At 44.2% G+C, this 72,089-nt stretch overlaps 2 protein-coding genes across 4 annotated transcripts; one reads left to right on the top strand and one right to left on the bottom strand.

The window, feature by feature from the left end:
• The first annotated feature begins 39,253 nt into the window (after positions 1-39,253).
• Positions 39,254-41,828, top strand: LOC123425729 (phenylalanine ammonia-lyase-like). The gene has a single exon (XM_045109441.1). It carries the CDS (start codon positions 39,421-39,423, stop codon positions 41,542-41,544), a length of 2,124 nt encoding a protein of 707 aa, XP_044965376.1. The 5' UTR covers positions 39,254-39,420; the 3' UTR covers positions 41,545-41,828.
• On the bottom strand, positions 41,684-45,847 carry LOC123425737 (pentatricopeptide repeat-containing protein DOT4, chloroplastic-like). Of its 3 annotated transcripts, XM_045109459.1 has the most exons (3): positions 44,165-45,847; positions 43,315-43,420; positions 41,684-41,905 (listed from the first exon to the last, which is right to left on the bottom strand). In XM_045109459.1, exon 1 carries the CDS (start codon positions 45,830-45,832, stop codon positions 44,312-44,314), a length of 1,521 nt encoding a protein of 506 aa, XP_044965394.1. In that variant the 5' UTR covers positions 45,833-45,847; the 3' UTR covers positions 41,684-41,905; positions 43,315-43,420; positions 44,165-44,311. The 3 variants fall into 3 exon arrangements, with proteins under 3 accessions (XP_044965394.1, XP_044965404.1, XP_044965386.1); XM_045109469.1 differs by having other exon boundaries at positions 41,684-41,909; positions 43,315-45,847; XM_045109451.1 differs by having other exon boundaries at positions 43,315-45,847.
• Positions 45,848-72,089: the final 26,242 nt, after the last annotated feature.

Below are 72,089 nucleotides of genomic sequence, written 5' to 3'. Positions count from 1 at the left end.
GAGACCGACAACATTTTGGTCCCGACCTTATCCGAGATTTTGAAGAGAAGGTCAAGCTGATTCGTGACCGACTCCAGATAGCTCAGTCCAGGCAGAAAAGTTATGCTGACAGCAAACGCAAGGAAGTGACATACGAAGTGGGAGACCGAGCATATCTATGGGTATCTCCACTTCGAGGAATCAAGAGATTTGGTGTGAAAGGAAAATTAGCACCCCGATTCATTGGCCCCTACAAAATTCTTGAATGTAGAGGCGAAGTTGCATATAAACTAGAATTGGCGGAAGGATTGTCTGGAGTTCATGATGTCTTCCATGTTTCCCAGTTGAAGAAATGGCACGCTGAGATGGATGATGTTCCGTTGAGAGATAAAGTGCCCCTAGAGGCCATACAGCTTGACAGTGATCTGACGTATGAGGAGAAACCCGTCAGGATTCTCGAGACTGCCAACAGAATTACCCGCGGCAAGATCATCAAGTTCTGCAAGGTGTTGTGGAGCCACCACACCGAGGAAGAAGCCACCTGGGAATGAGAAGAGGATCTTCGTCGAGACCAGCCGCACCTATTTTCTAGCCAACCCGAATCTCGAGGGCGAGATTCATCTTAAGGTGGGTAGGTTTGTAACATCCCAAATTTCCTACTTTGGAATGTTTTACAAATATAGCTAAGCATCTATGCATTTTGTTTGCAATAAAGTTTGCATTTGAATTCTTTAAATTTTTGCTCCTTGCTTTTCTTTTTTTCTTCCCACAACAAATACCCCGCAAATAATTCTTGCAAGCAAGAAAGAGTGGAGGAATATGACCCTCCCAAATTAGGGGTATTTTTGAAAATATTAGAGCCAAGAAAAAACCAAAGTTTTACGGAGAAAATAATTGCCAAAAAGAAAATAAAACCTTAGGGGTTTTTCTAAAAAAACATTTTTTTACTTTTTATTTTTGCCTTGGAAAAATGTTAATCGTGTAGAGATTTTTTTTCTGAAAATTTTGGTATATAATACCCCTATTTTAGGATTTTATTTACTTGCCTTTTATTTTGATTTACTTTCTGTTTTTTGAAAAAATAGAAAATCGGGAATTTTTTTTTTTGGAAAGTGCTCACGCGCTTTATAGCCGAATCGGCCGAATCCCCCTTAGCCCGGGATCCGATCCCGTTAGGAATCGGTCAGCCGACCGAGCTCTCCCCCTCCTTCCCTCTCTGCCAGTAGGCCCCGCCCGACCGAACTCCAGCCCGCCCCGGTCACCCCCTACCTCTCTCCTTCTCCTTTCCTCTCCCGAGCCCCAGCCTTCCTTCCCCGCCGAATCCACGCCGGAGTCACCCCGATCTCCTTTCCCCCCTTCCCTCCTCAGCTTCCCCTCTCTCCCCAATATAAACCGAGCCCCTCGGCACCCCGAGCCCCCCCCCCCGAAGCCACCCCCTCGCCGCCCCAACCACCCGACGCCACCAGAGCAACCCCCATCGCCGCCGCGCCCCATTTTTCCCACCTGCATCCGAGCCCCTCCATTCCTCACCACCCCTCGCCACCTCACCGGAGTTGGAGCCAGCCGAAGCTCCCCAAGCTCCCCCTGCTTACCCCGACCACCGAACTGCCCCTCCGCCCCCACCAACCGACGGAGGAGCTTCCCCGCAACGCCCCCGACCTCGCAGCCGCCGCCGGAGGCCACCGGAGCCGCGTCCCCGACCACCCTCTGCCTTGGCTCGCCGGAGAAGCTTGTCGGAGCACCGCCACCCACCTGTGACCAACCACCCCCTCTCCGTAGCCGTGCGATTAGATTTCAACGCGCCAGATTAGAAGTAGAATACCCTTTCGGTTTAGTTAAGAAAACCGCTCGGTTTTTCTATTTACTTTACTTTAGCCGAAGCGATTTAGTTACATTGCGGGCGTTTGTTGGTTTGGCTACGCAGCTCACACCCATCAACCAATGGAATCTGCCGCATACCCCCCCCCCCCCCCCCGTGCGCTAGTAGGTATAAACTGTTTTTAGTTTTAATTCAAAAATAGAGAGAGTTTCAATCTTGTTTCCTCCATAACTTTTGATCCAGAACTCCAATGGGGTTGAAACTTGTTCCAGTAGATCACAATTTTCCTGTAGTTTTCAAAAACATATTATTTGTCCATGTTTGAAATTTTCAAATTTGAATTAGATCAGATTTAGTTCAAACCTTGTTTTGCTTATTCTGGGAGTTTAAAATAGCTTTTAATTTGATTCTTTTTGCTACTGCTTCCTAGTGATTATATCTTTCTATAGTACAAGTTCAAAAAAAATAATAACTTTACTTGGGGTTTTATCAAAAACAGATTATGTCTTTGTTAGGTGAAGTGAATTCTTTCACTTTATGCCATAGTAACTTTATGCTAGTGATGTTATTTTGCTTGTTGATGATTGTAGTGCTTATGGTGTGTATTTGTTTGTATCGATAGATCCCCCGGAGTGTGAAGCTTGCTACTTAGAAGCGCTCGATCACGACAACTATCAGCAAGGCAAGTCACTTTGATCATACTATCGCCTATGTTTTCTATGCATGGTAGTTTCACCTTTCTTTGACCAATTGCATGCTGAGTAGGTACTTGGAAATTATGGTTACATGTTGTAGAATCATGTGGTAGGCACCCAACAACCCCATTACTTGGCCAGGGACGACAAATTTCATATTGCTATGCTTGAGTAGACGGGATTCTGGTTGAGAGTTTATCATGAGTGATGCGAGAATAATTTAATAACCAAGACCGGTTAAGTCATGAATTTTCAAGACCTCGTGATGCAATGCAACTCTGGGTGAAGAACGGTTTAGACGGGCTCCCCGGAGAAACCAGTGGACGACCCCGGGATGCTTGGAGACATGCCATGACATCTTGCGGAAAGCTTCACCCAGGCTCGAAGAGACGGACGGAGGCTTCAAGACCCAAGGCTTACCTGCACAGCCACAAGTCATTATGGGCTGTGGCTTGGTTGGACAATGCGGCGACTCTGGACAGGCGGTGCTAGCATATGTAGAAGAACGGTAGGATTGGATGGGCACCGACAGGGGATCAGAGGGACCCGTTGAAAGACCATGTTTTGATCATCCGGTCTTCAAACACCGTGAAGTGGGAGGACATACCCGGAGGCAATCAAATCTTGTGGGGAACGTGTGCAAAACTCTGCAGAGTGCCCAAACCTAATCGATTAGCCGTGTCCATGGTAATGGAAAACTTGAGCCGAAGGCATTGAAATTTTCCTGAACTCTCAACACAATTTAAAATGGTGTGGGAATTATCGATAACTCGGGTACGAGAATTGGTTGGCGGAACCATCTCATTAAAAACTTGCTTTTAATATTTTTCTTTTAACCCTCTCTTGATATAGGAGAAAACTTGCTTTTCGCTAAAAACTTATAGCCACACCTGCCATATATGCATGTAGAAATAGTTGGCTATTATTTCCCCCTCTCTTTGATGACTTGCCGGCATATTCCATATGCTGACCTACACGGCTGCAACGTATCATGTTGCAGAGTACTTTTCCGACCAGGAGTGAGGCTATGATCTACGCTCGGTGACATGCCCTGGAGTCGGATGGACTCGTCTACCTTTGAAGCTTCCGCTAGTCTTCGCTAGTTATCTCATGAGATGGCCTTCAGCTACTTTATTGTAATCCATTATTGTAATAAAGTACTCGATATGAGATTTCGATTAATAAAGTTGTGTGATTGAACTCTTGATATATACATTGGTGTACTGAGTGTGTACCAGCATGATCTTGGGATGGTACGGAAACACCAGAGACTTGGCCGTTTCAGGTCGGGTCACTACAATTATTAGAGCATTGTCCCATGTGAGAAAATAAGAAAAAAGAGGCCAAACATGGCCACCAAAAAAAGAAAAATGAAAAAAGAGGCCAAAGAGCCCAAACAAAAAAATGAGAGAAAAAGAGAGAAGGGACAATGCTACTATCTTTTTCCACACTTGTGCTTCAAAGTAGCACCATGTTCTTCATGATAGAGAGTCTCTTGTTTTTTCACTTTCATATACTAGTGGGAATTTTCATTATATAACTTGGCTTGTATATTCCAATGATGGGCTTCCTAAAAATTGCCCTAGGTCTTCGTGAGCAAGCAAGTTGGGTGCACACCCACTAGTTATCTTTTTGAGCTTTCATACACTTATAGCTCTAGTGAATTCGTTGCATGGCAATCCCTACTCATTCACATTGATATCTATTGACGGGCATCTTCATAGCCCATTGATACGCCGAGTCGATGTTACCATCTCCTCCTTTTTGCCTCACAGCCTCCACCACACTCTATTCCACCTATGGTGCTATATCCATGGCTCACACTCATGTATTGCATCAGAGTTGAAAAAGTTTGAGAAAGTAAGAGTGCGAAAACAGTTACTTGGCCAATACCGGGTTGTGCACGATTTAAATTCGTTGTGTGGGCATGATGGAGCATAGCCACACTATATGATTTTGTAGGGATAACTTTCTTTGGCCTCGTTATTTCAAAAGTTCATGATTACTTTGCTATTATGCTTGAAGTATTATTGTTTTCATGTCAATATTAAACTATTGTTTTGAATCTTACGGATCTGAACATTCATGCCACAAGAAAGAAGTTACAAAGAACAAATATGTTAGGTAGCATTCCACATCAATAAATCGGTCTTTATCACTTCCCTACTTGAGGATGAGCAGAAGCTAAGCTTGGGGATGCTTGATACGTCTCCAACGTATCTATAATTTTTCATGGTTCCATGCTATTATATTATCAACTTGGGATGTCTTATATGCATTTATATGCCATTTTATATCATTTTTTGGGAGTAACCTATTAACTCAGTGCCACGTGCCAGTTTCCGTTTTTTCCGTGTTTTGACCTTTTACAGAATAGAATATCAAACGGAGTCCAAACGGAATAAAACCTGCGGGTTGATTTTTTCCATAACAAAAGATACGCAGAGGACTTGAGAACCAAGGCACGAGGTCTCGTGGGAGGTCAGGGGCCCCCTAGGCGCGCCCTAGGGGGCTGCGCCTGGCAGGCTCGTGGGCCCCACGTGCCTCCTTTGCCCTACCTCTTTCGCCTATAAATTCTTTAAAATCCCGAAACCAAAGAAGAGAGCCAGAAAAATACTTTTTCGCCACCGCAAGCTTCTGTCTCCGCAAGATCCCATCTAGGGACCGTTCTAGTGCCCTGCCAGAGGGGGATTCGGACACGGAGGGCTTCTTCATCAACACCATTGCCTCTACGATGATGCGTGAGTAGTTCACCAAAGACCTTCGGGTCCATAGCTAGTAGCTAGATGGCTTCTTCTCTCTCTTGGATCTTCAATACAAAGTTCTCCATGATCTTCATGCAGATCTATCCGATGTAACTTTCTTTTGCGGTGTGTTTGTCGAGATCCGATGAATTGTGGATTTATGATCAGATTATCTATCAATATTATTTAAGTCTCCTCTGATTTCTTATATGCATGATTTTGTATCCTTGTAATTCTCTTCGAGTTATGGGTTTCGTTTGGCCAACTTGATCTATAATTATTGCAATGGGAGAAGTGCTTGGTTTTGGGTTCATACCGTGTGGTGTCCTCACCTAGTGACAGAAGGGGCAGCGAGGCACGCATCATGTTGTTGCCATCAAGGGTAAAAAGGATGGGTTTTATATCATATTGCATGAATTTATCCCTCTGCATCATGTCATCTTCCTTAAGGCGTTACTCTGTTTGTTATGAACTCAATACACTAGATGCATGTTGGATAGCGGTCGATGTGTGGAGTAATAGTAGTAGATGCAGAAATTATCGGTCTACTTGTCTTGGACGTGATGCCTATATGTATGATCATTGCCTTAGATATCGGCATGACTTTGCGCGATTCTATCAATTGCTCGATAGTAATTCGTTCACCCACCGTAATACTTGCTATCATGAGAGAAGCCTCTAGTGAACACTATGGCCCCTGGGTCTATTTTACACATCATATATTCAGATCTACAAAAATACCAAAAATACTTTGTTGCACTTTTCTCCTTCAGATTCACCTTGCAAATAATCGTGAAGGGATTGACAACCCCTTTATCGCATTGGGGTGCAAGTTTGTTTGCTTTTGCACAGGTTCATTGGTGCCTCATCTTGATACTCCTACTAGATTGATACCTTGGTTCTGAAACTGAGGGAAATACTTATCGCTACTTTGCTGCATCACCCTTTCCTCTTCAAGGGAAAAGCCAACGCAAGCTCAAGAAGTAGCACTCGCAAAGAGAGAAATTGCCTCCCGTGCCACACAAATTATCTCCTGAGGAAGCAATCCAGTTGAAAGCTACTCAAGACATCATTCCTACTGAGGAAATTGCTGAAGAAATCGTCCCCAGCACTGATGAAATTCAAGAAGGTGCACCTGAGGAAATTGCTCCAGATCAAATTCCTCAGCCCAGAAAAAATCCTCAACCAGCTCATCCAAGGATTGCAAATGAAGTCGAACTTGACAAAATCCTCGATGACATCAATGCGCCAGGTCCTCTCACTCGCTCAAAAGCTTCACATTTAGTTAACTTTTGTGGGCATTCCTCTTTTGTGTCTATCACAGAACCCTCAAAAGGTACTGAAGCTTTCATGGAACCCGAGTGGATTCAAGCCATGCAAGATGAACTTCTTCAATTCAAGCTAAATGACGTGTGGGAACTCGTCAAACGACCAGATCCTTGCAAGCACAATATCATCGGTACCAAGTGGATTTTCCAAAACAAGCAAGATGAGGCTGGTCAAGTGGTGAGGAATAAGGCACGACTTGTAGCCCAAGGCTACACACAGGTTGAAGGAATTGATTTCGATGAAACTTTTGCACCTGTTGCTAGACTTGAAGCTATTCGAATACTACTTGATTATGCTAATCATCATAACATTACTCTATATCAAATGGATGTGAAAAGTGCATTCCTCAATGGTAAGCTTGAGGAAGAAGTATATGTTGCTCAACCACCAGGTTTTGAGGATCCGAAGCATCCAGACAAAGTCTTCACACTCAAAAAGGCACTCTATGGCCTCAAGCAAGCCCCTTGGGCATGGTATGACACATTGAAGGAATTCCTCATGAAGAAAGGCTTCAAACCTGGTTCACTTGATCCAACTCTTTTCACAAAATCTTATGACAATGAACTATTTGTGTGTCAAATATATGTCGATGACATTATCTTTGGTTGTATTGACAAACGTTATAGTGATGAATTTGCTTACATGATGAGTGAAGAATATCATATGTCTATGATGGGGGAGCAGAAATTCTTCTTAGGTCTTCAAATTCGTCAACAATGCAATGGCATCTTCATATCTCACGAGAAATACCTCAAGGACGTTCTGAGGAAATTCGACATGCATGAATGCAAAGGCGTTAAGACAACTATGCCTACCAACGGCCACCTCTGCACTGACGAAAATGGTAAAGATTTCGATCAACAGGTATATCGCTCGATGGTTGGCTCTTTATTGTATCTGTGTGCATCTAGGCCAGATATAATGCTTAGTGTTTGCATGTGTGCTCGTTTTCAAGCAAAGCCGAAGTAATCACACCATAAGGCTATGAAACATATTCTTTGATACTTAGCTCACACACCAACACTAGGATTATGGTGCCCCAAGGGCTCAAATCTTCATCTCGTTGGATATTCTGATTCTGATTATGCTGGTGACCGTGTGGATCACAAGTCAACATTTGCCACTTGCCATTTCGCCGGAAGATTATTAGTCTGCTGGTCCTCAAAGAAGCAGAACTGTGTTTCTCTCTCCACTGCCGAAGCTGGGTACATTGTTGCTGGATCCTGCTTTGCTCAACTGCTATGGATGAAGCAAACCCTCAGAGACTACAGCATCAACATGAAGAATGTGCCCCTCTACTACGACAATGAGAGTGCAATCAAGATCGCCTACAACCTAGTACAACACTCGAAGACCAAGCACATCCAGATTCGTCATCATTTTCTTCGGGACCATGTCCTCAAGGGCAATATCATCATCGATCATGTGAAGACTGACAATCAGCTAGCAGATATCTTCACTAAGCCCTTGGATGAGAAAAGATTTTGCAAGTTGCGGTGTGAGCTAAATATCCTAGAGTCCTCAAATGTTTTGTGAAAACATGCACACATCCTAACATGTATGCAAAATTGATGACTTAGATGTGCAACACACGAAGAATCAATTTTCTACAATCAATGAAGAATATCACACTTAGTGTGAGGAAATTAATGAAGAATTTGGTTCTCACGGCCGTACGAAAATTGTACGCGCGCCTGAAATCATCATTCTTATACGGTGGGTCACGCCACCACCCAACTTTGAAATTATTCAAGCTACTTTTCTTCAAAGTTGAAATTCATCAATCTGACACTTTGTCACAAAATCCTCAAGTTTTTCAAAATCATCAAAACGTTTGATGATTTTCATTTGCACATATATATAGACTTAGATTTCAAAGTCCTCAACAGCATTCACTTATAGCTCAGTCTTCAATTTCATACTTCGTCTAAGTGAATGTGATCGAACCCGACTCCCCTCTATGCTAAGCTCAACCTAGTCTATTCATTTCTTCATATGCGTTCTACTTGACACTTGTTCAAAATGCTCACTGTGTCCTTGACAGCTGAGGACTTTGCAAAGATATCCTCAAAGATTCAAAAATAATTTTTATAACGTTAAACAGTAACTGGACCCACTTCTCACGATCGGATAACCACGAACTCCACCGCTTCAGTCGTGGGCTCCACGTGTCATGCGGAGACGAATAGGCAAGGGCCGTTTGATCCGAAAGTTTGGCTGAATAGTTTTTCACCTCAGCTATAAATAGGCCCTTACCGCCCTCTGTCAAAACTCTTCGTCCTCTCGTCTTCTCCGCTCGAGCTCAACCCTAGCGCCACCACTAGCAATCTCGTCGCCGGTGAGGAAAAGCTTCACTGCCTTGCCCTCGCCGTCCCCGGACTCACGTCGGGTGCGGAAAATCGCCTTCCGTCGTCGCCGTAGCTGACTTCAGTTGCCAAGTTAGGGCGCTGAAGATCAGAACTGAGGAACTTCCCTCTTTTACTGCTCCAGTTCTTTGTGTTCTTCGCTAAGGGTAATTAAAATACTATTTTACTGCCTGTGTTGATCTATTATTTCACTTTAGACTCGCAAAATCTGTTTTTCCTCAGAGTGTCTGTCAGCCATGCACACTCATTCCTCAAACACTTGATGAATTTCACTAAGCCACTCAAATTCTTCATGAGATTCCTCAATTGTGTAAATTCTCGAATTTGCATAACTCTGGAACCCAAGATCAGAATGCTTAGTCAAATTCTTCAACCCAGTGGTCAAATTCCTCAACTACTAAAATTTTCAATTTCTTCAAATCTGAGAACGCATATGACCTCTCCAAATTCTTCACACCTATACTTTGTTCACAGGTACAAAAATGTCACCTGATGAATCACTAGGTTCTCATCAACTTAATTCATTTGCAGCATTTCTCAAGAAACTTTACCTGTGTCATCAGAATCTTCAAGAGTTCATATTCATCAGCAAAAGCGTCAGTTGAAGAAAATGGAGGATGACCGGAAGCAGAAGGGAGGAAAGAAGCTTGAACAGAACACAACTTTTGAAATATCAGAAGAAATATATGCTGACTACTGCACTCCGGATGAGGAAATTCATGGCAAAGAAACCATGGCGAAGCGCAAGATAAGGCTTCAGAAAATTGAACGCGGGTGGGCTAAGGAGTGGTAGGAGTGCATATATGTTACTCCTAAGTATGCGAAGAAATTCGCCCTCAAGCCACCTTGCAAGAGGCCTCCTCAGGGTGATCAACAAGATGCTCATCCCTCAAGTGTTGAAACCATTGATGATTATCCAGATGACAAGAGCAAATATATGTCTAAGCTATAGAAGAAGGCAGAAGCAGTTGTGAAGAAATTCAATGATGACTCTGTTGCTGCAGGCACTGTCGCCATCTCTTCAGGTGCTAAGGCCTCTGCTACAGCAATTCCTCAAAAGAATCCTATGCCGAAGAAACCCAAAGCCTCAGTGCCAAAATAGCAAATGCCTCAGAAGGCTGCAATGGTAACAAAATCTTCAACAGCACCACAGTCTTCACAACCTCAACACAAGCAACTCATTAAGCATCAGCATGCTCAATCAAGTTCCTCACTGTCATCTGCCACTAGCTCTGCTGCAAAGTCTTCACCACCTTTATTGAAGACTAAAATGACTGCTGGAAGAGGCATCAGGCCAAGTCCTAGCAAAGTCATCAACGTTCCTTCTGCATCTGAAGGAAGTGAAGAATTCGATGAGGAGACACTTCAAGCTATCATCAGAAACAAGCACGAACGAGTTGCACTAGCCTCAGGCAGCTCCATTCCTCTAGCCATGGACCCGAAGGCTTTGCTGGATTTCATCGACCTCTAGTATGAAGATCCGAACACTCATGTTGATGACTTAAAGCTTCCTCTGGTGTAAGCCACATGGTGGCCACTTTCATCAATGAGGCAAAGTGGAAAGAGCAGCAAGCCAAACAAGCAAAGGCTGCAAAAATCAAGAAGGAAAAATTCCTCAAGCAGAATCTCCTCAAGCTGACGCCTGAAGCTCTTGTATCAACTCAGGCTAAACTTAAATCTCTAACACATAAGTATACAAGTCTTCACACTGATCGTCAAGGCGTCAAGGTGAATTTCATCAAGGCTGCATCAGCTGCAGTTGATGAATACAACAAGAGAGCGGCCCCTCCAAAGCAGCAAACAACACCTCGGGCAAGCTACACTGTTCAGTTGCCTGAGGAAGATTAAATTGATGAATCAGCTGCTGAGGAAATTCCTCAAGATATTCCAGCTGAAGAAAATGCTCCAGCTGACGAGACTGCCAGGCCTAACACTGCACCAGTGCCTGAAGAAACTGTTCCTTCACCACAACCCTCAAAGGTGAAGAAAATGACTCTGTATGTATCAGACGTGAAGAAGACTAAAGCGGCTGAGAAAGAAGCAAAGAAGATAAAAGCTTTATTGACCTCACAAACCTCAGAGGCCAAAGGCCAGAAGGTCACTCAGTGAGAGTCTTCAACTACCCCAGTGGATGCTACTCCTCTGAATGTAGCTCCATCTTACTTGATCGTTCCCTTCGGAGTTGACTATGTCATTCCTGAAGATGATGAAGAAATGGAGGATGATGAAGATGAAGAAATGATGGATGAGGAAATATAGATAGACGTTATTCCTCAGTCTACCACTCCTCCAAAGACCACTGAAGAACAAGTAGGTAATGATGAAACTGGGTGCAACACTCCAGTGATTCATGATGATTTCTGGGAAGAGACTCATCCTCCCTCACCCAAGTTAACTCAAATTCCTCCGACTCCTTCTCCAACTGAAATCCTCACAGGTTCTGATGGGAAAACCTTTCGTGAGGAATCTGCTCGAGAATCAGCTGCATCAGCTGAAGACAATGCAGCGACGAATACTGCAACTGCCTTCTCCAACAAGCAAATTCCTCAAGCTGAGGAAAATCCTCAAACTGAGGAAAAAGCTCAGACTGAAGAAAATGCTACTGCACCCAACACTGAAACTGCTATTGTTGTGGTAAACACAGAAACAACAATGATAGTGGCTACTCCTCAAGAACAACAGCATAATCTTCAACCACAGCAGAATCATTCTTTCTCCAAAAGGCCAAAGTTTCAGAAAGAAGCATTCCATGAAGAACGCATGTACTTCACTCAGGAAAATCCATATGATAAGCTTCACATCAGGCACAGGAAGTTTTTGACAAGGAAACAACTCAACTATTATGCTTCAGTGCTCTATGGGAGAAACAAGATATTTCAGCATACCCATATTCCTCACTATGATATGGAGGAAATACCTTTCTTTGCTCCAGCCCTCAACGTTCTTCACGAAGCTAGATTACTGCCTTTCTGCACAAACATCGGCGATTGGAACACTGACATTATTCTTCAGTTCTACGCCACTCTACAAATCTTTGGCGACCCAAAGGATGTCAACACTTGGGTTTTGGATTGGATGACTCAGCACACGCACTACAAAGCACCTACAACTGAATTGCTTCGAGCTCTTCCAATCTCAATTCCCTCAGAGGATGTAGTTCTGATGTATGAGGAACGTGAACTTCCCAACAGACTGATAGAAGTCCTCATGAAGCCTTTGGCCAAGGACCAACCCCCAAGGACTCGATTTCTGGTACAAGACTTGAAGTATGAACCAAGAACTGTCTACAGAATCTTGTCTTATGCCATTGCTCCTATCAAAGGGCATGATGATGAAGAAGATGCCGTATGAATCATGAAGAATATCATGTTCAATGTCATCCATGGCATACCGTTGAACCTTCATGATTTCTTCTTAAGGACTTTGGCTGACAATGCCCTGTCGCCATTTGAATTGAAGATTTATGCTTCGTGGATTATGCGATTCATCAGAAACACGTCAGGCACCAACTAGCAAGCTGATTTTCAGAATCACCTCGGATATCTGCCGCTGATCAAAGTCATCAAGAAATCATTTGAGCCTATTGAAGGCAAAGGCAAATATGTAATTGATGAAGGAAATCGGCCCCTTGATGGCCAATTTCACAAGGCAGACTCGTATTCTTCATATGATGACACTGCTACCCAAGATCCACCAAACCCAACTGCCCCTAGAGTGATGAATAACAGAGAGCTACTCCTCGGTCTTCATCAGAAGGTCGATCGCAATCACAAGTGGGCTAAACGTTAGTTCGGTGCCATTGTGAAAACCCTCAATGAAACTCAAAATGCAGTGAAGAAAAATCACTATTATCTTCATGAGGTGTTTGATCAAACCTGGGCCACCTTGGCTCATCTGAAGACTCAAGAGGAACTTGAGGAATTGGAGTTTACTCAAGACTTCGACTGGTCGTGGCCTCCAAAGAAAAATTCAAGCCAATTCCAGTTCCTGACTTGGTGGACAGCTCATTTTCTTCATTTTGCACTGCTGAGTCAGATGAAGAACCAGAAGACAATGCAACTGGTCCGAGGAAGAAGCATGTCTCCAAGAATCCTCACGCCTCTTCATCAGCCAAGAAGTGAATTTCTTCAAAGGGCGTTAGTCCTTAGTTTTGTCCCTTTTCGTCACTTGATGACAAAGGGGGAGAAATCTGAGAGTTAGTCTTCAAGCGGGATCTATTTTGGGGCTTATAAACTTTATTAAGTTCCAAACTCTTGGTTCTTCTGAAGTGTTTTTATGTAATGAGTTGTAACTTAAGCCCGATGGTGCTCTGACTCTTTTGAACATTTTTCCTCGCATGCTTATTCCTCAAAGTATATTAATGCAGGCATGCTGAAATTCGTCAGACGCCATTTCTCATCATGCATTTTCAAATTCCTCATATTATGTGTCAAATGCATGCATGATTTACAAGATACAGGGGGAGATCTCCATGATATAAATCATCAATGTGCATCTGCTATGCAAAGCAAATTCCTCAAAGTATGCACATCTTGAGGGGGAGTCTCTCAGTATCTTGATTTCAAATTCCTCAAACTCAGTACTTACATCGCATATTATTATCCCCGTTGAAAACTAAACCTAATTGTCATCAACCACCAAAAAAGGGGGAGGTTGTAAGTGCATATAGTGCCCTTAGTGATTTTGGTTGTTTGAAGACTTATAGGTTAAGGAACTAATATGTTTGTAAGTGTACACATGCTCTATAACTTGCTGAGGAGTTTGAGTTATACGATGAATATCGACCCCTAAAAATGTATGTCTTTGGGTGAAGTAATTGGTCTAAAGTTGAAGACTTTGATTGCGAAGAAATTGCGATGAAATTGATATTCCTCATGAAGATATTGAAGACAAGGAATTCGGTGTGTTCTGAAGAAAATCAGTCTGAAGACTTTGAAGCGTGAAGATTTACTCTTTTTGTTTCATTTTCTTTACTCTTGAGTCATAGGATCACTGTACTGTTAAAGGGGGTCGAAGTAATACTATGGAATGAATTTCCTCATGATGCTCAACCCAAGCCTAAACCTACCAAAGCTTCAAAGTGAGGAATATGAGAGACATGAGGACTTTCAAAGTTGAAAGTTCTGACCGTTGCCGCGATACGCGCCACCTCACTGATCTTATCCACCCAACGGTCACATTATTTAAGGGCATTTATGTCAAATCATGTCGGGATGCTCCCAGGCTATAAATACCCCCCCCCAAGCACTAGTTGGTTGGCTGCTTCAAGAGAAACCGACAGTTGTCATTTAGAGCAACCCAAATTCCTCAAAGTCTCCGATAGAAAATCATCAAGTGAGGAAATAACCCAAACCAAAAACCAAGTGATTGAGCATCACTGAAGAATTTGTTCATGTGTGGAACTAAAGCGTTTTACCTTTGAGGACTATGCATCCTCCAGACGGTTAGACGTCATGGTCTAGAGCATCCAACAGTCAATTGTAGATCGCGGGGTGACCGAGTTTGTGAGGGTTTGGAAGTCTGCCGTGAAGACTTACCACGAGTGTTGGGCGAGGATTGTGTGTCCTTATCTCAAGGTGAATACGGTAGGGACTGTGTGTCCCGAGACTGTGTCCTTTGGTTTCAATACCAGGCCGCTCCAAACTAGACGTACGACTGTCACAACAGTTGGAACTGGGTCATCAACAATTGTCTTCATCGTGATACGGGTTCTATTTCTTCAACTCTTTCATTTCCTCAAAATTGTATGTTGAAGACTTTCATATGTGTTGTTTCAAGAATTTTTCTGAAGACTTTCTCTGAATTTCCTCAACCTCAAATTCTTCACTCAAGTTAATCTTCACCTGCTTCTGTGTACCTGTGTGCAAACCGATTCTCATAATGTTCACCAAGTAATCTGTTGTAATAGTCTTTGCACTTCTGATCTTGCGCTATTTCTACTGCACTTAATTCCTCATTGAGGAATTTCCTCACAAGGAATTTCCTCAGTGATGAAATTCTAAAAATCGCCTATTCACCCCCCTCTAGTCGATATAACGCACTTTCATCATCCATCATCTTCATGTTCACTCTCAGATTCCCATTCATCTTATTCATTGATCAATGGGACTTTTTGGTTCGGACGCTCGGAAGAGATGTGACCACCCCCTTTGCACTTCCAACACTCATTATCTCGGATGCGAGTTGATGGTACAGTTGTGGAATTATTGGTACTTGCAGCAGCAACAACAACACATTTGTCACCATTGCGAGGAGCCAGTGATGATGCCGAAGATGCTACTGGTCGCCGGGTGGTAGTAGGAGTTTGCTGAAATTGGGAACCACCATGAGAGGAACTTGAGTGCGACCTATGCCATGGTGTGGTGGTGCGGTTCAGAGATGAACGTCCATGGCCAGTCCGCTGCACCTTCCTCTCCGTGCAATTTGCTTGATCCAAAATATCTTGTAGAGTGTTATAAGGAAACATCTCCACAAAATTAGAAATATCATTGTTGAGACCATGCAAAAATCTTGCCATCTTTGACTCTTCATCTTCATGAACAGGAGCATGAACCAGCAGTGATTCCATCTCTTTATCATACTCATCCACCGTGCGAGTACCTTGGGTGAGGCGTTGCAATCTGTTTCAGAGATCTCTTTGATATTGTGAAGGAACAAACCGCCTCCTCATTGCTTGCTTCATTTCTTCCCATGTACCAATGTGTTCACGACCCAACACTAGCTGGTTTTATTGTAGTTGGTTCCACCAAGTGAGTGCATAACCTGAAAACTCAACACAAGCAAGGTTTACCCTTTTTGGATCAGCAAGATTGTGGATGCAAAAAATCTAATCACATTGCTCTTCCCAATCAAAATATGCATCTGGATCTTCCTTTCCCGTGAACTTAGGAACCTGCAACTTTATTCTTGCAATATTATTACGATCATCTCGACCACGACGGTCATGACTACGACCATCATCACCATATGCAGAAGATGACGATACGGAATATCGTCATAGTCATCAAACTCATCACCGTGACCATGACGAGCACGTTCATGTGGGTCAAACTAGCGTCCACGAGGACCATGGCCTCGCCCTCTATCATATCCTCCTCACGGCACTCCACGAGCAGCAGCACCATGACCTCGAGCAGCAGCACCGGCGCCTTCAACTTCCCAATGATCTCCGCCAGAGTTGTTGTACTCATCTTCATGTCCTCTGCGGGCAGCACCTCCCATGGAGTTTTCACCGCTAGCTTCGTCGTGCGGGCCTAAAAGGTCTTGTCGATGTGGAACCCCATTGCCCTGTGAGGGAGGACGCTCATTGAGCATCCTCTCCATGGTTTGTTGAAGTTGAAGGATGTCGTTCTGCACCTGTTGAAACTCCGCACGTGAGATCGGAACCTCATATCCTCCTTGTTTTATCCATGACCACTCGAACCAGATACTGCCATGTCAGTAGGGCTAAAAAAAGTGGGATAGGAAAAAAAATTGTGGAATCACACAACCTCACGTCTTACTCACCAAAGTTCTTATGAGTTCAAAACAGACCATGGTTCTCCCGAATGTGTTAAAGCGATTGAAAGACATGGATCAAAGAACTAGCTTCATTTTTTGGTGGACTCTAGGTGGGGTAAATAAAGAGGGCTTGTGGTGAAATCAAGTTGATGTAAACCAAGATTTTCGATGGGAATATGAGACCTTGCACCAAGATTGAAAAGCAAACAGCTCACAAAAACTTTCTTAAATTTTGTACCGAGCTGAAAGTTTTGGAACTTGCTCAACACTTTCTTTCTCTCTCTTTTTTTGCACTTCTTTTTCTGTCTTTTTCTCTCTTTCTAAGCAACACAACGAAATCAGAAAACTACTATAATGATGAACTTGGTGCAGATCTAAAAGATGAAAAACATGCAAGGAATGCAACAACATGATCTCAGCACCAACAAGGTTTTGGAATTTATTTTTGGTGAGGCTTTGGACTATAGGACAGAAAAAAATTGCAATAAAACCTACCGATCTAAAGGGATGATAACAAGATGAAATATGATAACAGATCCTACCGTGTAAATGAAAACTCTCATACCAAGATGTTATGCACAAACCCATTGAAGGATTCACGCCCGAGGGTGGCCTGATCTTCACGGCATAGGATCCAATCGGGAGGGTAGCTAGCTGCAAGCACTGGGGATAACTAGCTTTATACCTGCCAAGGTTGGATGCAACCCGTACGTTAGGGATGGCTGACCGAAGCTACGAGAACTCCAATTGGCAGTCCGAACAATCGTAGAACCACAAACCGGGACTAACCCACACAAAACGGCCGGAATCGTAGAGCACGAGGTAGGGGGAACCAGAGGCTCCTTCTCGCAAATCCGAATGAACTCACAAGAGCAAAGGTAGCAAGATCTCTCCGATCTCAAGCAGTCTTGGCTGCAAAGCTTATAACTGTTTTTGGTTTGACAAAAGGCCCCTAACAAGATGGGGAGATGGGGTTTTATAGCAGGGACAACCCCCCTTAGCTAGATGTGAAAAGGGTTTAAAATGGTGCAGAATTCGTATGCCTCCCTTGGGTTAAGAGTCGTCAACTTGGTGAGTTATTGGGGAGCTCCTCGGAAATTCGCGAAGCATTTATCAGCTTGAAAAAATCTGCAGAAAACATATTCACTTGAAACTTGTTTTCTTAAATTTTATTTCCTCAACTTGTTTCTTCATGAGCTCATATGTTGTTGGATTCCTTCATTGTGTACCTAAGTTCAACCGATAAGAATGGAGATGAAGGCACAACCATTTCATCAAGTTTATAAGATAAACTTAAGTTAGCGTTGTTGGAAATATGCCCTAGAGGCAATGATTAGTAGTTATTATTATATTTCCTGTTTAAAGATAATCGTTTATTATCCATGCTATAATTGTATTGAATGAAAACATAGATACATGTGTGGATACATAGACAAAATAATATCCCTAGCAAAGCCTCTAGTTGGCTAGCCAGTTGATCAATGATAGTCACGGTTTCCTGGCCATAGGCAAGTGTTGTCACTTGATAACTGGATCACATCATTAGGAGAATCATGTGATGGACTAGACCCAAACTATGAACGTAGCATATTGATCGTGTCGTTTTATTGCTATTGTTTTCTGCGTGTCAAGTATTTGTTCCTATGACCATGAGATCATATAACTCACTGGCACCGGAGGAATACCTTGTGTGCATCAAACGTCGCAACGTAATTGGTTGACTATAAAGGTGCTCTACAGGTATCTCCGAAGGTGTCCGTTGAGTTAGTATGGATCAAGACTGGGATTTGTCAATCCGTGTGACGGAGAGGTATCTCGGGGCCCACTAGGTAATACAACATCACACACAAGCCTTGCAAGCAATGTGACTAAGTGTAAGTCATGGGATCTTGTATTACGGAACGAGTAAAGAGACTTGCCGGTAACGAGATTGAAATAGGTATGCGGATACCGACGATCGAATCTCGGGCAAGTAACATACCGAAGGACAAAGGGAATGACATACGGGATTATATGAATCCTTGGCACTGAGGTTCAACCGATAAGATCTTCGGAAAATATGTAGGATCCAATATGGGCATCCATGTCCCGCTGTTGGATATTGACCGAGGAGTGTCTCAGGTCATGTCTACATAGTTCTCGAACCCGCACGGTCTCCACACTTAAGGTTCGATGATGTTTTAATATAGTTGAGTTATAGGTGTTGGTAACCGAAAGTTGTTCGGAGTCCCGGATGAGATCCAGGACGTCACGAGGAGCTCCAGAATGGTCCGGAGGTAAAGATTGATATATAGGAAGTCCTGTTTTGGTCACCGGAAAAGTTTCGGGCTCATTGGTAGTGTACCGAGAGTGTCGGGAGGGGTGCCGGGGACCATCGGGAGGGGTGTCACGCCCCAAGGGGTCTCATGGGCTATAGGAAGAGATAAACCAGCCCCTAGTGGGCTGGAATAAGTTCCCACTAAGTCCCATAAGGTTTGAGGAGGAAAAAACACAAGGTGGAAAGAGTTTCCAAGTGGGAAGGTGGAATCCTACTCCAAGTAGGATTGGAGTAGGACTCCTCCACCTCCAATTTCGCCCAAACCATGAGGGTTTTAGGCTGCCTCCTCCCCTCCCTCACTCCTATATATACTAGAGGTATTGAGGGTTTTTGAGACACAACTTTGCCACGTGCTGCTTGACACTATACCACGCAGTTTTTCCTCTAGATCGTATTTCTGGGGAGCTCGGGCGGAGCCGTGCATGAGTAGATACTTCACCACCACTGGAGCGTCGCCACGCTGCCGGAGAAACCTTCTACCTCTCTGCCCCCTCTTGCTGGATCAAGAAGGTGGAGATCGTCATCGAGCTGTACGTCTGTTGAACGCGGAGGTGCCGTCCGTTCGGCACAAGATCGGAACGGATCATGAGACGGATCGCAAGACGGTTCGTGCAATGGATCGCGGGACGGTTCGTGCAACAGATCGCAGGGAGTATTGTGGGACGGACCACGGGACGGTTCGTGGGACGGTTCGTGGGGCGGTTTGAGGGACGTGAAGACGTTCCACTACATCAACCGCGTTTCTTAACGCTTCCTGCTGTGCGATCTACAAGGGTACGCAGATCCAAATCTCCTCTCGTAGATGGACTTCACCATGATAGGTCTTCGTGCGCGTAGGAATTTTTTTGTTTCCCATGCGACGTTCCCCAACAGTGGTATTAGAGCTAGGTTCATGCGTAGATGTTATCTCGAGTAGAACATAAAAGTTTTTGTGGGCGGTGATGTGCGATTTTCTGCCCTCCTTAGTCTTTTCTTGATTCCACGGTATTGTTGGATCGAAGCGGCTCGGACCGACATTACTCGTACGCTTACGAGAGACTGGTTTCATCACTACGAGCAACCCCGTTGCTCAAAGATGACTGGCGAGTGTCGGTTTCTCCAACTTTAGTTGAATCGGATTTGACCGAGGAGGTTCTTGGAGAGAGGTTAAATACCAATTCATACATCTCCGTTGTGGTGTTTGCGTAAGTAAGATGCGATCCTACTATATACCCATGGCAACCACGTAAAACATGCAACAACAATTAGAGGACGTCTAACTTGTTTTTGCAGGGTATGCTTGTGATGTGATATGGCCAACGACATGATGTGATATATTGGATGTATGAGATGATCATGTTGTAATAGTTAATATCGACTTGCACATCGATGCTACGGCAACCGGCAGGAGCCAGAGGGTTGTCTTTAAACTAATGTTTGTGTTTGCACATGCGTTTACTATATTGCTAGGACGTAGCTTTAGTAGTAATAGCATAGCTTACACGACAACCTTGATGGCGGCACGATGATGGAGATCATGATGATGGGGATCATGGTGTGGCGCCGGTGACAAGAAGATCATGCCGGTGCTTTGGTGATGGAGATCAAAGGAGCACTTGATGATGGCCATATCATGTCACTTATGAATTGCATGTGATGTTAATCCTTTATGCACCTTATTTTGCTTAGAACGACGGTAGCATTATGAGGTGATATCTCACTAAAATTTCAAGCTGAAATTGTGTTCTCCCCGACTGTGCACCATTGCGACAGTTCGTCGTTTCAAGACACCACGTGATGATCGGGTGTGATAGAATCAACGTTCACATACAACGGGTGCAAAACAGTTGCACACGCGGAACACTCGGGTGAAGCTTGACGAGCCTAGCATGTGCAGACATGGCCTTGGAACACATGAGACCGAAAGGTCAAGCATGAATCTTATAGTTGATATGATTAGCATAGAGATGCTTACCACTGAAACTATTCTCGACTCACGTGATGATCGGACTTGAGATAGTGGATTTGGATCATGTACCACTCAAATGACTAGAGAGATGTAGTTTTGAGTGGGAGTTCTTAAGTAATATGATTAATTGAACTAATTATCATGAACATAGTCTAATGGACTTTGCAAATTACGATGTAGCTTGCACTATAGCTCTACTGTTTTATATGTTCCTAGAGGAAATTTAGTTGAAAGTTAATAGTAGCAACTTTGCGGACTGAGTCCGTAAAACTGAGGATTGTCCTCATTGCTGCGCAGAAGGCTTATGTCCTTAATGCACCACTCGGTGTGCTGCACCTCGGGCATCGTCTGTGGATGTTGCAAACATCTGACATACACGTCTTTGATGACTACATGATAATTCAGTGTGCAATACTTAATGGCTTAGAAGCAAGGCGCCGAAGATGTTTTGAAAACATCAGAGAACATAAGAGATGTTCAAAGAGATGAAATTGAGATTTCATGCTCGTACCCTTGTTGAGAGATATAAGACCTCCGACAAGATTCTTTGCCTACAAAGTAAAGGAGAAAAGCTCAAATCGTTGAGCAAGTTCTCAGATTGTCTGAGCACAACAATCGCTTGAATCAAGTGAGAGTTAATCTTCCACATGAGATAGTGATGGTTCTCCAAAGTCATTGCCACTAAGCTGCTAGAGCTTCGTGATGAACTATAAACAAATCAAGGATAGATATGATGATCCTTAAGTGATTCACAATGTTTGACACTGCAAAGTAGAAATCAAGGAGTATCAATTGTTGATGGTTAGTAAAACCACTAGTTTCAAGAAGGGAAAGGGCTAGAAGGGATACTTCATGAAATGGCAAACGAGTTGCTGCTCTAATGAAGAAACCCGAAATTGAACCCAAACCCGAGACTAAGTGCTTCTGTTATGAGGGAAACGGTCACTGAGGCAGAGCTACCCTAGATACTTGGTAGATAAGAAGGCTGGCAAAGTCGACAAAGTATATTTGATATACATGATATTGATGTGTACATTACTAGTACTCCTAGTAGCATAAGGGTATTGGATACCGGTTCGGTTGCTAAGTGATTAGTAACTTGAAATGAAAGCTACGGTATAAATGGAGACTAGCTAAAGGCGAGGTGACGATATGTGTTGGAAGTGTTTCCAAGATTTATGTGATCAAAACATCGCACGCTCCCTCTATCATCGGGATTGGTGGTAAACCTAAATAATTGTTATTTAGTGTTTGCGTTGAGCATGAACATGATTTGACCGTGTTTATTGCAATACGATTATTCATTTAAAGAGAATAATAGTTATTCTATTTGCTTAAATAATTACCCTCGATGGTTTATTGAATCTCGATCGTAGTGTTACACATGTTCATAATATTGGTGCCAAAAGATACAAAGTAATAATGATAGTACCACTTAGTTGTGGCACTGCCACTTGAGTCATGTTGGTGTATAAATGCATGAAGAAGCTCCATAGAGATGGATCGTTTGGACTCACTCGATTTTGAATCACTTGAGACATGCAAATCATGCCACATGAAACAAGACAGTAACTTGTTGGGAGTAATACATTTTTGATGTGTGCATTCCAATGAGTGTTGAGGCACACAGTGGATATCATTATGTTCTCACTTCACTGACGATTTGAGTAGATACAGGAGTATTTATTTGATGAATCACAAGTCTGAAATATTGAAAAGTTCAAAGTTATTTCAGAGTGAAGATCATCGTGACAAGAGGATAAACTGTCTATGATATGATCATAGAGATGAATATATGAGTTGCGAGTTTTTGGTACACAGTTAAGACAATGTGGAAATTGTTTTGCAGTTCATGCCACTTGGAACACCATAGTGTGATGATGTGTCCGAACGTCATAGCTACGCCCTATTTTGATATGGCACATACTATGATATCTCGTATCGAATTACCACTATCGTTTATGGGTTATGCATTAGAGACAACCACATTCACTTTAAATAGGGCACCACATATTTCCGTTGAGATGAAACAGTAAAGACTATGGTTTGGAGAAACTTAAGTTGTCGTTTCTTAAAAGTTGGGGGCTGCGACGCTTATGTGAAAAAATTTCAGCCTGGTAAGCTCGAACCCAAAGCGGATAAAATGCATCTTCATAGGATATCCAAAACAGTTGGATACATCTCCTTTCTCAGATCCGGAAGCAAAGTGTTTGTTTCTAGAAACGGATCCTTTCTCAAGGAAAGGTTTCTCTCGAAAGAATTGAGTGGGAGAGTGGTGGAACTTGATGAGGCTATTGAATCGTCACTTCAACCAGTGTGTAGCAGGGCGCAGGAAGTTGTTCCTGTGGCGCCTACACCAATTGAAGTGGAAGCTGATGATAGTGATCATTAGAGCTTCGGATCAAGTTACTACAAACCTCGTAGGTCGACAAAGGTCGCGTACTACTACATAGTGGTACGGTAACCCTGTCTTGGAGGTCATGTTGTTGAGCAACAATGAATCTACGAGTTATGGAGAAGAAATGGTGGGCCCGGATTCCGACAAATGGCTGGAGGACATGAAATCCGAGAGAGCATCCATGTATAAAACAAAGTGTTGACTTTGGAAGAACTACTTGATAGTAGTAAGACTATTAAGTAAAGATGGATCTTTAAAAGGAAGACAGACGATGATGGTGATAAGTCACTATTAAGAAAAGCTTGACTTGTCGCAAAGATGTTTTCGACAAGATCAAAGAGTTGACTATGATGTGACTTTCTCACTCGTAGCGATACTAAAAGTTTGTTGGAATTATGTTAGTAGTTGCTGCATTATTTGTGAATTATTGCACATAGGAAGACAAAACATTGTTTACTCGACGGTTTCCTTGAGGAAAGTTTGTATGTGATACAATCAGAAGGTTTTGTCGATCCTAAGGATACTAACAAGTATGCAAGCTCCAGCGATCCTTTTATGGACTGGTGCAAGCGTCTCGGAGTTGGAATATACGCTTTGATGAGATGATCAAAGCTTTTGTGTTTGTACAAGGTTTATGAGTAACTTGTATTTCCAAAGAAGTGAGTGGGAGCACTATAGAATTTCTGATAAGTATATGTGGTTGACATATTGTGGGTGAGAAGTAATGTAGAATTTCTGTAAACCATAAAAGGTTGTTTGAAAGGAGATGTTCAAAGGAATACCTGGATTGAGCTACTTAAACATTGAGCATCAACATCTATGGAGATAGATAAAAAATGCTAAACAGAACTTTCAAATGAAATGCATGCCTTGACAAGATTTGAAGGAGTTCAAAATAGACTCAAAAGCTCGACCACGACAGAAGAAAGAGAAAGGACGAAGGTCGTCCCCTATGCCTTAGCCATAGACTCTACAGTATGCCATGTTGTGTACCACACCTAATGTGTGCCTTGCCACAGGTCTGTTAAGAGGTACAGAGAGTGATCCAGGATTGAATCACTGAACAACGGTCAAAGTTATCCTTAGTAACTAATAGACTAAGGAATTTTTCTCGATTATGGAGGTGGTTGAAGAGTTCGTCGTAAAGGGTTACGTTGATGCAAGCTTTGACACTAATCCAAATAACTATGAGTAGTAAAACGGATTCGTATAGTAGAGTATGTATTTGGAGTATTTCCGAATAGCATGTAGTAGCAGCATCTATAAGATGACATAAAGATTTGTAAAGAACACACGGATCTGAAAGTTTCATAACCGTTGACTAAAACCTCTCTCACGAGCAACACGTGATCAGACCCCAGAACTATACGGGTGTTGGATTCGTTGAAATCACATGGTGATGTGAACTAGATTATTGACTCTAGTGCAAGTGGGAGACTGTTGGAAATATGCCCTAGAGGCAATAATAAATTAGTTATTATTATATTTCCTTGTTCGTAATGATCGTTTATTATCCATGCTAGAATTGTATTGATTGGAAACTCAAATACATGTGTGGATACATAGGCAACACATTATGCCTAGTGAGCCTCTAGTTGACTAGTTCGTTGATCAAAGATGGTCAAGGTTTCCTAGTGTTAGAGCATATATCTCCATATGTGGTTTTGGTAATTGATGACAATTCCTATGGACTAGTGGTTGCCTTAAGTTATATTTATAGGATTTGTCCATAGGCACTTCTTGAAGTCCATCTGTTGGGTTCAAGGAGTTTATATGATGACCAAGATGGTATTCAAGGTATTATCCAAAGAATGGTCATAGAGACACTAGGTTGATCAAGATCTCAGACAAAGAGTAAATCAAGATGATCAACACACAAAGCGTATAAGATGTACCGAGAGGGATCAAGTGATCCCATGGTATGGTAAGCATTGTCCATTACGTATTTGTGTACTAACCCATGGTCTTTGTGAGAGTCCTATGTGGGGGTTAGGTGTGCTTCCATGGGCTTGCGTCAAAAGGAAGATCTCATACAACCCATGAAGGATGACGTCAAGTGGTGATCGTCATCAAGATTGTGGTGTGCAAGTTCAAGTGGATCAGCACGAATATATCATTGAAACTATTGTTAATGATCATGTGTTGATAAGGACAAGCTCATGTGCTAACAAGGACAAGATCAAGATAAGCATTCCTGAGCACTACATGCTTGATTCTTGTGGATGTTCACATGGTGGACAAATGAAGATGAATACATAAGCTAGGCTTTCCACATTGTGTATGGGAGAGCTGCTTGAAGACTTCATCATGTCTTGCTTTCAACTTGAGCCAAGAAGGAACAACAACATCAAGCTCAAGTGAAAGGGCTAACTCAAAGGTATCAGTTCCTTTGACGTTAGTGGTGCGGAGTGATGATCAGCGAATAAAAGTATACACTCAAGTATGGATCATCAGTACCCCTTTTATGATTCTTGAGTCTTTAGGGATCCCGCACTATTAAGAGGGGATCCCAGGTTTTGCGATGAACTTGCTCAAACTACATCTCTACTTTTCTGCTCATACCACATCTCCACTGCTCTGCTGTTATCTGAAAACAGAACCAATGCCTCGGACATCCGGCTCTCTCCGGACGTCCGGCTCTCTCCAGACGTCCGAGGCCCGGATGTCCGACCCCCTTCGGAAACCCGGAACCTTGCACCAGAAGAAATTTGAGTCAAATAACTCGGACTTCCGGCCTCCTCCTATCGTCCGAGGGCCGGACGTCCGACTTCCTCCGGACGTCCGGTCCCTGTTCGACTACACAGTGGTTCCTGATATATTTACATCCCTCGGACGACCGACCCCTGTCGGACGTCCGACCCCTTGTGGGAGTCCGGACATCCGAGAACTGCCGGATGTCCGACCACTGTCAGACTTAAGTGACCCCAACGGTCACTTTCCCTTCTCCACTATAAATACCCCCTCCCACTTTGTGAGAGGGTGCCCAACACAACCATATCCTCATAAGAACACATTTCTACCTCACACACATTTGCTCACACCAAATCTTAGATCCCAAGAGCATTTGTGAGCCCCTTTGAGAGTTGTTCCAATCAAAAGATAGATCGTCTCCCTCTCCTCCTCTCAACCCAAGCTATTTCAGATTTGAGCAAGTTTTGAGCATTCCCCGTGATCTTGTTACTCTTGGAGGTTGGAGACTCCTAGGCGGTAGGAGTTCTTCGGAGAGGAATCAATCCGTGTGATTTCCCCCGGAAAAGTTTGTGAGGGTTTGGAAGCCACCTCAAAGGCTTACCACTAGTGGTTGAGAAACGCCTTCGTGGTGTTATCTCAAAGGGATAATAGGTTGAGCCTTCGTGGCGTTGGTGTGCCTTCGTGGTAACATCCACCTCTCTAACGGTGAGTAGCTTCCCTCCAAGGAAGTGAACATCGGGATACATCTTTGTCTCAGTGACCTTGGTTATCCTTAACCCTAACTCCTTACTTGTGGTTTACTTGTGTTACTTGAGCATACATACATTGCATATTGTTTGTGCTCGTTATATTGTGTTGGCTATTTCTTTGTACAAGATTAATCGTTCAAGCATACCCTCTATATCCACACGTTCACACTTGCAGCTTTTGATATATCGTGTGCTATAGTGTGACCTAGTATCTTGTGCCGTTCACCTACTTGTCGTGTGATATAGCTCAAGTAAGTTTGTGTAACTTACTTGTGCTTGTTAGTAACCGTGTTGTGTCCATCTTGGTAGATCGTGTTTTTGGTGCACGCTGCGGTGCCTATTGCATTTAGGATTTGTGCTTGAAAAGTATCCTCTTAGTTTATTTCCGCATTAGGTTAAAGCCAAATCCGAAGAAGTTTTTAAATAGCCTATTCACCGCCCCTCTAGGCGTCATCGTGGTCCTTTCACCTGGCCATAGACAAGTGTTGTCACTTGATAACGGGATCACATCATTAGGAGAATAATGTGATGGACAAGACCCAAACTATGAACGTAGCATATTGATCGTGTCATTTTATTGCTATTGTTTTCTGCATGTCAAGTATTTGTTCCTATGACCATGAGATCGTATAACTCACTGGCACCGGAGGAATACCTTGTGTGCATCAAACGTAGCAACGTAACTGTGTGACTATAAAGGTGCTCTACAGGTATCTCCGAAGGTGTCCACTGAGTTAGTATGGATCAAGACTGGGATTTGTCCCTCCGTGTGACGGAGAGGTATCTCGGGGCCCACTCGGTAATACAACATCACACACAAGCCTTGCAAGCAATGTGACTAAGTGTAAGTCACGGGATCTTGTATTACGGAACGAGTAAAGAGACTTGCCAGTAACGAGATTGAAATAGGTATGCGGATACCGACGATCGAATCTCGGGCAAGTAACATACCGAAGGATAAAGGGAATGACATACGGGATTATATGAATCCTTGGCAGTGAGGTTCAACCGACAAGATCTTCGGAGAATATGTAGGATCCAATATGGGCATCCAGGTCCAGCTGTTGGATATTGACCGAGGAGTGTCTCGGGTCATGTCTGCATAGTTCTCGAACCCGCAAGGTCTGCACACTTAAGGTTCAGTGACATTTCGGTATAGTTGAGTTATAGGTGTTGGTAACCGAAAGTTGTTCGGAGTCCTGGATGAGATCCAGGACGTCACAAGGAGCTGGAATGGTCTGGAGGTAAAGATTGATATATAGGAAATCCTGTTTTGGTCACCGGAAAAGTTTCGGGCTCATCGGTAGTGTACCGGGAGTGCGTGGGACCATCAGGAGGGGTGTCACGCCCCAAGGGGTCTCCTGGGCTATGGGAAGAGATAAACCAGCCCCTAGTGGGCTGGAATAAGTTCCCACTAAGGCTCATAAGGTTTGAGAAGGAAAAAACACAAGGTGGAAAGAGTTTCCAAGTGGGAAGGTGGAATCCTACTCCAAGTAGGATTGGAGTAGGACTCCTCCACCTCCAATTTTGGCCAAACCTTGAGGGTTTGAGGCTGCCTCCTCCCCTCCCTCCCTCCTATATATACTAGAGGTATTGAGGGTTTCTGAGACACAACTTTTCCACGTGTTGCTCGACCCTATACCACGCAGTTTTCCTCTAGATTGTATTTCTGCGGAGCTCGGGCGGAGCCCTGCAGGAGTAGATCCTTCACCACCACCGGAGCGTCGTCACGCTTCCGGAGAACTCTTCTACCTCTCCGCCCCCTCTTGCTGGATCAAGAAGGTGGAGATCATCATCGAGCTGTACGTGTGCTGAACGCAGAGGTGCCGTCCGTTCGGCACTAGATCGGAACGGATCATGAGACGGATCGCAAGACGGTTTGTGCAACGGATCGTGGGACGGTTCGTGGGACGGATCGCGGGACGGTTCGTGCAACGGATAGCGAGACGGTTCGTGGGACGGATCGTGGGACGTAAAGTGCGATGGATCGCGGGACGGTTCGTGGGACGGTTCGTGGGGCGGTTCGAGGGACGTGGAGACGTTCCACTACATCAACCGCGTTTCTTAACGCTTCCTGATGTGCGATCTACAAGGGTACGTAGATCCAAATCTCCTCTCGTAGATGGACATCACCATGATAGGTCTTCGTGCGCGTAGGAAAATTTTTGTTTCCCATGCGACGTTCCCCAACAAAAACAATGTCCCTAGCAGAGCCTCTAGTTCGCTAGCCAGTTGATCAATGATAGTCAAGGTTTTCTGGCTATATGCAAATGTTGTCACTTGATAACTGGATCACATCATTAGGACAATCATGTGATGGACTAGACCCAAACTATGAACGTAGCATATTGATCGTGTCGTTTTATTGCTATTGTTTTCTGCATGTCAAGTATTTGTTCCTATGACCATGAGATCGTATAACTCACTGGCACCGGAGGAATACCTTGTGTGCATCAAACGTAGCAACGTAACTGTGTGACTATAAAGGTGCTCTACAGGTATCTCCGAAGGTGTCTGTTGAGTTAGCATAGATCAAGACTCGGATTTGTCACTCCGTGTCACGGAGAGGTATCTCGGGGCCCACTCGGTAATACAACATCACATACAAGGCTTGCAAGCAGTGTGACTAAAGTGTTAGTCACGGGATCTTGTATTACGGACACGAGTAAAGAAACTTGCCGGTAATGAGATCATATAACTCACTGGCATCGGAGGAATACCTTGTGTGCATCAAACGTCACAACGTTACTAGGTGACTATAAAGGTGTTCTACAAGTATCTCCGAAGGTGTCCGTTGAGTTAGTATGGATCAAGACTAGGATTTGTCACTCCGTGTGACGGAGAGGTATCTCGGGGCCCACTCGGTAATACAACATCACACACAAGCCTTGCAAGCAATGTGACTAAGTGTAAGTCAGGGGATCTTGTATTACGAAACGAATAAAGAGACTTGCCGGTAACGAGATTGAAATAGGTATGCGGATACCAACGATCAAATCTCGGGCAAGTAACATACCGAAGGACAAAGGGAATGACATACGGGATTATATGAATCCTTGACACTGAGGTTCAACCGATAATATCTTCGGAGAATATGTAGGATCCAATATGGGCATCCAGGTCCCGCTATTGGATATTGACCGAGGAGTACCTCGGGGCATGTCTACATAGTTCTCGAACCCGCAGGGTCTGCACACTTAAGGTTCGATGATGTTTTAGTATAGTTGAGTTATATGTGAGGTTACCGAATGTTGTTCGGAGTCCCATATGAGACCACGGACATCACGACGGTTTCCGGAATGGTCCGGAAAAGAAGATTGATATATAGGATGGTTTCATTTGGTCACTGGAAAGTTGCGGGCAATTCCGGCAGTGTACCGGGAGTGACGAATGGGTTCCGGGAGTTCACCGGAAGGGGGCCACACACCCAGGAGTGAGCCCAAGGCACTACGGTGGCGCCACAAGTCCCTAGTAGGCTGGTGGAGTCAGCCCAAGGGGTCCATGGCGCCACATAAAGAAATTCCAAAAGAAAAGAAAAAGAAAAAGGGAAAATGGGAGGTGGGAAGGAAGGGGAGGACTCCTCCTTCCCCAAACGGAATTGGAGGAGGAGTCCTCCTCCTCCTAGCACCGGCGCACCCTCCCCCTCCCTCCTATATATAGTGGTGTTTTAGGGCTGATTTGAGACAACTTTTGCCACGTGCAACTCAGATCTAGACACCATAGTTTTACCTCTAGATCGTATTTCTACGGAGCTCGGGCGGAGCCCTGCAAGAGTAGATCCTCACCACCACCAGAGCACCGTTATGCTGCCGGGGAACTCATCTACTTCTCCGTCTTGCTTGCTGGAGAAAGAAGGCCGAGATCATCGTCGAGTTGTACGTGTGTTGAACACGGAGGTGCCGTCCGTTCGGCACTAGATCGGAACGGATCGTGGGACAGATCACGAGACGGTTCATGGGACGGTTTGTGGGACGGATCGAGGGACGTGAGGACGTTCCACTACATCAACCATGTTTCTTAACGCTTCCTGTTGTGCGATCTACAAGGGTACGTAGATCCAAATCTCCTCTCGTAGATGGACATCACCATGATAGGTCTTTGTGTGCGTAGGAAATTTTTTGTTTCCCATGCAACGTTCCTCAACAGTGGCATCATGAGCTAGGTTCATGCGTAGATGTTATCTCGAGTAGAACACAAATGGTTTTGTGGACGGTGATGTTCGATTTGCTGCCCTCCTTAGTCTTTTCTCGATTCAGCGGTATTGTTGGATTGAAGCGGCCCGGACCGACATTATTCGTACGCTTACGAAAGACTGGTTTCATCGATTGACATGCAACCTCGTTGCATAAAGATGACTGGCGGGTGTCGGTTTCTTCAACTTTAGTTGAATTGGTTTTGACTGAGGCGGTCCTTGGAGAGTTTAAATAGCAATTTGCACATCTCCGTTGTGGTTTTTGCGTAAGTAAGATGCGATCATACTAGATACCCATAGCAGCCACGTAAAACATGCAACAACAAACTAGAGGACGTCTAACTTGTTTTCGCTGGGTATGCTTGTGATATGATATGGCCAATGACGTGATGTGATATATTGGATGTATGAGATGATCATGTTGTAATAGTTAATATCGACTTGCACATCGATGGTACGGCAACCGGCAGGAGCCAAAGGGTTATCTTTAAACTAACGTTTGTGTTTGCAGATGCGTTTACTATATTTCTAGGACGTAGCTTTAGTAGTAATAGCATAAGTAGCACGACAACCACGATGGCGACACGTTCATGGAGATCATGATGATGGAGATCATGGTGTGGCGCCGGTGACAAGAAGTTCGTGTCGGTGCTTTGGTGATGGAGATCAAGAAGCACATGATGATGGCCATATCATGTCACTTATGAATTGCATGTGATGTTAATCCTTTTATGCACCTTATTTTTCTTAGAATGATGATAGCATTATGAGGTGATCTCTCACTAAAATTTCAAGACGAAATTGTGTTCTCCCCGACTGTGCACTGTTGCTACAGTTCGTCGTTTCGAGACACCACGTGATGATCGGGTGTGATAGACTCAACGTTCACATACAACGGGTGCAAAACAGTTGCACACGTGGAACACTCGGGTTAAGCTTGACGAGCGTAGCAAGTGCAGACATGGCCTCGGAACACAGGAGACCGAAAGGTCGAACATGAATCGTATAGTTGATATGATTAGCATAGAGATGCTTACCACTGAAACTATTCTCAACTCACGTGATGATCGGACTTGAGTTAGTGAATTTGGATCATGTGCCACTCAAATGACTAGAGAGATGTACTTTTTGAGTGGGAGTTTAGCAAGTAATTTGATTAGTTAAACTCTAATTATCTTGAACATAGTTTAAGTCCACTTTGAAAATATTTGTGTTGTAGATCAATTGCTCACGTGACAGTCACCCTGAATTTTAATACATTCCTAGATAAAGCTAAGTTGAAAGATGATGGAAGCAACTTTGTAGACTAGGCTCATAATCTTAAGTTGCTCCTACAAGCTGGGAAGAAGGATTATGTCCTTAATGCTGCGCTAGGAGATGAACCACCCGCCGCGGCTGACCAAGATGTTAAGAACGCTTGGTTAGCACGCAAGGAGGACTACTCGGTAGTTCAATGTGCAGTCTTGTATGGCTTAGAGTTGGGACTTCAACGTCGCTTTGAGCGTCATGGAGCATTTGAGATGTTCCACGAGTTGAAGTTTATCTTTCAGAAGAACGCCTGGATCGAGAGGTATGAGACCTTCGATAAATTATATGCTTGCAAGATGGAGGAGAATTCGTCTGTCAGTGAAGATGTGCTCAAAATGTCTGGGTACTCAAACCATCTAACTGAGCTGGGGATTGAACTCCTGCAAGAGGCTATCACTGATAGAATTCTTCAGTCACTGCCACCAAGCTACAAGAGCTTTGTGTTGAACTATAACATGCAAGGGATGAACAAGTCACCCGGCGAGTTATTCGCGATGCTAAAAGTCGCCTAGTCAGAACTCCGTAAAGAGCATCAAGTGTTGATGGTGAATAAGACCACTAGTTCAAGAGAAACGGTAAAGGAAAGAAGGGTAATTCAAAGAAGTGCGGCAAGCCTGTTGCCGATGCGACGAAGAAACCCAAAGCTGGACCTAAGCCTGAAACAAAGTGTTATTATTGCAAGGGTCTGGGTCACTGGAAGCGTAACTGCCCCAAGTATCTGGCTGATAAGAAGGCGGCCAAGGAAAAATCAGGTATATTCGATATACATGTTATTGATGTGTACTTAACCAGCTCTCGTAGTAGTGCCTGGGTATTTGATACAGGTTCTGTTGCTCATATTTGCAACTCAAAACAGGAACTGCGGAAAAAGTGAAGGGTGACGAAGGAAGAAGTGACGATGTGCGTAGGAAATGGTTCCAAGGTTGATGCAATCGCCGTGGGCACAGTTTCACTTCAGTTACCATCAGGATTAGTTATGAACTTAAATAATTGTTATTTACTGCCTGCGTTAAGCATGAACATTATATCTGGACCTTATTTATTGCGAGACGGTTACTAATTTAAGTCAGAGAATAATGGTTTTTCTATTTCTATGAGTAATATCTTGTATGGTCATGCACCCAATGTGAGAGGATTGTTCATATTGAATCTTGATAGCGATAATACACATATACATAACATTGAGACCAAAAGAGTTAGAGTTAACAATGATAGCGCCCTTTTTTATGGCACTGCCGCTTACGTCATATTGGTGTAAAGCGCATGAAGAAACTCCATGCCGATGGACTTTTGGAGTCACTTGACTTTGATTCACTTGACACGTGCGAACCATGCCTAATGGGCAAGATGACTAAGACTCCGTTCTCCGGAGCAATGGAGCGTGCAAGTGACTTGTTGGAAATTATACATACCGATGTATGTGGTCCGATGAGTGTGGAGGCGCGCAGTGGATATCGTTATTTTCTCACTTTCACTGACGATTTGAGTAGATGTGGTTATCTCTACTTGATGAAGCACAAGTCTTAAACGTTTGAGAAGTTCAAGCAATTTCAGAGTGAAGTTGAAAATCATCATAACAAGAAGATCAAGTTCCTATGGTCTGATCGTGGGGGTGAATATCTGAGTTTCGAGTTTGGTGCTCACTTAAGACAATGTGGAATTGTTTCACAGTTGACACCGCCTGGAACACCACAGCGTAATGGTGTGTCCGAACATCATAATCGTACTTTATTAGAGATGGTGCGATCTATGATGCCTCTTACCGATTTGTTGTTATCGTTTTGGGGCTATGCATTAGAGACAGCTGCATTCACTTTAAACAGGGCGCCATCAAAATCCGTTGAGACGACACCATACGAACTGTGGTATGGCAAAAGACCAAAGTTGTCGTTTCTTAATGTTTGGGGATGCGATGCTTATGTCAAAAAGCTTCAGCCTGAAAAGCTGGAACCCAAAGCGGAAAAGTGCGTCTTCATAGGCTACCCAAAAGAGACAGTTGGGTATACCTTCTATCTCAAATCCGAGGGCAAAGTGTTTGTTGCTAAAAACGGAGCTTTTCTTGAGAAGGAGTTTCTCTCAAAAGAATTGAGTGGGAGGAAGATGGAACTTGATGAGTTTGTCGAACCTCTAATCCCTCTAGATGGTGGCGGAGGGCAAGGGGAAACCCCTGTTGCTACGACGCTAGTTGAGGAGCAAGTTGATGATGATGATCATGAAACTTCGGATCAAGTTCCTACCGGACCTCGCAGGTTCTATTTCTTCAACTCTTTCATTTCCTCAAAATTGTATGTTGAAGACTTTCATCTGTGTTGTTTGAAGAATTTGTCTGAAGACTTTCTCTAGATTTCCTCAACCTCAAATTCTTCACTCAAGTTAATCTTCACCTGCGTTCTATGTACCTGCGTGCAAACCAATTCTCATAATCTTCACCAAGTAATCTGTTGTAGTAGTCTTTGCACTTCTGATCTTGCGTTATTTCCGCTGCACTTAATTCATCATTGAGGAATTTACTCATAAGGAATTTCCTCAGTGATGAAATTCTAAGAATCGCCTATTCACCCCCCCCCCCTCTAGTCGATATAACGCACTTTCATCTTCCATCATCTTCATGTTCACTCTCAGATTCATATTCATCTTGTTCATTGATCAATAGGACTTTTTGGTTCGGACACTCGGAAGAGATGTGACCACGCCCTTTGAACTTCCAACACTCAATATATCGGCCGTGAGTTGATAGTACAGTTGTGGAATTATTGGTACTTGCAGCAGCAACAACACATTTGTCACCATTGCGAGGACCCAGTGATGAAGCCGAAGATGCTGCTAGTCGCCGGGTGGCAGTAGGAGTTTGCTGAAACTGGAACCACCAAGAGAGGAACTTGAGTGCGACCTATGACATGGTGTGGTGGTGCGGTTCAGAGATGAATGTCCATGGCTACTCCGCTGCACCTTCCTCTTCGTGCGCTTTGCTTGATCCAAAATATCTTGTAGAGTGTTATAAGGAAACACCTCCACAAAATCGGAAATATCATTGTTGAGACCATGCAAAAATCTTGCCATCTTTGACTCTTCATCTTCATGAACACGAGCACGAACTAGCAGTGATTCCATCTCTTTATAATACTCATCCACCGTACGAGTACCTTGGGTGAGGCGTTGCAGTGTGTTTCAGAGATCTCTTTGATATTGTGAAGGAACAAACCGCCTCCTCATTGCTTGCTCCATTTCTTCCCATGTACCAATGTGTTCACGACCCAACACGAGCTGGTTTTCTTGTAGTTGGTTCCACCAAGTGAGTGCATAACCTGAAAACTCAACACAAGCAAGGTTTACCCTTTTTGGATCAGCAAGATTGTGGATGCGAAAAATCTAATCACATTGCTCTTCCCAATCAAAATATGCATCTAGATCTTCCTTTCCCGTGAACTTGGGAACCTGCAACTTTATTCTCGCAATATTATCACGATCATCTCGACCACGACGGTCATGACGACGACCATCATCACCATATGCAAAAGCATGACGATATGGAATATCGTCATAGTCATCAAACTCATCACCATGACCACGAGCAACACGCTCATGTGGGTCAAACTAGCGTCCACGAGGACCATGGCCTCGCCCTCTATCATATCCTCCTCGCGGCACTCCACGAGCAACAGCACCATGACCTCGAGTAGCAGCACCGACGCCTTCAACTTCCCAATGATCTCCGCCATAGTTGTTGTACTCATCTTCATGTCCTCTGCGGGCAGCACCTCCCATGGAGTTTTCACCGCTAGCTTCGTCGTGCGGGTCAATAAGGTCTTGTCGGTGTGGAACCCCATTGCCCCGTGAGGGAGGACGCTCATTGAGCATCCTCTCCATGGTTTGTTGAAGTTGAAGGATGTCGTTCTGCACCTGTTGAAACTCCGCACGTGAGATCGGAACCTCATCTCCTCCTTGATTTTATCCATGACCACTCGAACCAGATACTGCCATGTCGGTAGGGCTAAAAAAAGTTGGATAGGATTTTTTTTGTGGAATCACACAACCTCACCTCTTACTCACCAATGTTCTTATGAGTTCAAAACAGACCACGGTTCTCCCGGATGTGTTAAAGCAATTGAAAGACAGGGATCAAAGAACTAGCTTCAGTTTTTGGTGGAGCTCTAGGTGGGGTAAATAAAGAGGGCTTGTGGTGAAATCAAGTTGATGTAAACCAAGATTTTCGATGGGAATATGAGACCTTGCACCAAGATTGAAAAGCAAACAGATCACACAAAACTTTCTTAAATTTTGTACCGAACTGAAAATTTTGGAACTTGCTCAACACTTTCTTTCTCTATCTTTTTTTGCACTTCTTTTTCTCTTTTTTTCTCTCTTTCTAAGAAACACAACGGAATCTGAAAACTACTATAACAATGAACTTGGTGCAGATCTAAAAGATGAAAAACATGCAAGGAATGCAACAACATGATCTCAGCACAAACAAGGTTTTGGAATTTATTTTTGGTGAGGCTTTGGACTATAGGATAGAAAAGAATTGCAACAAAACCTACCGATCTAAAGGGATGATAACAAGATGAAATATGATAACAGATCCTACCGTGTAAATGAAAGCTCTCGTACCAAGATGATATGCACAAACCCGTTGAAGGATTCACGCCCGAGGGTTGCCCGATCTTCACGGCGTAGGATCCAATCGGGAGGGTAACTAGCTCCAAGCAGCGTGGATAACTAGCCTTATACCTGCCAAGGTTGGATGCGACCCGTACGTTAGGGATGGCTGACCGAAGCTACAAGAACTCCAACCCGCTGTCCGAACAATCGTAGAACCACAAACCGGGACTAACCCACACAAAACGGCCGGAATCGTAGAGCACGAGGTAGGGGAACTAGAGGCTCCTTCTCGCGAATCTGAATGAACTCACAAGAGCAAAGTTAGCAAGATCTCTCTGATCTCAAACAGTCTTGGCTGCAAAGCTTATAACTGTTTTTGGTTTGACAAAAGGCCCCTAACAAGATGGGGAGATGGGGTTTTATAGCACGGACAACCCCCCTTAGCTAGATGTGAAAAGGGTTTAAAATGGTGCAGAATTCGTATGCCTCCCTTGGGTGAAGAGTAGTCAACTTGGTGAGTTATTGGGGAGTTCCTCGAAAATTCGCGAAGCATTTATCAGCCTGAACACCTTCCACCAAAACTTGAATATCTTGAGCTACACAACTTCAAATGATGTGAGGTTTTTGGGTTGAAAGTAAACTTCAAGGAGCTTCTGTTGGTATAGTCCAAAGGCCCCGTCTATGTTCCATATGGGTGGGGCACAACCAAAGATCAGTGGCAAAAAATCTGCAGAAAACATATTCACTTGAAACTTGTTTTCTTCAACTTGTTTCTTCATGAGCCCATATGTTGTTGGATTCCTTCATTGTGTACCTAAGTTCAATCAATAACAATGGAGATGAAGGCACAACCATTTCATCAAGTTTATAAGATAAACTTAAGTTAGCGTTCACCTGGTCACATATAAGTTTGGTACGACTTCTTGTTATAGGTCCATCGATGGTTGGTGTAGTGCTCTTGGTTGGGATGTCCTCATCAGGAGAGGAGGAGCGGGGAGGGCCCTAGCCGACCGGATCTGGGGCGCTCCGGTGCGGCAATTCCGCTCTTAAATTTTGTCATTCAAGTTTTGTTGAAATAACTAGCAAAGAGGCTCGTGCGTTGCTACGGGTAAAAGAATACCACACACTTTTAGTTTAGAAAAAATGGTTTATAATCCAAGAATTTATAGCTACGACCCAAATAAAGATGATCTTAGCCTACAAAAACACAGTTCAAATAAAGATGATCTTAGCCTACAAAAACACAGTTCAAGATTTCACATGTTTTCTATTTCAACACGGCTCACATGTAGATTTAATCCATACAAAGAAACGAGCAAATGATCATGTATTGATTCATGTCATGTGCTAATGGGATGTTGTTACGGGTCGGTAAAGGAAAACGACAAAAACAGACGACAACACATTAGCATACTACAAAGACATGTGTACATCAAGGACGGCTTTCAGTTTAAGCATCACCAACTTAGGGCATGTTCAACATCATCGTAGCTCCTGGCTCCGATCCATGACCTCAAGCTTACCCTCGCATCGGATCGATATGAGGACCCAACTCCGTTGCATTGCCAGAATCCATGTTCCATATTTGAAGCGGGTTGACCTCCGTGCTTCTCTCATGGTACAATCCTCTTCCACGTCCCGAGCTCATCCTCGCTTCACTCTGGAACTCCTCATACCTCCTCTATGCTCACCTTGTTCAGTTCGCCGACATCTTCTTTCTGATAATTTATCCATCCCTTTCCTAGGGAGTCTCTTGGACTGTTGTTTACAATCTCTCTAGAAAAAATGTTGGTGTCGCATTTTTATTGATTAAGATTTCATTCTAGAGAATATTCTTTTAAATGGTTAAAAGGTAAAATAACATCATATTCAGATTTTACATATTTTTCTAATCAAATTCCATATGTAACATGTGAAACTTTAAATTACGGTTTAAAAGATATGAGTATTTTAAGAAACATTTGATATGTACTGCGAGTTTAATGTCAGAAATGTTATGCGATTTTTTATAAAATAACATGAAGACTAAATATATATATTTATTTTATTAAAAGATATAGATAAATGTAGAAATCACTGGGACAATGATGGACAAGTTCGTAGGCTGGAGCTCGTCTCCAAGTCTCCATGACTCCATGACAGACTTGATCATAGCGACCTCAACTATGGCAAACGGAGACCATCGCCATCGGTCAGCAACCGCGTGCAGCGTCGACTCGTGCGTTACCCTTCGCATGGCACATCATAATATAGTACTCCTACTACTACTGTAGAATCCCATTGTCGCAGCAGCTGCCTTTCTTGGTCTTTCTCCTACTCCGCAGTCCGCACGCACGAGGCCACCAACCCACCTTCGTGCGTGCTCACCCGGCCAAGTCCGACGGTCAACACAACCATCCCGGTCACAGTCCACACCGAATCCCTTCCTAAGGGTGTGTTTGGTTTGAGGATCAAAAGTCATGGAATGTCATGGTTCCATTCCAAAGTCATGGGTTGATTCCATCCTCGTGTTTAGTTGATGATAAAAAATGTCATGGGTTGGTTCCCTATCCATCACCCACCCTCGCCGCGCAACCTATTTAATCCCTCCCCCTTCCTCCATTCCCATCCAAGAAGAGCATCCCCCACCTCTCCTACTCCCACCAGCTCTTCTCTCTCTCTCAAGGCTGCTTCAGTAATCAGTACACGCATTCATCGGGCTGCTCCAGCTGATACAGTAAAGACCGCGAGTCTCCAATCGAGCTGCTCCAGCGGGACTCCAAGACACAGACTCGACCAAAACAATGGCGGCCAACGGCAACGACGGTCTGTGCGTGGCCAAGCCGCGGAGCGCTGACCCGCTCAACTGGGGGAAGGCGGCGGAAGAGCTGTCTGGGAGCCATCTGGACGCGGTGAAGCGGATGGTGGAGGAGTACCGCAGGCCGGTGGTGGTCATGGAGGGCGCGAGCCTGACCATCGCCCAGGTCGCGGCCGTGGCCGCGGCCGGCGGCGCCAGTGTGGAGCTCGACGAGTCCGCGCGCGGTCGCGTCAAGGAGAGCAGCGACTGGGTCATGGCCAGCATGGCCAACGGCGTCGACAGCTACGGCGTCACCACCGGCTTCGGCGCCACCTCCCACCGGAGGACCAAGGAGGGCGGCGCCCTGCAGAGGGAGCTCATCCGGTTCCTTAACGCCGGGGCGTTCGGCACCGGCACCGACGGCCACGTGCTGCCCGCGGCCACCACGCGCGCGGCCATGCTCGTCCGCGTCAACACCCTGCTCCAAGGCTACTCCGGCATCCGCTTCGAGATCCTCGAGACCATCGCCACGCTGCTCAACGCCAACGTGACGCCGTGCCTGCCGCTCCGGGGCACCATCACCGCTTCAGGCGATCTCGTCCCGCTCTCCTACATCGCCGGACTTGTCACCGGCCGCCCAAATGCCGTGGCTGTGGCTCCCGATGGCACCAAAGTTAATGCCGCCGAGGCATTCAAGATTGCCGGCATCCAACACGGTTTCTTCGAGCTGCAGCCCAAGGAAGGCCTTGCGATGGTTAATGGCACCGCAGTGGGCTCTGGGCTCGCGTCCATTGTTCTCTTTGAAGCGAACATCCTTGGTGTCCTTGCTGAAGTTTTGTCCGCCGTGTTCTGCGAAGTGATGAATGGCAAGCCAGAGTACACCGACCACCTGACTCACAAGTTAAAGCACCACCCCGGACAGATCGAGGCCGCGGCTATCATGGAGCACATCCTGGAGGGCAGCTCCTACATGATGCTCGCCAAGAAACTTGGTGAACTCGACCCATTGATGAAGCCAAAGCAAGATAGATATGCTCTCCGCACGTCGCCGCAATGGCTTGGCCCACAAATTGAGGTCATTCGTGCAGCGACCAAGTCGATTGAGCGCGAGATCAACTCCGTCAATGACAACCCACTCATTGACGTATCTCGCGGGAAGGCAATCCACGGCGGCAACTTCCAAGGCACGCCCATCGGTGTGTCGATGGACAACACGAGGCTTGCCATTGCTGCGATCGGCAAGCTCATGTTTGCCCAGTTCTCGGAGCTAGTGAACGACTTCTACAACAATGGCTTGCCCTCCAACCTCTCTGGTGGCCGCAACCCAAGCCTGGACTATGGCTTCAAGGGTGCCGAGATTGCCATGGCGTCATACTGCTCGGAGCTCCAATTCTTGGGCAACCCCGTGACCAACCATGTCCAGAGCGCGGAGCAGCACAATCAAGACGTTAACTCCCTCGGATTAATCTCGTCGCGGAAGACCGCTGAGGCCATCGACATCCTGAAGCTCATGTCCTCTACATTTTTGGTTGCGTTGTGCCAAGCCATCGACCTGCGCCACCTTGAAGAGAATGTCAAGAACGCTGTCAAGAATTGTGTCACGAGAGTGGCTAGGAAGACCCTGATCACAAATGACATGGGTGGTCTGCACAACGCTCGGTTTTGTGAGAAGGACTTGCTCCAGACAATCGACCGGGAGGCAGTGTTTGCATACGCAGACGACCCTTGCAGCGCCAACTACCCTCTCATGAAGAAGATGCGTGCGGTACTGGTGGAGCATGCCCTGGCCAACGGCGAGGCTGAGCGCAACGCGGAAACCTCTGTGTTTGCCAAGGTTGCTACATTCGAGCAGGAGCTCTGCGCAGCACTGCCTCAGGAGGTTGAGGCTGCTAGAGGTGCAGTGGAGAATGGCACTGCCACAGAACCGAACCGTATCGCTGACTGTCGGTCATACCCTCTGTACCGGTTCGTGCGCAAGGAGCTAGGGACGGTGTACTTGACCGGAGAGAAGACACGGTCACCTAGCGAGGAGGTGGACAAGGTATTCATTGCCATGAACCAGGGTAAGCACATAGACGCTCTGCTGGAGTGCCTCAAGGAGTGGAACGGTGAGCCTCTGCCTATCTGCTAATCAAGGAAGAGAAGATGCAGCCCTTCAGAATTTCTGAAAACTGATAATACTGTTGTTTGAGTTTATTTACGTTTCCACTTCTAAAGTGTTGATGCATGCGACATTCTTCCGGAGCTAGAGTCTAGAGCTTCTGCTGATGTAAGTGAAAGGGTATAAATTTTCATGACAAATTCCATAGAAGCCGGTCTAGTGCTGTATCAACAAGTACAAATTTATCTATAGTTACCACATTGCATTGCAATATAAAGAGAAACAACACCGACTGGCATCGGATATTTAGATTATCGTACATGTTCAGGCACAGGCAAATACTAAGTGTATCTAGTATCCAAATTAGATGAAATCAGTGCTCCCTCAAAACCTGCCTAGACACAAAAGAAGGAAAAGGAGAGGACAGCAAATATTTTTCCATCCCCGCAAAAATAATAATACATTTTGCCATGTAGAAGATTCTAAAACTACAAATATTTCTCTAGCTACTCTGTGAGATAAGTACTCCCTCTGCCCCAAAATAAATGTCGCTGATCTAGTACAAAAATTGTACTAATTTAGTCCTAAATCTGCGTCACTTATTTTAGGACGGAGGGAATAGAATTTTAAGACAAGGAGCCAAAGGAACATTTTAAGAAACTTTGTGTTATTCACTATGGGGTGTATTTGATGCTCTATGAGGAAGGTCTATGTAAGAGCTACATGCCATACTATCATCTAACAAACTTTAAACATTCAAATTTTCATTTGTGCAAGCTTTCATTCCTTCGTTACAGCGGCGAGGGCCTACCGCCCAGAGATGCTATCACTATCAGAGTAGGAAAGTAATGCAAGACCACACTGCAGAGGCTTATAAGGAGCAGCAAGTGAACATACGTCATTATTTACCTTTTTTGTGGATACTTTTTCTAGGAATTTAGTTCAAATCAATGCGATGCATGTATTTGTACGATCTAATCATACAAATTATATTGCACCAAATGTCGGTTTTGCTGCTGAGAGCATATGCATTAATTAGATGGTGACACTCATAACTGTAATTGGCATGATTATCTTTTGTTATCTTTCTAGAAGAAGAATTATTTTGCCAAATAAATGAGTTTAATGGTCACTACCGTCTACAAATGAATGTTATGTTTTTGGTAGCTACATCCGTATTTGTTTAAGAGTTCACTGATTGGATTTGTAATCACTATTTTTTTTTCCTAAGCCAACCAAGGATGCTGCCATAAATCTCAAAAATGACAGTGGAAAACAATTTTCTTGTAATTACAAGCATGACTAGACATTCAATGCCCCACAACAATTATTTCTACTGCAGAGAAGAGAACATGACAATCAGTTTAATCCCAAAAGTATATAGTAAATATATTAAATCTTTATATCAATAATGCAAATGAAAGAAAAGCGGAATAGTTACTAATAGTCTTTTTCTTGAGTTAGCTTTCTGCCCATTTCAGGACTGTTGTGAAGCATATTCAAATTAGAATAGAGTATTCAAAATGTTGACCATGAAGTATACACCAAGATACCATGATGAGTTGTAAGAAACGTCAAAATAGAAATCACTCTGAGTTGTAAGAAACGTCAAAATAGAAATCACCATGAACAACTATTCTGATTGATTTCTTCCATATGAAAGAAATTTCAATTCTCAGCACTATGTATCTCATATGTATAGTTGGTGTCCTGATGTCTAGCAGTCAAAACATACGACAAAGACAAACAGAACTGTGTTTGCATTGAAACATGAACACACTTTTTAGCAGAAAGGCTTACACTTCAATCTTCTTGAAAAAGAACTGTGCAGGCAGAACACATGGCCCATCTTGAAAACTGGACCTTCACTTCAATCTTCTTGAAGCATCTCCTTGACCAGATTTTCCTTCAAACAAAAGGCAGTAGGAAAAACAGAGATCAGTCCCTTACAGTCATACAACCATAGCCATACAGTCGAACAACATACTAAAGCAGATACTTACCAATAAGAACAAAAAGATAAGACCAATGAGATTAAGGATTATCAACTCACATCCTATAAGGCCATCGATGCAAGTTTTTCGACAGCACTAACAAATACTTAACTTTTGTTTTAATAAAATTTAGGGCTTCTTTAATTCGCAGCATTTGAAAACACACAAGAATAGGAAGGGATGTCGAATCCTATAGGAGTTAAAACACATGAATATGTAATAGAAGTTGTTTGGTTGCACCACAAGAAAAATACATGAACTTTCTTGAATGATTACGTCATTGTCATAGTCATCATCGAAACAAAGGCAATTTTCCATGAGGTTTGGCTCAATAGAAAATTTCCTTTGGAATTGCATGCAGAGTTGTCCATATAAAAAGGAAATCTATGTACTTTAATTCTATATAAATGAGACAAGAGCTATAGGGGGATAATCCAAAGTAGAATCCACCGAAATACCTTTAGAATCAAAGAAGCTTACTTATTTTATTGATGAAATCTTGCTATTTCTATGAAACGAATAATATATCCATCTGTATCGACAATTCAATTTATAAAAAAGACTTATGCATGGTCGATTGAAAGCAGTATCATGAAAACCGTCACATGTAGCATAATCTACAAAACACAGATAAGCAAATCGCCGGAGTGTATCACCTTACTTATCCTCTTGCTGCAATTCCAAATTTCCAAGGACATATTTTCATCTCACAGTCTAATTGACAGCATTAGTAGCGCTAGTTCTAAGGAAAACAACTAACTAGGACAATGCCCACTCTTCAACAACATTTAAAGTAGCTCTGATCAGAGAGCATCACAAGAAATTGTCCATGGTTTTGAAGGAATCACCCATATATCTTCCTTCAAAGAATCAAGAGTATGCAGTACATTAACCAATTCAGGGTGAGACTGGTCAGCCATTAGAAAGACATGAACTCCATCATGCAATTCAACCCAACTACATCCAGGCTCTTTCTTCACCCACTCTCTGTTCATGTTCTCCCTGATCATCCACGTCTCATGCCAATCGTCCTCCGATGCATGTATACTTGATAAAGCAACCCAGTTACTGTGGTTTTCTGGATCAAGCTCGAGCAGGCGGGACGCCGCAAGCTGACCCAACTTAGCATCCTCATAGATTCGACATGAATTAAGTAACGCACTCCAAGCAGCGATGCTCGACTCAAACGGCATATTTTCAATGAATTCAAGAGCATCTTCTAGGTGACCTCTCCTGCAAATTAGATCTGCCATGCAACCATAGTGCTCAGGTTGCAGCTTAACCGAGCTCTGGCCATCGAACAGAAACTTGAAGTAGCACCAACCTTCTCGAACAAGTCCGCCGTGGCTACAAGCTGACAACACTGCAAGATATGCTACTCCATCTCTTCTGATGCCCAAACTTGCCATCCTATCAAACAAGCATACCGCATCTTGTGCACGGCCAAACTTGCCATAAGCTGAGATCATCGTAGTCCACAAAACAGCATCTAATGAAGGTGCCGCATTGAAGACAAGCTCTGCTGAATCAACACATCCACACTTTGCATACATATCCAGCAAGGAGTTCCTTACAACGACATCGGACTCAAATCCTGTACCAATAACCCGTGCATGCACCTGCGTCGCCTGTTTTAACAACGCCAGCTCCCCACACGCATCCACAGTGATGGCATACGAGAAGCCATCTGCGCCAGCCTCACAAGAAACCATTGACCCAAACAAGCCCAGAGTCTCCTCAGCTTGCCCACTCCCAAGATACCCAGCCATCATCGAGTTCCATGCAACAACGTCCCTCGCCACCATCACCCCAAACACTCTCCTCGCATAGTCAACATTCCGGCACCTCGCGTACATGTCAAGAACCCCGTTCTCCACAACTGAATCGACCGGGCCATACACACTCATCTTGACAACCCTGGCATGGATTTCCTTGCCGGTAGCAAGGGCGGCCTGGCCAACCCCGGCACACGCGAGCAGCCCGCCGGACAGCGTGTACCCGTTGGGAGCAACACCGGAGTCCACCATGCGCCGCAGAAGAGCGAGAGAGTCTCCGTGCAGACCCTGGTGCGCGTGGCCGGTGATGAGGGACGTCCAGGAGACCACGTCCCGTCTGGGCATTTCGTCGAACAGAGCGCGGGCGTAGCCAGGGAGCCCGCACCGGAGTGCCAGGTGCGCGAGTGAGGTAGCTAGGATGGCCGACGCGGACAGACCGAGCTTGAGGAGGACAGCGTGCAGGGGTTTGACATGGGGAGTGGAACGGCAAGTGGCGGCGGATTTGAGGGCGCCGGCGAGGGAGGTCGCGTCCCACTGCAACATCCGCATCGGGGAAGTCCTATTTGACGGGAAAAAGTCCATTTTAAACCTTGAACTGGTAGTGCCTCGGCGATTCTAACCCTGAACTCGAAATCCCTGTCGTTTGTGTCCTGAACTCTTAGATCCCGGTCTAAATCTAACCTTGACAGCGTTTTAGTGGGAAACATGCTGACGTGGCCAGGATTTCTTTATATCTGGTGGGACGCGCGGGGAGAGACGAGGCAGAGGAAGATAATAGAGGCCAGAGGAAAACAGGGTTAGGGGCGGCGGCGGCTGCGGCGGATCCAGAGCGGCTCGGTGGCGGATCCTCAGCGGCGCGGCGGCGGAGGAGATTGCGTGGCGACGGAGGAGATTGCGCAGGGCGCAGGGATGTCGTGGTCATCGGGTCATTCTGCTGTTGCTGCTCCTGGTTTCCGTCGAGCCACAGGAAGGAGAGGGGAGGAGTCGAGGTCGCCGGTGCCCTACAGGGAGAGCCCGATGGCTTACGAGCCGGCAAAGTTTTGCTGGTGCAATCCTCGTCGGAAGGCACCAAGGTGGGTCTCCTGGAGCATTCCTAACCCAGGCAGGAGGTACTACGCATGCGTAGATGCCATGGTGAGTTTTATTTTGATGGTGTTTCTCTTATTTTTTCCCTCCCCACTGATTCATTTCTATTACTACAAATGAACAGCATGGTGGTTGTGGATTTGTTGAATGGCATGATGATCCATTGCCGAAGTTTTTGCGGGATCTGATTGGAGATCTGCGAGATGAAGTGCGTAGGCTGAGATGTGGAGGGAATGGTTCTCAGTTTATTCCTCAGTTTGAAGATGCCACTCCAATTGTGGCTGTTCCTGAAGCTCAAATTGATAGAGAGGTGTTGGCTATGTCTCTGCAAGATCAACTGAAAGAGAAGAATGCAGAGATAGCCACACTGAAGAGGAAATATCACAATGTTGTCTTTGTTTTTGCTGTCTTTGTGCTAGGTTTAGTGGCTGGGAAAATTCTACTGCAGTAAGATTGTTTACTGACAGTTGAATGCAATGTATTAGTTGTCTTTTGGCAAGTTAAGTCTATCCCAAACCCTAGCTGGAAATGCTGCAAATTGTACTGTTGTATGTACTCACATTTGTATGTACTGAATGAAATAGCAGTGAAATTAGCAGTAAGAAAAGATAAGTTTGCAACATTCAGCACTTCAACATTCAACACTTCAACACTTTCATTCAGCACTACCACTTCAACAAAAGATAAGTTTGCAACATGAACATTACATCAGAAATGTTTCAAGCATTGCAACATCAACAAAAGTAGTTCCACTAGTAGTTTCCACTGCAAATGATCAACTTTGATCAATGACTACGAATTCTCACTGCAAATGATCAACTTTGATCAATGACTAGTAATTTGCACTAGTAATTTCCACTGCAGGTGAAGTACTGATAGGTTGGAAATGTCTCAGCAGCCCTTTTTCTGCCCCTTTTAGCTCCAGATGAGCCAGGAGCAGCAGATGAGCCAGTAGCAGACCTCTTTCTTGGAGGTTTAAACCTGTTTCTTGGAGCAGCAGATGAGCCAGCAGCAGCAGATGAGCCAGCAGGAGCAGATGAGCCAGCAGCAGCAGTTGAGCCAGCAACAGCAGATGTTCCCTTGGTTTGCTGCCATTTTTTGCAAGTTAGGATAAGTGTGAAGAAACCACTTGAAATGTAGTAAGGAGAGATAAACAAAAAATACCTCATCTTGATTCTTTTTCTTAGAAAGATGTGCATTCTTCTTCTTCCCTCTCTCTGGATTCTGCTTACAGCTTGACTTGTTGTGTCCAGTAGTATCACACAATGAGCATTTGATAATTGTGCCATGTTTGCTCATTTTCTTTCCCTTAGGTTGCTCAGTTTCTTCTCTTCTCCTATCATTTCTGCTAGGCCTTCCTTTCTTTTCTTTTCCTGGCAACCTAACATATTCAGGAGGCACTGGCCTAGGATTGGATGACACTGGCCACATCTCCTCACCCTCAACTGGCTGCAAGCAATGCTGATAAATTTTGTTGAACACTTCAACAAAATAGCAAGGAGCAATGAAATCCTCAATACTTCTGTGGCACTTGTAGATGGCACTAATTGCATGGTGGCATGGAAGCCCTGCGAGCTGGAAGTAGCCACAAGAGCATGTCCACTTATCTAGGTTCACTGTATATTGTCTTCCTCTGCCATTAACTTGCTTCACTTCAAAACCATCTTCTCCATTCCAAAGCACATCCAGATATTGTGTCTTTGCTATGCTTTTCTTGAGCTTCTTGAATATAGCAGGGCATATTTCTCCTGTCATCTTCTCACCCTTCTCTTTTTGTTCTTGAATTATCACTAGTAATTTCTTCCTAATTCTTTTCATTCAGTGATATAATAGGATAAAACCTAGCATCAACTATTGCATGATTAAATGACTCACAAAGGTTGTTATCAACTGACTCACAGTTTGACCCAATTTGAAAAAAAGCCCTTGCCCAGTGCCCTGGCTCAGTTCTCATGATATCTTTTGCCTCCTCAGGTGTCAGTTGTGCAAGCTTTGCCTTGTAGTAGTTAAAATCTTGCCTATTTGAAGCCTTGGCAATTGCCCAAATCTCTTTTGCCACTCATGATCTCTATGTTTCTTCCTCCAATTAGCATAAATGTGCCTAGCACACATTCTATGCTCTGCTTCAGGCATGTAATCCTTCACTGCATTTATTAGGCCCTTTTGTTGATCAGAGATTATAACCCAACCAGCACCATTATTATTAATCTCCAAATCCTTAATGAGCAGCCCAACAAACCACTTCCAGGTTATATTTGTTTCATGCTCAACTACAGCCCATGCAAGAGGATACATTTGGTTGTTGGCATCTCTGCCTATGGCACACAATAGCTCACCGTTCACTGCACCTTTGAAGAAACACCCATCAAGGCCTATTACCTTTCTGCAACCAGCTTTGAATCCTTGTTTCATTGCATTAAAGCAGACATAGAAGCTTTGGAACACACTTTTCTCCATAATTGTGGGATCCATGCAAACAACCACTGTGCTTCCAGGGTTGCTCCTTAGCAGCTCAAGTTGATAATCAAACACCCTGGTTTATTCATTACTCATCCCACACAACAGTTTGTCCATCACAATTTTCTTTGCATGCTTGCACTTTGAAGTGGAGACATCAGCAAACATATCTTGCAGAACAGTTGCTTTCATGCTATCAATTTTCCACATAGGATTTGCCAATATGAAGTGCTCATACCTCTGTGCAATCACCTTTGCAGTAACCAGTTTGTTGCATCTATTCTGTGCACATTGGTGATCATCATTGAATGTTATCACTTGAAACCTTGAAGTAGTTGATCTCTTGGCTGCATATATAAGCCATGGGCAGCCAGGCCATCCACATTTTGCTCTTACTCTGTCAGACTCAGATTTCATAAATAGGATGCTCCTCTTTGTGACTAGTTCATATCTTCTCAGAGCTTTGCACAACTGGTTCTTGCTTCTAAAGACCATTGTCAAAGCAAAATGTGGTACTTCACTTTTGGGGTTGTATCTTGGGAATGTAGTCTTCCTCCTCCTTATATGACCATCTGAATCTTCATCATAGCTGTAGTCTTCATCAGATGAATCATAATTCCAGTCCATTTCTTCTTTTTCAATTTGTTCCTCCAAGTTGGCTATCAGATCAGTTGGCACTTGACCTGTTGCATCTCTTCCAATCCAGCTTCTAGTGTCCCTCATCCTTTTCTTAAACTTCCTAGCATGTCTCCTCAGTTCCACAACTTCTGAATCCTCCCCACTGTCATCAGTGTGACCAATGTATTCACTGTCACTGTCAGAATCAGAGTCTGAATTCTGTTTATCAGCATGTTCAGTTAATGCCATTTCATCATGATCAACTTGAGTAGGATCCAAAACCTGAGAAAAAGAACCTTCAATTACTGCCAGTGCATCATGATCAACACCTACTTGTCCTATGCTGCTTCTTCTCTGCTTCATAGGACTACAAAGCCTCTGTGTGATCACACCAGTTTCATCTGGAATCAGAACATCAGTGTCAGATTCAGCAGGTTCAACAGCAGTTATCACTTCATCAGGTTCATCACCACTGCAGTTATCACTCTCCTCTATAATTTCATCCTCATAATCACTCCCACTGCTGGTGTCATCATCTTCCTCTCCATGATACTCCACATACACATATGCAACTCCTCCAACACAAATATAATCAGCCATCTTAACACAGTCACTATCATCATACAGGAACACCAATCCATTGATAAGGTCTTTCCCAGGAAGCAGAAAATATAACTTCATCGAATCCTTATATTGAATATGATCTTGCAAATAACCTTTCACTTCCTGCAGAGACAATTTATCCCTCTCAATCTCTGACATTGCTTCTTCTCCCCCAACATAGTCCATATTTGGACCAATGCGCGTGAACTCCCCTCCAATATGAAATCGAACGTTCAAAATCTCTGTCGGGTCCATAACTAAACTGAAATAAACACACAATGCGGTCAAAATCAAGCATATCAACCTATTCCTCTCAACAAAAATCGCAACTTTTCTGCGCCCTAAAAACCCCCAAACTCAAACCTAAAAACCCTAACCCGAATGCGGGAACAACCAGGAACTACTACTACCAGGGGAGGAGGTCATCGAGAGGAGTACCTGCTTGTGCGACGCGTCCTCAAGTCGTCACAACCGTCGCTGCGTCGCCGAGAAACCGCCTGTCGCCATTGTCGTCGTCGAGAGGTGGAGGAAGAGCAGGGGACAGGGAGAGAAGGAAACGAAGCAGGGGACAGGGGCTGCACTGGGCCGGCCCACTATTATCAACCCAGGCGTATGGACCCATCCCGGCAATCCCTGCCACGTCGGCAATACCCATTTGGAAACGCTGTCAAGGTTAGATTTAGACCGGGATCTAAGAGTTCAGGACACAAACGACAGGGATTTCGAGTTCAGGGTTCGAATCGCCGAGGCACTACCAATTCAAGGTTTAAAATGGACTTTTACCTATTTGACGCGATCTGCGTCAAATTGGGGTCGCGACGCATACAACAAGCACGTTGCGTGGTCGCGCGTTCGCCCCGCTCCTACTGTGTCACAACGAAAAGTCTCAAAATAACAAGGCTCTTCTCTTTTCCATGTTGGGCTGTTTTCTTTTTTCCTCTCCTGATTTTTGGACCTGCTGCTCAGGATACGTACATGGGCTTTGACTATAGGACGGAACATTATGACAAATCTATCTATCTAGTTTCATGTCCACGTCGACTATCTCACAGCTTTAAGTATGAGCTTATGTATCTTTTTCCCCTAGGCGATAAACCCTAGGGTTTCTCAATCTTCCGGCAACCGCCGCCGGAATTCTACCTATCAGCGGAGGAACTTCCGGCTCGGATGACCGTGCAGGAAGAAGAAGAGGATGAGTTTGTTTGGGAAGAAGAGCTCCCTCACATGGAGGAACCGACGAAGTGGCTTGCTATAGCACGTGTACACACGCAAAAAAACTTTTAGCCCCAATGCTTTATATGGAGATATGAGGGCGGCTGGGAACTCGACGAAACCCGTGATCTGGCGGAAGATAAGAGAGAACTTGTTCACGGCGCAGTTTGGGTGCCTGGGTGATTGGAATAAAGCAATGACTGAAGGGCCATGGCTGTTCAGGGATCAGGCTGTCATCATGCAGGAATATGACGGATTCGAAAAAACTGACTCCATCAAACTGGACAGACTGGTTGTATGGGCTCAGATCCATAGGCTCTCGAACAAATTCCTGGTAGATCGTGCAGTGAGAGACTTGGCTTCTCGGATCGAAGATGTGTTAGAAGTCCAGCTAAAGTTGCCGGCATGATTCTTTGGAGAGTTTGTCAGAGTGAGAGTGAACATAGACATCAATGCAAAGATCAAGAGGTTTGTCACGGCAAAGAAGGGAAACGGGAGGGTAATGTACCAATTTAAGTATGAAAAGCTCCCAACTTTTTGCTACCACTGTGGGGAATTTGGCCATTGGCATGAGGAATGTGGTGAGGGTGAACACGATGAGGCAGCCTTCGAGTGGGGAGATTTCCTGTTTGCTGAAAATGTGCGCTTCTGGCCCTTTGGTCGAGGAGGCCCGTCACAGAGGGGAAGAGGTTCTGCAGGACCAGGAGGACGAGGCAGAGGGCGTACACCTTATGACCCTTCTAAGAGTTGGCGTTTCAATGCACAACATAACCAGACCACCCCTGCAAGTGAGGATCCAACAGTGGAGAGGGAGGCGACCATGGTCGCTGTGAACCAGATGCCGGTGGAGCTGACAATGAAGGATACAGTTCAGTCAAACAAACAGACCTCTGTTGAAAACCGGTCTAGCTCATCAACTAAAGAAAGAGGTGGGGAGGATCTACAAAACCAGCTTGAACTTGTGATCAGGGAAGATTCCCCCTCAGTTCCTCCTCTCGCACCATTTTATGATTCCTCGAGGAAGGATAGTAAGAGGCCAAAGAATGCAGCAAAAGAAAAGAAAACAGACAACGTGGGAACTGGAGGTGACAGCAAGCTGGATTTCGAGAAGGTAGACAATTCTCACGCAAGATTGGCGGGCTCCCTAGAGGAGTGCCGTCGGGCACAATGAGTATCTTCAGCTGGAACTGTCGTGGCGCGAGCAACGCTGCAACAGTTCGGGAGCTTCGCGATCTCGCGAAGAATTTTGCCCCTACCCTGTTTTGTATTGTTGATACACAAATTGATAGATTAAGGGTAGAAAATGTAGCAGGAAGTATTGGTTATGATCATGGCTATGTTGTTAGTAGCCACGGGAAGAGTGGAGGTCTTGGTCTGTTTTGGAATGACCCAATAAAGATTGTTATCCTCATTTATTCTTGCTATCACGTTGATTGTATGGTGGAGGAACTGGGCTTAGCACAATGGAGAGCAACGCAGTTCTATGGTGAAGTGCAAACCCATCTACGTTATAGAGGATGGGATGTTTTGAAGGGGATAAATACTCTTTGTAACCTTCCCTGGGTGTGCATTGGCGATTTTAACGAGGTACTGCGCCCGAAGGAACACGAGGGTATAGGACAAAGGAGTAATGCTCAGATCCAACTATTTTGGGAGGCGATGGACATGTGTAGACTAATGGATATAGGGTACCAGGGGAAGTTTTGGACATTTGAGAAAAAGGTGACGGTAGGTACCTATACCAGGGTGTGGTTGGATCGGGCTCTAGCCAACTCAGATTGGAACGATATGTTCCCAAATGCTCATGTAAGACATTTGACTACAGCCAATTCAGATCATAGCCCTATCTTGCTAGAGCTTAAGGGTCTGACAAGCCCCCCAAAACGTTGAGGGTTTATGTATGAGGTGATGTGGGAAAGCCACGAGACGTGGAAAGGCGCCATATCGGCTAGTTGGGAAGATGGAGGACTTGCGGAGAACCTGCAGCAACTTAGGGGGAAATTATCAAGGGTCTCAAGGCAACTAGGTGTTGGGGAACGTTGCATGGGAAACAAAAAAATTCCTACGCACACGAAAACCTATCATGGTGATGTTCATCTACGAGAGGGAGATCGGATCCACATACCCTTGTAGATCGCTAAGCAGGAATCGTTAAGAAATGCGGTTGATGTAGTGGAACAGCTTCGTGATTCAAATCACCGTCGTCCCACGATCCGTCCCGATCTAGTACCGAACGGACGACACCTCCGCGTTCAGCACACGTACAGCTCGATGACGATCTCCGCCTTCTTGATCCAGCAAGAGAGACAAGTAAGTAGATGAGTTCTCCAGCAACGTGACGGCGCGTCGGTGATGGTGATGATCTATTCCTGCAGGGCTCCGTGTGAGCTCTGCAGAAATCCGATCTAGAGGAAGAACTACGAAGTAGAGGTTTAGGGTTGCACGTGGCAAAGTTGTGTCTCAAAAACCCTAAAACCTCTAGTATATATAGGAGGAGGGGAGGGGCTAGCCTTGAGGCTCAAGGGAGTGCCAAGGGCGTCGGCCGAAGGGAGGAGGAGGGACTCCCACTCCAATTCGGTTTGGAAGGTGGAGTCCCTTCCTTCCTTCCCACCTCCTCTTTTTTTTCTCCTTTGATTTTTTCCCTTGGCCGAAATAGCCCTATTAGACTGGCCTCACCAGCCCACCAAGGGTTGGTGCGCCACCCATGGGCCTATTAGGTTCTCTCCCGGGTGGGTGGCCCCTTCCGGTAAAAACCCGGAACCCATTCGTCACTCCCGGTACAGTGCCGGCAATGCCCGAAATCTTTCCGGAAGCCAAATGAAACAATCCTATATATCAATATTCGCTTCTGGACCATTCCGGAAACCCTCGTGACGTCCGTGATCTCATTCGAGACTCCAAACAAAACTTCGGTCACCAACACCTATAACTCAACTATATCGAAACGTCACCGAACCTTAAGTGTGCAGACCCTACGGGTTCGAGAACTATGTAGACATGACCTGAGACACTCCCCGGTCAATATCCAATAGCGGGACCTAGATGTCCATATTGGATCCTACATATTCTACGAAGATCTTATCGGTTGAACCTCTGTACCAAGGATTCATGTAATCCCGTATACCATTCCCTTTGTCCTTCAGTATGTTACTTGCCCGAGATTTGATCGTCGGTATCCCTATACCTATTTCAATCTCGTTACCGGCAAGTCTCTTTACTCGTGTCCGTAATACAAGATCCCGTGACTAACACTTTAGTCACATTGCTTGCAAGCCTTGTATGTGATGTTGTATTACCGAGTGGGCCCCGAGATACCTCTCCGTGACACGGAGTGACAAATCCGAGTCTTGATCTATGCTAACTCAACAGACACCTTCGGAGATACCTGTAGAGCACCTTTATAGTCACCCAGTAACGTTGCGACATTTGATACACACAAGGTATTCCTTCGATGTCAGTGAGTCACATGATCTCATGGTTATAGGAATGAATACTTGACACGCAAAAAACAATAGCAACAAAATGACACGATCACATGCTAAGTTCATAGTTTGGGTCTTGTCCATCACATCATTCTCCCAATGATGTGATCCAGTTATCAAATGACAACACTTGCATATGGTCAGAAAACCTTAACCATCCTTGATCAACTAGCTAGTCAACTAGAGGCTTACTAGGGACATAGTTTTGTCTATATATCCACACACACATTTAAGTTTTCATTCAATACAATTATAGCATGGATAATAAACGATTATCTTGAAACAGGAAATATAATAATAACTATTTTATCATTGCCTCTAGGGCATATTTGCAAGAGTCTCCTACCTGCACTAGAGTCAATAATCTAGTCTCACGTCGCTATGTGATTTACATTGTAATGAACCTAACACCCATACAGTTCTGGTGTTGATCATGCTTCGCTCGTGGAACAGGTTTAGTCAGTGGATCTGCAACATTTAGATCCATGTGCACTTTGCAAATATTTACGTCCTCTCCTTCGACATAGTCGCGAATGAGATTGAAGCGTCGTTTGATGTGTTTGGTCTTCTTGTGAAGCCTTGGTTCCTTGACTAGAGCAATGGCACTAGTGTTGTCACAGAACATAGTTATTGGATTTAGTGCGCTCGGCACAACTCCAAGATCCGTCATGAACTGCTTCATCCAAACACCCTCCTTAGCCGCCCCCGAGGCAGCCATGTACTCCGCTTCACATGTAGAATCTGCTACGATGCTTTGCTTGGAACTGCACTAGCTTACCGCACCCCCATTGAGAATAAATACATATCCGGTTTGAAACTAAGAGTCATCTGGATCAGTGTCAAAGCTTGCATCGACGTAACCCTTTACGACGAGCTATTCGTCACCTCCATAAACTAGAAACATTTCCTTAGTCCTTTTCAGGTACTTTAGAATATTTTTGACCGCCGCCCAATGTTCCACTCTTGGATCACTTTGAAACCTGCATGCCATACTTATGGCCAGGCTGACGTTCGGTCTTGTGCACAACATTGCATACATGATAGACCCTATCGCTGAAGCATAGGGGACGGTACTCATCTTTTCTCTATCTTCTGCAGTTACTGGACACTGAGTCTTACTCAACTTTATACCTTGTAACACTGGCAAGAACCCTTTCTTGGATTGGTCCATTTTGAACTTCTTCAAAACTTTATCAAGGTATGTGCTTTGTGAAAGTCCTATTAGGCGCCTCGATCTATCCCTATATATCTTAATGCCTAATATGTAAGCAGCTTCTCCTAGGTCTTTCATTGAAAAACTTTTGTTCAAGTAATCCTTTACGCTCTCCAAAAACTCCACATTGTTTTCAATCAGCAATATGTCATCCACACATAATATTAGAAACGCTACAAATCTCCCACTCCCTTTCTTGTATATACAAGATTCTCCTACAACTTGTATATACCCAAACGCCTTGATCACCTCATCAAAGCGCTTATTCCAACTCCGAGATGCTTGCACCAGTCCATAAATGGATCGCTGGAGCTTGCATACTTTGTCAGCATTCTTTGGATCGACAAAACCTTCGGGTTGCATCATATACAACTCCTCCTTAAGAAAACCATTAAGGAACGCCGTTTTGACATCCATCTGCCAGCTTTCATAATCGAAAAATGCAGCTATTGCAAACATGATTCGGACGGATTTGAGCATCGCTATCGGTGAGATTGTCTCATCGTAGTCAACTCCTTGAACTTGTGGAAAACCCTTTGCCACAAGTCGAGCTTTATAAACGGTCACATTACCGTTCGCGTCCGTCTTCTTCTTAAAGATCCATTTGTTCTGAATAGCCTTGCGACCTTCAGGTAATACTTCTAAAGTCCACACTTTGTTTTCATGCATAGATCATATCCCGGATTTCATGGGCTCTAACCATTTGTTGGAATCCGGACCCACCATTGTTTCTCCATAATTCACAGGTTCATTGTTGTCTAACAACATGATAGATAAGACAGGATTCCCGTACCACTCAGGAGCAGTACGTGATCTTGTCGACCTGCGAGGTCCGATAGCAACTTGATCCAAAGCTTCATGATCATCATCATTAGCTTCCTCCTCAATTGGTGTTGCCTCGAAAGAGATTTCCCTCTGCCCTACGCCACCATCCTGTTGAAGCAGAGGTTCCACAACCTCATCAAGTTCTATCTTCCTCCCACTCAATTCTTTTGAGAGAAACCCTTTCTCAAGAAAAGCTTCGTTCTTAGCAACAAACACTTTACCCTCGGATCTGAGATAGAAGGTGTACCCAACTGTCTCTTTTGGGTAACCTATGAAGACGCACTTTTCCGCTTTGGGTTCCAGCTTTTCAGGCTGAAGCTTTTTGACATAAGCATCACATCCCCAAACTTTAAGAAATGACAACTTTGGCTTCTTGCCATACCACAGCTCATATGGTGTCGTCTCAACGGATTTTGATGGTGCCCTATTTAAAGTGAATGCAGCTGTCTCTAATGCATAGCCCCAAAATGATAATGGCAAATCGGTAAGAGACATCATAGATCGCACCATATCTAACAAAGTACGATTACGACGTTCGGACACACCATTACGCTGTGGTGTTCCAGGCGATGTCAACTGTGAAACGATTCCACATTGTCTTAAGTGAGTACCAAACTCGTGACTCAAATATTCACCTCCTCAATCAGATCGTAGGAACTTGATCTTCTTGCTACGATGATTTTCAACTGCACTCTTAAATTGTTTGAACTTTTCGAGTGTTTCAGACTTGTGCTTCATCAAGTAGATATATCCATACCTACTCAAATCATCAGTGAAGGTGAGAAAATAACTATATCCGCCGCGTGCCTCCACACTCATTGGTCCGCACACATCAGTATGTATGATTTCCAACAAGTCACTTGCACGCTGCATTGTTCCAGAGAACGGAGTCTTAGTCATCTTGCCCATGAGGCATGGTTCACACGTGTCAAGTGATTCAAAATCAAGTGACTCCAAAAGCCCATCAGCATGGAGTTTCTTCATGCGCTTTACACCAATATGACCTAAGCGACAGTGAAAAAAAGGTGGCGCTATCATTGTTAACTCTACATCTTTTGGTCTCAATGTTAAGGATATGTGTGTCATCACAATCAAGATTCAATATGAGCAAACCCCTCACATTGGGTGCATGACCATAAAAGATATTACTCATATAAATAGAATAACCATTATTCTCTGACTTAAATGAGTAACCGTCTCACAATAAACAAGATCCAGATATAATGTTCATGCTTAACGCAGGCACTAAATAACAATTATTTAAGTTCATAACTAATCCCGATGGTAACTAAAGTGAGACTGTGCTGACGGCGAGTGCATCAACCTTGGAACCATTTCCACGCGCATCGTCACTTCATCCTTCGTCAGACTCCGTTTATTCTGCAGTTCTTGCTTCGAGTTGCAACTGTGAGCAACAAAACCGGTATCAAATACCCAGGCACTACTACGAGAGTTGGTTAAGTACACATCAATAACATGTATATCACATATACCTTGTTTGGCGTTGGTCGCCTTCTTATCAGCCAAATACTTGGGGCAGTTGCACTTCCATTGACCCATCCCCTTGCAATAATAGCACTCAATTTACGGCTTAGGTCCAGCCTTGGGTTTCTTTGTCGGAGGGGCAACAGTTTTGCCGCTCTTCTTGGAGTTATCCTTCTTGCCTTTGCCGCTTTTCTTGAAACCAGTGGTCTTATTGTGATAGCCTGGCTTATTAGGGATGATAGACTACTCATATCAATAAGGAATTCCTTCTTTTCCGGGAGCCCATTCGAACAGAACTCCCAGGTTAAGCATGCTTGGCTTGGAGTAGTTCTAGGATGGGTGACTGACCGGGAGGTTGATCCCGGGTGCGCATGAGTGAGGACAAAGTGCGCAGAAAAGACTAGTATTGATATGGGGGGCCAGTCTAGATCCCGCGAGGAGTAACGACCGCCGGTGGGTGTGTCCGGGGCGTTACAAGTTTGGTATCAGAGCCGGCCCTCGCGGTTACACGGGTGTTTGCGGACAGGTGTGCGGTCATGTTGTTCATGACGTTTGTGATCCGTCGTGGCACACGACATGGTACATGTACTGAACTGGATGCACAGACGTTTGTGCCAAGAGGGAACGCTCGTGTGGACCGACGAGGACGTCGGTTCCTCTGAGTGGTGGTGTATGTGATTGCCTGGCTTATTAGGGATGATAGACTACTCATATCAATAAGGAATTCCTTCTTTTCCGGGAGCCCATTCGAACAGAACTCCCAGGTTAAGCGTGCTTGGCTTGGAGTAGTTCTAGGATGGGTGACTGATCGGGAAGTTGAACCCGGGTACGCATGAGTGAGGACAAAGTGCGCAGAAAAGACTAGTATTGATATGTGGGGCCAGTCTAGATCCCGCCAAGAGTAACGACCACCGGTGGGTGTGTCCGGGGCGTTACACTTATTGACCATCAACACTTGATGTTCTTTCCGGAGTTCTAACTCCGCGACTTTCAGCATCGCAAATAACTCATCGGGTGACTTATTCATCCCTTGCATGTTATAGTTCAACACAAAGCTCTTGTAGCTAGGTGGAAGTGATTGAAGAATTCTATCAGTGATAGCCTCTTGCGGGAGTCCAATCCCCGTCTCAGCTAGACGGTTTGAGTACCCAGACATTTTGAGCACATGTTCACTGACAGACAAATTCTCCTCCATTTTGCAAGCACAGAATTTATTGGACATCTCATACCTCTCGATACGGACATTCTTCTGAAAGGTAAACTTCAACTCCTGGAACATCTCATATGCTCCATGACGTTCAATGCGTGGTTGAAGTCCCGGTTCTAAGCCATACAAGACTGCACATTGAACTACTGAGTAGTCCTCCTTACGTGCTTGCCAAGCGTTCAAAACATCTTGTTCAGACGTAGCGGGTGGTTCATCTCCTAGCACTGCATCAAGGACATAATTATTTTTCCCAGCTTGTAGAATAAGCCTCAGGTTAAGAGCCCAGTCTACAAAGTTGCTACCATCATCTTTCAGCTTAGCTTTCTCTAGGAACGTATTGAAATTCAGGGTTGCTACTGCGCGAGCCATTGATCTACAACATAAAATATTGCAAACTTTACTTAGACTATGTTCAAGACAATTAGAGTTCAAATAATCATATTACTAACAAACTCCCACTCAAATAGACATCCCTCTAGTTATTTGAGTGTGGCATGATCCAAATTCACTATCTCAAGTCCGATCATCATGTGAGTTGAGTGAAGTTTCAGTGGTAAACATCTCTATGTTAATCATATCAACCATATGATTCATGCTCGACCTTTCGATCTCTTGTGTTTCGAGGCCATGTCTGTACATGCTAGGCTCGTCAAGTTCAACCCGAGTGTTCCGCGTGTGCAACTGTTTTGCATCTGTTGTATGTGAATGTTGAGTCTATCACATCCGATCATCACGTGGTGTCTCGAAACGACGAACTGCCGCAACGATGCACAGTCGGGGAGAACACAATTTTATCTTGAAATTTTAGTGAGGGATCACCTTATAATGCTACCGTCGTTCTAAGCAAAATAAGGTGCATAAAAGGATTAACATCACATGCAATTCATAAGTGACATGATATGGCCATGATCTTGTGCTTCTTGATCTCCATCACCAAAGCACCGGCATGATCTTCATCGTCACCGGCGCCACACCATGATCTCCATCATCATGATCTCCATTATTGTACCACCATCGAGGTTGTCGTTCTATCTATGCTATTACTACTAAAGCTACAACCTAGAAATATAGTAAACAAATCTACAAGCACAAACGTTAGTTTAAAGACAACCTTATGGCTCCTGCCGGTTGCCGTAGCATCGACGTGCAAGTCGACATTTAACTATTACAACATGATCATCTCATACATCCCATATATCACATCATGTCTTAGGCCATATCACATCACATGCATACCTTGCAAAAACAAGTTAGACGTCCTCTAATTTGTTGTTGCATGTTTTACGTGGCTGCTATGGGTATCTAGTATGATCGCATCTTACTTACGCAAAGCCACAACGGTGATATACAAATTGCTATTTAATCTTCGCTAAGGATCGCCTCGGTCAAATCTGATTCAACTAAAGTTGAAGAAACAGACACCCGCCAGTCATCTTTATGCAACAAGTTGCATGTGAGTCGATGAAACCGGTCTCTCGTAAGCATACGAGTAAAGTTGGTCCAGGCCGCTTCAATCCAACAATACTGCCGAATCAAGAAAAGACTAAGGAGGGAAGCAAATTTAACATCAACGCCCACAAACTCTTTTGTGTTCTACTCGAGATATCATCTACACATGAACCTAGCTCATGATGCCACTGTTGGGGAACGTCACATGGGAAACAAAAAAATTCCTATGCACACGCAATACATATCCATGGTGATGATCATCTACGAGAGGGGAAAGTGCATCTACATACCCTTGTAGATCGCTAAGAGGAAGCGTACATAATGCGGTTGATGTAGTGGAACATCTTTGCGATCCAAATCGCAGCCTGTCCCGCGATCTCATCACGATCCGTCCCGTGATCCCATCACGATCCATCCCGATCTAGCACCAAATGGACGACACCTCCGCGTTCAGCACACGTACAGGTCGATGACGATCTCCGCCTTCTTGATCCAGCAAGAGGTGCGAAGAGGTAGATGAGTTCTCCAGCACGGCGGCATGGTGGTGGTGGTGGTGGAGTTATTCCAGCAAGGCTTCGCCTAAGCACCGCTGAAACTAGACTAGAGGAGAAACACATCTAGAGAGAGAGGGCAACACGTGGCTGATTTTCTGTGTCTCAAAAACCCTCAATACCTCTAGTATATATAGGAGGTAGGGAGGGGAGGAGGCAGCCTCAAACCCTCAAGGTTTGGCCGAAACTGGAGGTGGAGGAGTCCTACTCCAATCCTACTAGGAGTAGGATTCCTCCTTTCCACTTGGAAACCCTTCCTACCTTTGGTTTTTTTGCCTATCAAACCTCATGGGCCTTAGTGGGAGCTTATTTCAGCCCACTAGGGGCTGGTTTGTATCCTCACACAGCCCATAAGGCCCCTCGGGGCATGACACCCCTCCCGATGGTCCCCAGTACACTACGGATGAGCCCGAAACTTTTCCGGTGACCAAAACATGACTTCCTATATATCAATCTTTACCTCCGGACCATTCTGAAGCTCCTCGTGACATCCGTGATCTCATCCGGGACTCCGAAGAACTTTCAGTTACCAACACCTATAACTCAACTATACCGAAACGTCACCGAACCTTAAGTGTGCAGACCCTGCGGGTTCGAGAACTATGCAGACATGACCGAGACACCTCTACTGTCAATAACCAATAGCGGGACTTGGATGCCCATATTGGATCCTACATATTCTATGAAGATCTTTATCGGTTGAACCTCTATGTCAAGGATTCAGTTAATCTCGTATGTTGTTCCCTTTGTCCTTCGGTATGTTACTTGCCCGAGATTCGATCGTCGGTATCTCTATACCTAGTTCAATCTCATTATCGGCAAGTCTCTTTACTCGTTCCGTAATACAAGATCTAGTGTCTAACTCCTTAGTCACATTTCTTGCAAGGCTTATTGTGATGTTGTATTACCGAGTGGGCCCCGAGATACCTCTCTGTCATACGGAGTGACAAATCCCAGTCTCGATTCACGCCAACCCAACAGACACCTTCAGAGATACCTGTAGAGCACCTTTATAGTCACCCAGTTATATTGCGACATTTGATACACACAAGGTATTCCTCCGTGTCCGGGAGTTGCATGATCTCATGGTCGTAGGAACATATACATTGAGATGCAGAAAACAGTAGCAATAAACTGTCACAATCATATGCTACGTTTATAGTTTCGGTCTTGTCCATCACATTATTCTCCTAATGATGTGATCCCGTGTAACGACTAAGATGCGGCCCTTTCCTTATTTGGGGACGAGGCCTCAAAAGGGGGAAGGGGCGCATCTATGCGTTTCACAAACGGGATAATCATCACAATACATAATTAAAGAGTAACAAGTAGGGCATACACTTGCCATCTGTTAAGAATATAGCATAAAGCTTACAGTCACACAATTATTCAGAGTAGCAGAAGGTCCAGCTACGGACTTAAACAAAAAAGAAACAGATGAACTAAAACATCTCGAATGCTGGCCCACGATCACGACCACGGCCTCAGTCTTCCGGATAGTTCACATACAGACGGCCAGAGTCCTCATCGAACTCCCACTTCAGCTGGTTGTCATCAGGATCTCCCGCGTCGGGTGTACCGGTACCTGTTGGGGTTTGTAGTAATCTATGAGCCACGGGGACTCAACAATCTAATGACCTTGGTATCGAATCTAGTCAAGTTATTAGGTGAGGAAGGTTTAGTGTATGGGTTTGCAACAACCTAAGCATATATGGTGGCTACCTTACGATGATCAGAGTAATCGTGTGGTGGTCTACGCGAGCGATCGAAGACTAGATTGATCACTAAGTGATCCTGAACACCTACCTACGTCAAACATAACCCCGTCGTGTTCTCGATCGAAGAGTGTTCTCCGAAGGAGACAGTCACGGTTACGCACACAGTTGGCAGTTTTATTAGAGTTACTTCAAGTTGTCTAGAACCGGATCTTAACAAAATATCCACATTTTCCACATAACCGCAGACACGGCTTTCCGAAAGATTAAACCCTGCAGGGGTGCTCCAACTAGTCCATCACAAACTGCCACGGGCCGTAAAGTAATCCTCTATCACGAAACTCGTGATATCGTTGGATTCTTTAGAGGAAAACCTCAACTTTGAGGAGACCCAAAGTTTCACCGGAATCCCTATACGCAAGATATATCTCTAAGGTAAGACAAATCTGGCAAGACCTCCCGATGTGTCGACAATCTCGATAGGAGCCGCGTATCTCGTTCTCAGGACATGACGGATAAGCGACGCATACAGTGGCCTGATAGAAATCACTCAAGTTTCCCTGAGTTGGCCCTGCACAGTGCTCTAGTTTGGACCAAAACTCATGAGGAGCACTGGCCCGGGTTGTTGATAAAATCATCAGGGTAGCTATTCCCTATGCAAATTACTATTAGATGATTAACAGATTAAAACCAATGTTGGGTCCTGCCAGACAAGACTTAACACTACACGATTTATCAAGGGGGTCCCCATAACAACCCCGAACGTGTTAGGAGCGATCAATTATGGAATCAAACACCGGTAACCGAAACTAAGGCGGCAACAACGGAACAAATCACCCGGCAAAAGGCTAGGCCTTACGTTATTTACCAAGTATATAGGTGCATTAATTAAATAGCAGTTTAAAACATAATGATATCAAAATACCCATGTTATCACATGAGATAGTTGGCACTTGCAACTAGCAAAGCTACTCATTAGAGGTTGAGCAAGCCTACTTAGCCAAACAACATTTGCTGGGACAGGGAGGTGTTTGGGTTCATGGAAAAGACAGGTGGCATTTATATATCAAGTGGTAGGCAGCGAGCATGTGACGAAGGAAATGTGATTATAAGCATAACAAAGCTAGATACGGCGTCAAGGTCACGGTCATCTTGCCTGTTATGTCTTCAACTTGGAACTGCTCTTGATCTTCCTGCACGTACTCTCCAGAATCCACGTACTCGCTCTCTGATACGTCTCAAACGTATCTATAATTTTTGATGGTTTCATGCTGTTATCTTGTCATCTTTGGATGTTTTATGTACTTTTTATATCTTTTTTGGGAATAACTTATTAATTCAGTGCCAAGTGCCAGTTCCTGTTTTTTCTGTGTTTTTGGCTCTTTTCAGATATGATTTTGGAACGTAGTCCAAATGGAATAAAATCCCCAAAATAATATTTTCCCGAACAGAAGAAGATCAGGGGGCTTGAGGGCCAACCCAGGAGAGCTACAGGGGGGCCCACAAGCCCTGTAGCCGCCACCAGGGGGCGGCGGCTAGCAGGCTTGTGGCCTCCCTGACGCCCCCTGACCTAGCTCCTTCGCCTATATATTCCCTAAAATACAGAAAAAATCAGGGAATCCACGAAAACACTTTTCCTCCGCCACAAGCTTCCGTTTCCGCGAGATCTCATCTGGAGACCCTTCCCGGTGCCCTGTCGGAGGGGACTTTGGAGTTGGAGGGCTTCTACATCAACATCATCGCCCCTCCAATGACCCGTGAGTAGTTCACTTTAGACCTACGGGTCCGTAGTTAGTAGCTAGATGGCTTCTTCTCTCTCTTGGATCTTCAATACAAAGTTCTCCATGATCTTCATGGAGATCTATCCGATGTAATCCCCTTTGGCGCTGTGTTTGTCGAGATCCAATGAATTGTGGATTTGTGATCAGATTATCTATGATATATATTTGAGTCTTTGCTGATTTCTTATATGCATGATTTGATATCCTTGTAAGTCTCTCCGAGTCTTGGGTTTTGTTTGGCCAACTAGATCTATGATTCTTGCAATGGGAGAAGTGCTTGGTTTTGGGTTCTTACCGTGTGGTGACCTTTCCCAGTGACAGTAGGGGCGGCAAGGCACACATCGTGTAGTTGCCATCAAGGGTAACAAGGTGGGCTTTGTCGTAGATATGAGATTGTCCATCTACATCATGTCATCTTGCTTAAGGCGTCACTCTGTTCTTTTGGACTTAATACACTAGATGCATGCTGGATAGCGGTCGACGTGTGGAGTAATAGTAGTAGATGTAGAAAGTATCGGTCTACTTGTTTTGGACGTGATGCCTATAGATATAATCATTGCCATAGATGACGTCACGACTTTGCGCAGTTCTATAAATTGCTCGACAGTAATTTGTTCACCCACCGTCTACTTGCTTTCATGAGAGAAGCCACTAGTAAACACTACGGCCCCCGGGTCTATTCACACCTATTGTTTCCACTTTCGCTTTTACTTTGCTTTGTTACTTTGTTGCTTTCAGTTCTCACTTGGCAAACAATCTATAAGGGATTGACAACCCCTTCATAGCGTTGGGAGCAAGCTTTTTGTGTTTGTGCAGGTACTTGTGATACTCCTTCACTGGATCGATACCTTGGTTCTCAAAACCGAGGGAAATACTTACCACCGCTGTGCTACATCACCCTTTCCGCTTCGAGGGAACACCAATGCAAGGCTCCAAGGCCACGGGGGAAATCCTTTGCATATTTGCCTAGGAAGTCCCTTAAGGCGTAGCCGTAGCAGAAGGATTCCTGGTGCCGTTGCTGAGCAGTATCAAGACAAGAACAGTCTCCCGTCAGCACGTGTTTCTGGCGCCGTTGGAAGGTCTTTTGTTGCAGTAGCAGAAGTATTTCTGGCGCCGTTGCTGGGGAAGGAGAGATCTATCCAAGTAGGTCTCACAAACTCATCTCTTGCATTTACTTTTTTGCTAGTTGCATCTCGGTTTCCTCTCCCCCACTTCACATTTGCCATTTTCATTTGCCTTTCTCCTCTGCCGTTTTCTTTTGCTCGTTTCACTATCTCCTCCTGCTCGTTTGTGTGTGAGATAGTCCATCAATGGCTAGACCCACCACTCCAAACGATACCCCTAAGAATGAAGTTCTCAATTTTAGGTAGAATGAGGAAGAAAATTTAAAGGACGCTTGGTACAGGATTTGCAATGCTCAAAGTAGATCTACTCGTAAGAAATCCACTACCGTTCTTCATCGCAGTTTCTATGTTGGAATTTCTCCTTGGAATAGGTATATCCTTGATACCATTGTAGGCGGGAATTTTTTGGGGAGCCATATTGTAGACTCCTATGGAGCTATCATGAATTTGGTAGGCTCACCCCCGCTCATGGTTAATGGAACTACCTTAACCTTGGAACACGTGATGCAAAGGTTTGACACTATTGAAAACAAAATTGCCACAGTTGAACTTATTGAGGGTTTGGATAGAAAGATCCACAATCAAATTACTCAGTACGGATCCAAAGTGGGAAATTTTTTGAAAAATTTAAGGGAGAAGGAACTTATAGTTAATGATTCTTCTAGAATTGGTAAACTAGAAGATGTCATAACCAACTTGGGTTCCGCTTTTGTCGTTGTGCAAAATACTCCAAATCTCACTCTCAAAAAGACCGTCAAGTCTGTTTTTGTTCCTAAAGCTAGTGGTGAGTCATCCAATAAAGATGAAGATCTTAAGATGATAAATGATCACACTACTTATGGTTTGAGCACCAAATATGACTATACGTGATTCCATCACCTTTTGCCTAGCTAAGGGCGTTAAACAAAAGCGCTTGTTGGGAGGCAACCCAACGAACCTATCCTTTTTTCTTTCTGTTTTGTGTTTTCTGCACTTTCATAATTCTGTTATGATTGTGTTTTTTGTGTTTCTTTTTTGCGTTTGTGCCAAGCAAAACCGTTATGATTAGTCTTGGGGATGATCGTTTGGTCATGCTGGAAAAGACAGAAATTTTCTGCTCACGAAAAGAATTTTTTTTTCTGTAAGAGATTTTGAGTTGATTCTTTTTGCTGCTGATTGCTACGCAAATCCTTCACACTGTCGTAATTTTTCAGAATTTTTGAAGTATCAGAAGTATACGAAGTATACAGATTGCTACAGACTGGTCTGCTGTTAATAGATTCTGTTTTTTGTTGTGTTGGTTGCTTATTTTGATGAAACTATGGATAGTATCGGGGGGTATTAGCCATGTAAGATTGAAAATACAGTAACCCAACATCAGCATAAGTAGAATTTAAGTTTGCTACAGTACCTAAGGAAGTGGTGGTTTGCTTTCTTATACTAATGTTATCACGAGTTTCTGTTTAAGTTTCGTGTTCTGAAGTTTTCAACTTTTGGGTGAAATTCTTATGGACAAAGAGATAAAGAGTGGCAAGAGCTCAAGCTTGGGGATACCCAAGGCACCCCAAGAGATTCAAGGATGCCGTAAAAGCCTAAGCTTGGGGATGCCCCGGGAAGGCATCCCCTCTGTCGTCTTCAATCCATCGGTAACGTTACTTGGGGCTATATTTTTATTCACCACATGTTATGTGTTTTGCCTGGAGCATCTTGTATCGTAGGAGTCTTTTAATTTTTTTGTGTCACAATCATCCTTGCTGCACACCTAGAGAGAGATACATGCACTCACCGTGATTTTGTCGAGCTTCACTTATATCCTTTGGTAGACAATTCAACTCACATGTGCTTCACTTATATCTTTTGAGCTAGTTGATTTTGCTCTATGTGCTTCACGTATATCTTTTAGAGCACATCGGTGCGTGGTTTGGTAGTTGATCTATGCTTTGAAAGTATTCTCAAAAGGGGTAGTTATCCAAAGGGATATGAAAACTTCCACCTTCATGTGCATTGAATAGTTAGAGAAGTTTGATTCATCTCAATTAGTTTTGAGTTGTGGTTGTGGTAATATTGAAGTTATGCTAGTAAGGTTTTGTGGATCTAGAAATACTTGTGTTGAAGTTAGTGATTCCCGTAGCATGCACGTTTGGCGAACCGCTATGTGATGAAGTCTGAGCATGATTAGTCTATTGATTCTCATCCTTTGTGTGGCGGTCGGGATCGCACGATGGTTTATACCTACCAACCCTTCCCCTAGGAGTATGCGTTGAATGCTTTGTTTCGATTACTAATAATTTTTTTGCAACAAGTATATGAGTTCTTCATGACTAATGTTGAGTCCATGGTTTAGATGCACTTTCACCTTCCACCATCACTATCTTCTTAGTGTCGTGCAACTTTCGCCGGTGCACAAAACCCACCATTAGCCTCCCTCAAAACAGCCACCATACCTACCTACTATGGCTTTTTCAAAGTCATTCCGAGATATATTTCCATGCAACTACAACCATGACATGTGCCACCACGTCTACATTGCCATTGAATGATCGTAAGATAGCTAGCATGATGTTTCCATTAATGTCTATGCCATGCTAGATCATTGTCACGGTACACTACCGAAGGCATTCCATATAGAGTCATCGTTGCTCTAAGTTTTGAGTTGTAAGTGTGATGATCATCATTGATGGAGCATTGTCCCATGTGAGGAAATAAAAGAGGCCAAAGATGCCCACCAAAATAAATAAAAAAAGAGGCCAAAGAGCACATTCAAAAAAAATGAGAGAAAATGAGAGAAGGGACAATGCTACTATCCTTCCACACTTGTGCTTATTAAGCACCATGATCTTCATGATTGAGAGTCTCTCGTTTTGTCACCATCATATAGCTAGTGGGAAATTTTCGTTATATAACTTGGCTTGTATATTCCAATGATAGGCTTCCTCAAAATATCATTAGGTCTTCGTGAGCAAGCAAGTTGGATGCACACCCACTAGTTTTCTTTAAGAGCTTTCACATACTCTTAGCTCTAGTGCACAATTTGTATGACAATCCCTACTCATTCACATTGATATCTATTGAAGAGGATCTCCACACCTCATTGATATGCCTAGTTAGTGTGACCATCTTCTCCTTTTTTTTTGCAACCTCCACCACACTCCACGCCACTTATAGTGCTAAAACCATGGCTCACGCTCATGTATTGCGTGAGAGTTAAAAATGTTTGAGAAATTAAAGGTGTGAAAACAATTACTTGGCCAATACCAGGGTTGTGCATGATTTAAATTCGTTGTGCAATAATGATAGAGCATAGCCAGACTATATGTTTTTGTAGGGATAACTTTCTTTTGGCCTTGTTATTTTGAAAGTTCTTGATTACCTTGCTAGTTTGCTTGAATTATTATTGTTTCCACGTCAATAGCAAACTATTGTTTTGAATCTAATGGATCTGAACATTCACGTCACATAAGAGGAGTTACAAAGGACATCTATGCTAGGTAGCATGAAAGCATCAAAAATTCATTCTTTATCACTTCCCTACTCGAGGACGAGCAGGAGTTAAGCTTGGGGATGCTTGATACGTCTCAAACGTATCTATAATTTTTGATGGTTTCATGTTGTTATCTTGTCATCTTTGGATGTTTTATGTACCTTTTATATCTTTTTTGGGATTAACTTATTAATTCAGTGCCAAGTCCTAGTTCCTGTTTTTGTGTGTTTTTGGCTCTTTTCAGATCGGATTTTGGAATGGAGTCCAAACGGAATAAAATCCCAGAAATAAATTTTTCCCAAATGGAAGAAGATGAGGGGGCTTGAGGGCCAAGCCAGGAGAGCTACAGGGGGCCCACAAGCCATGTAGCCGCCACCAGGGGGCGGCGGCTAGCAGGCTTGTGGCCTCCCTGGCACCCCCCTGACCTAGCTCCTTCGCCTATATATTCCCTAAAATACAGAAACAAATCAAGGAATCCACGAAAACACTTTTCCGCCGCCGCAAGCTTCCGTTTCCGCGAGATCTCATCTGGAGACCCTTCCTGGTGCCCTGCCGGAGGGGACTTTGGAGTTGGAGGGCTTCTACATCAACATCATCGCCCCTCCAATGACTCGTGAGTAGTTCACTTCAGATCTACGGGTCCATAGTTAGTAGCTAGATGGCTTCTTCTCTCTGTTGGATCTTCAATACAAAGTTCTCCATGATCTTCATGGAGATCTATCCAATGTAATCCTCTTTGGCGGTGTGTTTGTCGAGATCCGATGAATTGTGGGTTTGTGATCAGATTATCTATGATATATATTTGAGTCTTTGCTGATTTCTTATATGCATGATTTGATATCCTTGTAAGTCTCTCTGAGTCTTGGGTTTTGTTTGGCCAACTAGATCTATGATTCTTGCAATGGGAGAAGTGCTTGGTTTTGGGTTCTTACCGTGTGGTGACCTTTCCCAGTGACAGTAGGGACAGCAAGACACACATCGTGTAGTTGCCATCAAGGGTAACAAGGTGGCCTTGTCGTAGATATGAGATTGTCCATCTACATCATGTCATCTTGCTTAAGGCGTTACTCTGTTCTTTTGGACTTAATACACTAGATGCATGCTGGATAGCGGTCGACGTGTGGAGTAATAGTAGTAGATGCAGAAAGTATCGGTCTACTTGTTTTGGACGTGATGCCTATAGATATAATCATTGCCATAGATGACGTCACGACTTTGCACGGTTCTATCAATTGCTCGACAGTAATTTGTTCACCCACCGTCTACTTTCTTTCATGAGAGAAGCCACTAGTAAACACTACGGCCCCTGGGTCTATTCACACCTATCGTTTCCACTTTCGCTTTTACTTTGCTTTGTTACTTTGTTGCTTTGAGTTCTCACTTGGCAAACAATCTGTAAGGGATTGACAACCCCTTCATAGCGTTGGGAGCAAGCTTTTTGTGTTTGTGCAGGTACTTGTGATACTCCTTCACTGGATCGATACCTTGGTTCTCAAAACCGAGGGAAATACTTACCACCGCTGTGCTACATCACCCTTTCCGCTTCGAGGGAACACCAACGCAAGGCTCCAAGGCCATGGGGGAAATCCTTTGCATATTTTCCTAGGAAGTCCCTTAAGGCGTAGCCGTAGCAGAAGGATTCCTGGTGCCGTTGCTGAGGAGTATCAAGACAAGAGCAGTCTCCCGTCAGCACGTGTTTCTGGCGCCGTTGGAAGGTATTTTGTTGCAGTAGAACTCTCCGTTCCCGATGCTACCCAAGATAAGATAACAGCCAATGAACACCGGCAAAACATAATGCAACAACCAATATGATGCATGTGTGAAGAAGGAAGCATGCTTCACTATTCTAGTCACTTTCATATGCATTAGTTGAGGTAATTGAATTCTAGACAGAACTTCATATTAAGTTATCTTGACATGCATGAATATGGCATGAACATGTGCATCATGAGAAAACGATGCAAAAACATATAAAGAACATAGAGAACAGAGTCACGGATCAACCGGAAACTACAAGACAAGTTTCAAAGGCCTACGGTTCAAAACAACCACAAACACACCCTAATGGGTACTCCCCTGGTGTAACCAGGTTGCCACATGATCAAGAAACAAATAATAGGTGAGGTGGTGCATGGCAGCACAGCACACCATCAACAATGCCCACACAAGCTTCAAATGAACACAAACATACAATCTGTTTTGAACAGCAACATAGCAGTGTGTCTACAATATTTAAAGTAGCTACAACCATCTAAATGAGTCAAACAAGATATGAGACAGAAGCCATCCAAAAGCTCTACAACCCTGAATAAGAAGCCAATGCAAAGGAATCACCCATGAGCAGATCTATAGACACAAACTTGGACAAAATATCACAGATTCTGGGTCTTAGTGAAAATCACAGATTTTCACCAGCTCTTATGCTCTGAAGCATTTTGGCAGCCTCAAAAATGATATCTAGAGGAAGTGTATAAGCATGAAATTTAATAGGGAGCTAAACAACCATAAAAGCTTACAAACTTTAGTTTGTTGCATGGG

The sequence above is a fragment of the Hordeum vulgare genome, chromosome 1H (assembly GCF_904849725.1).
Source record: "Hordeum vulgare subsp. vulgare chromosome 1H, MorexV3_pseudomolecules_assembly, whole genome shotgun sequence".
Classification (NCBI taxonomy): Eukaryota; Viridiplantae; Streptophyta; class Magnoliopsida; order Poales; family Poaceae; genus Hordeum; species Hordeum vulgare.
Note: the sequence above shows the minus strand (reverse complement) of the source record. Positions and strands in the feature narration are given on the sequence as shown.

What these genes read in the sequence shown, in the direction of transcription:
- LOC123425729 (XM_045109441.1), top strand. Translation starts at nt 39,421, where the DNA reads ATGGCGGCCAACGGCAACGACGGTCTGTGCGTGGCCAAGCCGCGGAGC.
- LOC123425737 (XM_045109469.1), bottom strand. Translation starts at nt 45,832, where the DNA reads ATGCGGATGTTGCAGTGGGACGCGACCTCCCTCGCCGGCGCCCTCAAA.